Genomic DNA, 72,089 nt, shown 5'->3' on the forward strand with positions numbered 1-72,089 from the left:
TGTTAGTGAATTTTATTATCCTTTTTGTATTTTGTATTATACTTTTTATTTTATATTGGAGTATAGCCAATTAATTTCACTTTCATGCACTGGAGAAGGAAATGACAACCCACTCCAGTGTTCTTGCCTGGAGAGTCCCAGGGAAGGGGAACCTGGTGGGCTGCCATCTATGGGGTCGCACAGAATTGGACATGACTGAAGCACTGAAGCAATTTAGCAGTAGCAGCAGCAGCCAATTAATGCTGTAATAGCTTCAGGTGGACACCAGAGGGAGTCTATCTGACTAACACTGTAGCATCTGTACTATTGCTTACTTTTCATTCCTTATAGTTATAATTTGTGCTTTCTATTTTTTCACCATGATAATTTTACCTAGGAATGTATATTTTATTAATCATTTTAGCAAAATTAACTTGGTATCTCATAGTTATTTCTATCATTTTCTTTCTATTTTACAAATTTGACATTTTTTATTATGTTCTTGTTTCAGTTTACATTAGTTGTAATTTTTCTTCTTTTTTTTTGTTGAAAGCTTACATAATTGTTTTCTCAGCCTTTTTCTTTAGCAGTATAAACATTTAAAAGGATAAATCTCTCCTATGTAAAATATTAACTATATCTCATAAATATTTGTATGTATGTGTTCTCACTATATTTTCTTTCAAAATATTTTCTTATACCACACTAATTATTTATTTAGTGTTTTTTTTTTTAAGTTTAATGTCTAAGTTCCAAATATTTGGGAGTTTCTAGAGATATACTTTTGCTATTGATTTTCTAAGTCAATTCTAATTTGATCAAAGAATAAATTCTATATAATTTATTTTCTTAAATGTACTAAGACTTTTTATGCACTAACCAATGTGCATGTGTGTATTTATCTACATGACAGGGTGTGCCTGGAGCCTCGGCTGCAGATCTGGGTACAGGCTGCAGGTGCCTGGGGAGCACTGTGCACTTGCTGCACAGAAGTAGGTGGCTGAGTCTCCAGGCTGGGAAGCTGTGATGTGCGGTGAGAGCTGTTTGGCATCCCGTACTGAGGAAAACTGTGAGTCTCCCATCTTCCTTTTTATTCGTAACTGAATCTATGACTATCAAGAATACAAGGCCTTTACCAGGGTATTGACTGTACCAGGAGAAGTAGTCAAATGTTCTCCTCTCCTACAGTTCAGAATGGAAATCTCTCCTTCCTGGACTATCAAAGATTGAGGGCTCTGTTTCACCTGCTTTTGGTCACTTTTTTCCTTCTCTTGTCCACCCACCCGTTTAAAGAGATAAAAAGTCATCAGGTCCACAGATTAGTATTTCCTTCTTAAAGTTCCTATCTGCATGAATTTGTCCATTCCCCAATTTTCTCATTCCCCTTAATTAATGAGATATCTTAGTTTTCGTCCACCACAAACCACAGTCTAAGTGAAGCCACAGAAGTAAAAATGATGCTCCCAGAATCTTGTCCATCGTTCTTGGCACCAAAGGTCAGTGACAACTCACGTTCCTCTTCTGGTCTTCTCAACCAGCTAGAACTCTGACTTTAAGTTCACATCTGCTTTAATGCTTTCAACAGACCCCATCCTCTTACAAATGCTTTCACTTAAACCTATCTCTCTCAAAGAAAGTATTCCCCATATTGAGGCTAGAATTGCTGTAAATTAATTTCATTGGGAATCAGAAACACTCTGCTTACACATGGGTAAAGAGCAGGTTAGAATTTCTCTCCCACTGTCCACCTCTTCCTTTTCTTAACACCTCCTAGAAAAACTCATATATTAGGACAGCATGATATGTTAATGGAGATTACATTATTTTACAATGGGAAAGAGAGAGACTCCCATGAAGTTACAAATTAGTGTGCGGAGGGATATTTCTTTTTTTATTATAAATACTAATTAAAGTCTATTGAAGATACACAGAAGCATATTATATATCATTACAAGATAAAGTCATGGATCCCAACAGAGAGAATGTATAGCCCTTTTGCCATGATGACTTCAATTCTGACACAATTTTTCAGACGTGTCCACATTTTACATGACCCTAAAAAATGATAGAAAGCCAATCAAGTTCAATTTATATATATATATACTTTTCCTAAAATATAAATTTGGCAAATGGAATATTTCCAAGATGATCATGGATCCTAAGCTGACATTCGGGTTGCTCAGAATACTTTTGATAAGGGTTGAAGTATAAAAAGTGAGTTAAATTATGAATCTGTACAGATTTAAGACATCCAAATACTCTGTCTCTTCCTTCACACACATTGGTATCACAGATGTCCCTCAGCTTCTGATGTCATTAAGATCACATGACCAATGCTGCTGATATTTTATCAGAGAGAGAATAAAACAACCCACCACCTCTGGATGGTGAAGATGATTCTGGAAAATATAGTGAATAAGAGAAGCAATATCAAGTGTCAAAGTGTAAGAGGTCTGAAGGAAAGGTTGGAGAGGAAATACCCAGGGTCAGGAGAGAAACATGGGTTTGTGAGTAAAACATGTCCTTCATCCTTAGGGAGCAGAGCAGTGTGAAGATTAAAGCAGATAGTGCTGGGGAAGACATGTCTAGACGTGGCTAGAAAGAGATGGGGGTTGGTTGGATAGGCAAAGAAAGTTCAAAGACAAATGTGAACATTGGAGAATTAGACTTGAATAATAGCAAAAGCAGTGAAACCTGCAGGACTGTTCCCAGGAATAAATGTCACAGTGGCTATATTAGACATTGTTGGCACCTTGCTCAAATTTTCTCAGAAACGTCATCTGTGCTCAGTCCCCAAGTTCTTTGTGTTTTGCTGCCAGCAGCTTAGATAACAACTGATTTCTGTGACTATCCAATTCTCTTGTCTAAGTGGTACAGTATGGTCTGATATGTGCTCTAGCGCTCCCCACAAAATCAGGCAGACAGAACATCAGGAACATCTGAAATCTTCTTTTTTGGCCTTTTCCCTTTCCCTAGTCAGTGGGCTTCCCAGGTGGTGCTAGTGGTAAAGAAGCCGCCTGCCAAGGCAGGAGACCTGAGAGACTCCAGTTCAATCCCTGGGTCGGGAAGATCCCCATGGAGAAGGAAAGGGCAACCCAGTCCAGTATTCTTGCCTGGAAAATCTCACGGGCAGAGGAATTTGGCGGATCTTCCTCTCGAGGTCTTATTCTGAGACAGAGGACCTAACACAGAGAGTATTTAAATAGTTTGTTCATCATTTTCATTCAGGAAAAATTACACTACTTCTCATAATTATGCTATCTTTGATACACTAATATTAGATATTATAAAAACCAACACTAATGATGCTTTCTGTTGAAGAGTCAAAACTTAGAAGATATGATTGTTAATCTTTATACTATAGATAATAGCTCTAAGTACAACTAGAGTTTCAGAAAAGATATGATATTCCTGTTTTTCTATATTGAAACTCTCAGAAAACATGATTGTATTAATATGTAGATCCATGGTAGAATTATATTTGTGGCAGGTTTAGGCTAAAGACAAGAAAACAGCTTTCTTTGTTGATGGAGAAAGCCAATGAATCTCAAAGAAAAGCTCAACTTTTTATTATATTCTGTCTAATCCTATTCTATTTGTGCTAATAATATAAATAAAAGGCTGTACCTAGAATGACTTTGTGAGTTGATTTATGGATACTATCCCCAACAAAACAGTTAAAACAGATGAAAATTATTTTTAAGAATCTAAAGCCTTTGGACATAGTCTTTAGGTTATACAGCATATAAAAGGGTAATAGAGACACATTTATTCATAAAATCTACTAAATCTCCATGATAGCAGAAAGAATCTGTGGCAATTGTACCATGACCCACTCCCCGTCCCCAGCTCAACATGATGGAAATTCTACTCAAGGTGGATACAACCAAGAACACAAGGCTCCTTCTCTCTCCAGCTGGCAGTATAGGGTTATCATATCTCCTACAGAGGGGCTGGCTGCTGTCCTTTCTTACCTCCCCGAGGTCTGTGTTACAGAAACTGTATTACAAACAAGAAAAGCTGATAGGTCTATGGCCACTTTTCACCTCACTTATAGCACAGGCACTTATCTATGTCAGGCATGGTAGGCTGAGAATACTGGGTCCTCTTGCTCTCATCCCAGCTCATAGAGTGGTGATTTCATGCTGGCAAAGGCAAGCCAAGAAGACAAGAGGCTACTGCTCCCTTGCATCACGCTTCTCATAACACAGGGATGTCACTCGGAGACAAGCGGCCAGATAGGTCTATGGCCACTTTTCACCTCACTTATAGCATAGGCACTTATCTACGTCAGGCATGGTAGGCTGAGAATACTGGGTCCTCTTGCTCTCATCCCAGCTCATAGAGTGGTGATTTCATGCTGGCAAAGGCAAGCCAAGCAGACAAGAGGCTACTGCTCCCTTGCATCACGCTTCTCATAACACAGGGATGTCACTCGGAGACAAGCAGCCAACTGTCCCTTATTACAGGTCCAGAGCAGTGGCTCAGGATTTGTGTCCAGGGAGAGAAGCAGTTGTAAAAACACAGGTCTCCCTTTGAGACTTCCCTGGTGGCTCAGATGGTAAAACATCTGCCTACAATGTTGGAGACCCGGGTTCAATCCCTGGGTGGGGAAGATCTCCTGGAGAAGGAAATGTCAACCCACTCCAGTATTCTTGCCTGGAAAATCCCATGGATGGAGGAGCCTGGCAGGCTACAGTCCATGGGATCGCAAAGTTGAACACGACTGAGCAACTTCAGTTTCAATCCCTTTGAGAAGACTTTAATTGAAACCATCATTGGGAAGCCCAAGTTTAAGGGTGTGTTGAAAACAATGGAGATTTTTATGGTAGACAATTAAGAGGAGGCTGGCAACTCAATGAGAGCAGCAAGTTAATTCATAGACAACTACTTAAAATCTTAAGAGAAAGTACAGGAAAGGAGCTAGCAAGGAAAAGTCCTCTCTGATCAGAAGACTCCAAAGAAAAGTTTCAAAGACTGTCTGTGCAAACAGGCTTGACTTAATTAGATGAGACCTGGGAACAATTTATGCATTTATAGCATTGTTGAAAAAAATCAGCCAGCAATTAATGGAGTCTATTGCCTAGGTGTAAGACAAACAGAAGCAAATAGTTTAACATAGCAATTAGAGAAAGACTGTCAAAGAGCCTTGCTAAACCACTACCACATCAGGATGTCTAAGAATGTAGCCAAGACTATATCCTTTGAGGAACAACATCATAGGCTGCACAGTGTGGGAAAAATGAACTTAACAGAAATAGTCAAATCACTCGGCAAATAAACAAGCAGACAACAGCAAGTGCCAGAGTGGTGGAAAATGGATATACAGAGTTGCTGTAATAAATGTGGTGGCCTGAATAAGGACTCCCAAAGTTATTCAAGTCCTAATTCCTGGAATCTAAAAATATGACTGTAAAAGAAACAGATCAATTTCTGGGCACATTGATAAAGATAAAAATCTACTGAATGTGAAGTCTTCCAAGACTGAATGTGAAAGATAAAAAATTTGAACAGACGAATTACTAGTATTGAAGTTGAACCAGTAATCAAAAAACTCTTCCAAGACTGAATGTGAAAGATAAAAAATTTGAACAGACGAATTACTAGTATTGAAGTTGAACCAGTAATCAAAAAACTCCTGAGAAACAGAAATCCAGGGCCATATGCTTCAAAAAGAAATTCAACTCAATATTTAAATAAAAATCAGTACCCACACTTTACAAATTATTCATAAAAATCAAAGATGAGGAAATGCTCTCAATCTCATTCACTGAGGCCTACAATATCCTGATACCAAAACCAGACAAAGATTCTACAAAAAAGAAAATTCAGGCCAATATTGCTGATGAATATAGACACAAAAATTCTTAACAAAAGAGTAGCAAACTAAATTCAACAAAACATGAAAAGAATCATGCATCATGATCAAGAGAGATTTATTTCAGGTGTGCAAGGATGGTTCGCAATCCACAAATCAAGCAAGATGATATACCATGTTAACAGAATAAAGGATTAAAATTACATGACTATGTCAATAGATGCAAACAAAGATGTTGACAAGATTTAACATTCATGACAAAAACTGCCAGAATATTTGGTATAAAGAGAGCATGACTCAAAATAATAAAGATAATTTGTTACAAATCTACAGCTGACTGAATCTTATTCTCTAAGATCAGTAACAAGACAAGGATGCAACTCTCACCATTTCTATTTAACATAGTACTGGAAGTCCTAGCCTCAGTAACCAGACAGGAAAGAGAAATAATTGGCATCCAAGTTGTAAAGAAAGGTAAACTGTCTCTAATTACAGACAGCATGCTACTCCATGCAGAAAATTGTAAAGATGCTAAAAAACTAATAGAAATAATCAACAAAGTTAATCACAAGTTACAGGATACAAGGTTAATATACAGAAATCTGTTGCATTTCTATACACTAATAGTAGCTATCAGAAAGAGAATTTAAGAATACAATCCAATTTCTAGTTGAATCAAAAAGAATCAAAAGTATCTAGGAATCAGATCAGATCAGTCGCTCAGTCGTGTCCGACTCTTTGCGACCCAATGAATCGCAGCACCCCAGGCCTCCCTGTCCATCACCAACTCCCGGAGTTCACTCAGACTCACGTCCATTGAGTCAGCGATGCCGTCCAGCCATCTCATCCTCTGTCATCCCCTTCTCCTCCTGCCCCCAATCCCTCCAAGCATCAGTCTTTTCCAATGAGTCAACTCTTCGCATGAGGTGGCCAAAGTATTGGAGTTTCAGCTTTAGCATCATTCCTTCCAAAGAAATCCCAGGGCTGATCTCCTTCAGAATGGACTGGTTGGATCTCCTTGCAGTCCAAGGGACTCTCAAGAGTCTTCTCCAACACCACAGTTCAAAAGCATCAATTCTTCCACGCTCAGCCTTCTTCACAGTCCAACTCTCACATCCATACATGACCACAGGAAAAACCATAGCCTTGACTAGACAGACATTTGTTGGCAAAGTAACGTCTCTGCTTTTGAATATGCTATCTAGGTTGGTCATAATTTTCCTTCCAAGGAGTAAGCGTCTTTTAATTTCATGGCTGCAGTCACCATCTGTAGTGATTTTGGAGCCCCCAAAAATAAAGTCTGACACTGTTTCCACTGTTTCCCCATCTATTTCCCACGAAGTGGTGGGACCAGGTGCTATGATCTTTGTTTTCTGAATGTTGAGCTTTAAGCCAACTTTTTCACTCTCCACTTTCACTTTCATCAAGAGGCTTTTGAGTAAATTTAACCAATGAGGTGAAAGACCTGCACTCTGAAAACTGTAAAACATTGATGAAAAGAATTTAAGATAATATAAATTGAAAAAGGAATCTGGGAGGGCTATAGTAAACAAGAGTCCACGGCTTTTCATTGGCTGGGTCCTTGCCAGGAAATAAGAGGCATCTTTCATCTTCCCTTTGCCCTCCACTATGTCCACAGGTCATGAGAGCTTCCCCTGCCACCAACACTTCCCTGGTGGCTCAGATGGTAAAGCATCTGCCTACAATGAGGGAGACCCAGGTTCTATCCCTGGGTCAGAAAGATCCCCTGGTGAAGGAAATGGCAACCCACTCCAGTATTCTTGCTTGGAAAATCCCATGGATGGAGGAGCCTGGTCGGCTACAGTCCATGGCATCACAAAGAGTCAAACATGACTGAGCAATTTCACTTTCACTTTCTGTTTAATAATTTTTTATACTTTATAGGACAGAGACGTAAAGATATTTGACTCCAAAAGAGGAAGGAGCTATGGGGATGGAAGCGAGAAGTTCTAGTGATTGAAGAAGGAGTCACAAATCAAAGAATTATTTGGCCTTCCAAAGGTAAAAAAGGCAAGGAAATGGATTATTCCTTAGATCTCAAGAAGGAATGAACTCTGCCAAGACCTTGACTATGGACAGTGAAATGGATTTAAGATTTCTTGCATCCAGGATAATTTTCTTCTAAGTTACCAAGCTCATATTGAACTTTGAGTAAGGTTTATTGTTGATGTTCAGTTTGCTGCACTCATAGGATGGGATGATGCAAGTGTCTGTTGGGACACATTCTGGTGAGGCAAATCTGAGCAGTCTTGAGTCATCTAACTAATCAGGATAACAGCTTTATTGGAGTTATTTTTTTTCTTTGAATTCTTTTCACTTTTTAACATTTTTCAGTTCAGCATATGATGGTTAAATATTTATTTTATTTTTGTCCTCTTATCAGCTATTCTGCTAGTTCCAAGTTAGAAGTCTCTAGTACAGAAGGAAATATAGATTGAGAAAAGAAGATAAAGACCAAAGTTCATAATCTGTAGGGTCAAAACGTGTCTGTGATTAAAACTGTACCAGTGTAGGTAAGAAATAATCTGCACTGCAAATGCCCTGTGGTGGCCTCACGGTGTGACTGTGGCTGGAGGAGGGGCTGAGCCCGCGGAGGGTTTGTGTAGAGGCTGCAGGTGCCTGGGGAGCACTGTGCTGCACAGCACAGAAGTAAGTGCCTGAGTCTGTGGTCTGCGAAGAGGAAATGTGCAGTGAGCTGCGGCGTTCTGTAGGGATTGTTGTGGCTTTTAATCTTCCATTCTGCTTTGTTCCTGAAGGAATGTAAAATAGGTGGATAAGGCGGCCCTTGGGGTTCTGAAGATACCACTGTACATTGCTCACAGAGGCAGAAAAATTACAAATCAGCACGTGGCTGGCTCCCTCCTGGAGACTCAGGGCTGGGGGACTCTGCTCCACATCCAGCCCTTGCACACCTAATGAGAAACAGAAACAGTCACAGTAGAAGGTCATTGTAACTCTGACAAAACCTTGAAAGTGACCCCCCCACACACACAACTCCCATAGATGATGAGAAAGATAGAAAGTCTGCAGGACTTGTCAGCTCCTCTCCCTCCCTTAACAATACAGCAGCTGCTCAATCCTTCAGATGCCCCTCTGGGGCAGCCCCAACTCACAGCAAACCTGGGCAAACAAAAGCCCCAGCACAGTGCCTGCTAGCCTCTTCATGATGCTTCCTTCTCTTACTGACACATTTTCAATGTGAGAAACTTCACTAAACCCGAAGGCGGGAGTGTCATAAGCTGTTGTGGAAATGTTCCTCCTCCTGCAGCCAGTCAGCTCACCCAACAAATCCTGCTCAAGCCCTCACTTTGTGACAGGACGCCCCACCCTCCCACCTCAACCAATTCAGAATGAGCTGGCGAGGAGTGGAGGAGAGTGGGAAATAGAAAGGTAATTATTTTAGGACTTGAGGGGCATTTTCTATGAACATTGCAAAGAAGGCAGACTCTGATTTGGAATTTGTGGAGGATTTTAGGGAAGCTGCCACTGCTGCTAAGTCACTTCAGTCATGTCCAACTCTGTGTGACCCCATAGACAGCAGCCCACCAGGATCCACCATCCCTGGGATTCTCCAGGCAAGAACACTGGAGTAGGTTGCCATAATTTTAGTCTCAGATGGCATGGATGCAGAAGATTCTTGCATAATGAATTATTATTTCTCAGGAGTTCTCAGGATCCTTTTTTTTTTTTTTTTAGCATCTCCTGTGTACTCCCCTGTGATTCTGAAGGGTGCTCACGAATCAGCACAGCATTCATAGCAGTCTTGGCTGGAACACTTTGCAATATTAAGCAGTTTTATTTTAAAATTATATTTATTTATTCTAGACTGAACCTTCTTAAAGAGTTATATTGTTTTTAGTCTCTAGATGGGCATTGAAATTAGAATTGCAAATCGTTTTATTTTTATTAAAACATATAATTTAAAAATAAATTTCAAATAAAATTTCAGGTTTAAATACATCATTTTATTTATTTTGTTATTTTTTTAATTAGAAGATATTGCTTTACATTGTTGTGTTAACTTCTGCCATACAACAATGCAAATTAGTCATGGTTATATATATATATATGTGTATATATATATATATATATATATATATACACACCATCCCTCTTGAGACTTCCTCCCCTTTCCCATTCCAACCCTCTAGTTCCTCACAGAGCACCAGTATGGGCTCCATCTGTTATACCGCACCTTCCCACTAGTTATTTGTTTTACACTAAATACATCTTAATTGTTGATTATTGTTATTTGTATTCTGCTTTTTACCTCTAGTAGGTTATTTTAAAAGAACTAAGTATTTTTTAAAACATATGAAAATCAAGTCTGTGTTTTTCTCAGAGTCTATGAATAATAATGGTTCCCTAATATGGATTTAGAGATAAAAGGGATAGAAAATGAGGACTTGTATATTTTCACTGAAGTAAAACTGAAGTGATCTGCACACACTGGGATCAGATGAACAGTTTGAGGCTGTTGCAAATGTTAACTAAAGGAACTGTGAGAAATAGTGTAGAAAAATAATAATTATTATTATTAGGCACACAGTAGATATTAGAGATGGAGAAGGCAATGACACCCCACTCCAGTACTCTTGCCTGGAAAATCTCATGGATGGAGGAGCCTGGTAGGCTGCAGTCTGTGGGGTTGCAAAGAGTTGGACACGACTGAGCAACTTGACTTTCAATTTTCACTTTCATGAATTGGCGAAGGAAACGGCAACACACTCCAGTGTTCTTGCCTGGAGAATCCCAGGGATGGGGTAGCCTGGTGGGCTGCCGTCTATGGGTCGCACAGAGTCAGACACAACTGAAGCGACTTAGCAGCAGCAGCAGCAGATATTAGAGAAGTAGAATTAGAAGAAGAAAAAGAGGAGAGGGGCAATCAGAGTGGGTCACTTGAAACTTTGCCACAAAAATGTGTTTAACCTAGAATGCCTGTTATAGGGGACCACTGGATAAACAAAGCCTTTTTTTCTTTCATATTCTATTGTCTGGACATACAAGAAGAGATAAAGAAGTCCACTAGAGGTAGGAATAGTTGCACATCCGCTTCAGGAAGTCCCTTTAGAGCCAGTGATGTGGCTGTCAGCCGGGTCACTGACTGGCCTGCAGTTCTTCCTGCAACATTAATGCTAAATCAATGAGACCAGGACAGACCTATCTATAATGAGACAGTGTCTCTATTCAGATTTCAACCAGAATTGTGTTGGTTCTATAGAGGCAGGTGCATGGAATATAATGTTAGTGATTCCCTGTGAAGAGCATTCCCAACAGGAGAAGGTGGTGAAGAACATGAGACTATGCAGAAAGGAAGCTGAGAGCCATATTGTGGAAAATCTCCCCTGAGGAGCAGGAAGGAATGTGCCAGAGGGTGCTAAGTCCTATTACAGAGAAATCTGAGATTCAAAGATCCCTATTTAAGCAAATTATAGTGACTATCAGGATGAAATGCTTCCTTGACAATGACTGCTCCTGGTGTTGAGCCTGTTCAAATGTGCAACTCACCTAGCTGAGAGATACAGAAGCTCATAGGAGTGAAATGGAACTTTTGTTGGAGGTGACATTTCCAGTTTATGCAACCTCACCCCCTGGAGGACAGTTGGAACAAATCCCATCTTGAGGCTTTTATGCTGTATTTCCTCCCCATTCTTACAAGGGTTGAATCTCTTCCCATTCTAATTTGATGAGTGTTTTCAGGGGTTTGCATATTAAGTTGTTGTTGTTCAGTCACTAAGTTGTGTCAGACTCTTTGAGGCCCCATGGACTGCAGCATGCCAGGCTTCCCTGTCCTTCACTATCTCCCAGAGTTTGTGCAAATTCATGTTCACTGAGTCAGTGAAACCATCCAACTATCTCATCCTCTGTCACCATCTTCTCCTGCCCTCGATCTATCCCAGCATCAGGATCTTTTCCTATGAGTTGGCTGTTCTCCTCACATGGCCAAAATTTATTGGAGCTTCAGCAGTAGTCTTCCAAAGAATATTGAGTTGATTTCCTTTAGAATTGATGGTTTTGATCTCCATGCTGTCCATGGACTCTCAAGAGTCTTCTCCAGTATCACAACTCAAAAGCATCAATTTTTCAGTGCTCAGAATTTATGGTTAAACTCTCACATCTATACATGACTACTGGGAAAACCAAAGCTTTGACTATACAGATCTTTGTCAGCAAAGTGATGTCCCTGCTTTTTAAGAGGCTGTTTAAGTTTGTAATAGCTTTTTTTCCAAGGAGCAAGCATCCTTTAATTTCATGGCTGCAGTCATCATGCAGTGATTTTGTGGACCTAGAATATAAAGTCTTCTACTGTTTCCACTTTTCCCCCACATTTGCCATGAAGTTATGGGACCGGATGTCATGATGTTAGTTCTTTGAAGTTTCAGTTTTAATCCAGCTTTTTCACTGTCCTCTTTCACCCTCATCAGGAGGTTCTTTAGTTCCTCTTGGCTTTCTACCTTAAGTGTGGTGTCATCTGCATATCTGAGCTTATTGATATTTCTCCCAGCAGTCTTGATTCCAGCTTGTGATTCATCCAGCCCAGGGTTTTACATGAGGTACTGTGCATAGAGTTAAATAAGCAGGGTGACAATATACAGCCCTGACATACTCCTTTCCCAATTTTGAGCCAGTCTGTGCTTCCATGTCTCATTCCAACTGTTACTTCTTGACCCACATACAGGTTTCTCAGGAGACAGTGGTGAACTTCCCCTATCAGTGCTCCTTTCAGATATCAAAAGTGTGTTTTAAAAATGCAAATAGCCTCATATTAGAAGAAATGAAATACAAACACCCATTCAGTGAGAAGGTTGAACTAAACCAAAATCAAAATCTCTCCAATGAGTTAATGAGGCATAATTGACTGTTCTGGTACAAAACATACAGTTTTCCTTGCCAGGTGTGTGAGAAGAAGATGTATGTCCATGTCTTATTCATGAACGTGAAGAAACACCACAGAAGGTCTAGCTCTTAGGATGTAGCAACAGTGGAGTTTAAATGTTGACCTAGTTGAAGCATATTATTTTGTTTGGTATCTTTGAGTAATCATTTAGTGCACTTTAAATCATGGGAAACGAGGCTAGAGAAATGACTCAATGATATGGCCAATATACTGGTGGGAGTCAAGGTTGGTGATGCAGTACAGTCTAGTTAGTTGAGGGAACTACAGTGACTGGAATGCCTGTTAATCTATGTTTCCATTTCCTCCTGATTACTGAAAACACTGTAGTTCATTGAATTTCCCCCTTTTTTTTTTAATTTCCCTTTTCCAACCCATACATGGTTCTTCCTCAACCCTGGTCCCAGAGTAGCAGCAGGCAAGGCTTTGGGTATGGGCTGCAGGGGGCTTAGCAGCACTGTGTGGAGGCACAGAGGTATGTGGCTGAGTCTTCAGTCCTCTGATATACAGGGAGCTGTAGCCCTCCTTAGTATTCAGAGTGACTCTCACTTGTCCTTGCTCTTTTTCATCCCCATTTACACTCACTACAAACAGGTTCTTGGGGGCTTTTTGCAGGTTCCCATCTGCAGCAATGAAATTAAAAGATTCTTACTCCTTGGAAGGAAATTTATGACAAACCTAGACAGCATATTCAAAGCAGAGACATTACTTTGCCAACAAAGGTCTATCTAGTCAAGGCTATGTTTTTTCCAGTGGTCATGTATGGATGTGAGAGTTGGACCATGAAGAAAGCTGAGTGCTGAAGAACTGATGCTCTTGAACTGTGGTGTTGGAGAAGACTCTTGAGAGTCCCTTGGACCACAAGGAGATGCAACCAGTCCATCCTAAAGGAGATCAGTCCTGGGTGTTCTTTGGAAGGACTGATGTTGAAGCTGAAACTCCCATACTTTGGCCACCTGATTCGAAGAGCTGACTCATTTGAAAATATCCTGATGCTGGGAAAGATTGAGGGCAGGAGGAGAAGGGGACAACAGAGGATGAGATGGTTGGATGGCATCACCGGCTCGATGGACATGGGTTTGGGTGGACTCTGGGGGTTGGTGATAGACAGGGAGGCCTGGCATGCTTGGTTCATGGGGTTGCAAAGAGTCGGACACAACTGAGCGACTGAACTGAACTGAACATCTGTACTAGTGTAAAGCATAGAAAGAGCTGGAAGGGGAACTGCAGGTGAAATTGGGACTTTCTCCTTCCTGAACATAGCGAAGGAGGATGCTGTTCCACAGTCAAGAGGCTGCTCACTCCTGTTCAGAAAGACAGGTCAGACATAGAAAATAATTTATCTACAGAGTATTCATCGTCTTCACACCCCCAGATATTAGAACCTGGAGGTGCCTGACTGTGTCCCCCACCTTCCCCATCACCACTGCTCAGAATGTCTTCAGCAGTCCCTGGACTTATGACCGAGATGAAGCCACAGGATCAGCAATGAGGCTAGAAAAGTTCTCCTCTCCATTTATCCTGATCAAGTATCCCCAACATGGAAAGTTGTACGACCTAGATCTGTGGAACATTCTGCTTCAGGTAATAGGATTCTGCATCTGGTTGCCCAGCCAATCAGAGAGGATAACACATACATGTGCTAGAAATACACCATTTCTGCCCTAGAATCAGTTTCCTGTGGTTGAAAGAGGGAGTAAACACTGCTTTCTAGAGACCAACTTCACAAACATTAAGGATATTTCTCACGAACTCGTAATGCAAAGAGAGCCGAAATCTTTCAGAGCTGGGTTGCCTTATGATGGGCTGCTATTATTCAACTTGAGAGAGATTGGAATTGCAAATGTGGAAGAAAACACACTTTGGTTAGAAATTTTTTACATAAAATTTTGATAAAATTTATAAACTTTCAAATCCCAATTTATAAATGTGCACAAATGCTATGCGTTAAATTATGTTTATGCACACCATTCTAATAGAAAAGTTATGCAACAGAGATATTATTTCCAACTTACAAACAAGAAAACTAAAGCTGAAAGAGATCAAGTAGCTAACCTGAGATCACACGTATGGTAGGTGGCATAGTAAGAATCACAGCGCATATCTATCTGGCTAAGTAGTCTATAGTGTTTGGAATCTGCCACACCACCTACATTTGCGATACTCAGTAAATGTGAAGGGTTAGTGAAGGTTTATTCTAAAAACACTGGGAACCTGCTTTGTGGTTATTCTTCCTAATAACACCAAAACGTGCAACATCTGGTGAATGGATAAACGAAATGCAATTCGTTTGCCAGTGAATTGCTATTCCTCAATAAATATGACTGAAATACTAATGTATGCTACAAGATAAATAATGTTTTAATTATGTTAAGGAATAATAGCCAGACACAAGATTACATATTGAACGAGTTCATGTATGTGAAATATTCATGGAAGGAACTTATAAAGTTACAAATGTGGTCAGTGGTTGCTGTGGGGCCAAGCGTGGAAATAAAGAACAACTATAATTGGGGATGAAGGATAATTTACTAAAAATTATTAAACTGGAAATTCAAAATGGATGAATATTAGGGAATGTCACTTATACCTCAATAGAGTTGCTTAAAAATAAATAAGAATTTTGCTCTGTCTTATCTGTTACAGTCCAGGAAGAATGTTAGTTTAACTCAACATGTACATATTTATTTAAATAGTGATTTGGGGCCCACAATTTCCCTAGGACCTTTGAAAATTACAAAAGCAATGTTATCTGTGAGCTCAATATGTAGCTGGAAAAATAAAATGCATCCAGGAAAATTTATTAGTACAAGATAGAATTAATTAAGACTGTTCAGAATCTAAATCTACTTCTTGGAATCTGGTACTGCAGATTGACTGCAAAACCTTCTTTCCAGTGAACAACTGAAATAAGCAAAGGAAACAGCGTGGTTGTTGTTCAGTCGCTAAGTCGACTGTTTGTGACCCCAGGCACGCTAGTGTCCTCTGTCCTCCACTATGCCCTGGAGTTTGCTCAAATTCATGTCCATTGACTCAGTGATGCTATCTAACCACCTCATCTCTTCTCACCTAAACAGTATGGGGTAGGTGCTAAAAATCAGAGCAGTGCCTTCCACCTGTGTGCTCAGTTGCTCAGTCGTGTCTGACTCTTGACCCCATGGACTGTAGCCCACCAGGCTTCTCTGTCCATGGGGATTCTGCAGGCAAGAATACTGGAGAAGCTTGCCATGCCCTCCTCCAGGGGATCTTCCCAACTCAGAGGTCGAACCCAGGTCTCCCACATTGCAGGTAGATTCTTCATTGTTTGAGCCACCAGGGAAGCTCATGAATACTGAAACTTAAGTCTTGTTCTGGAAAGAGAAACAGGATTGGAAGGTCTCAACAGCTAACTCCTGACTTACCTTTCTAAGAAAAGAGATGCAGTTACTGTTAATAAAGGAATATCTGAAAAGTCTCATTAATGTCTCCTATTTAGAAGTATAAATGCATGTCTGGGGAGGGGCTGCGAGACTAACAGTAGTGTAATGTAGTGTTAGTTGCTCAGTTGTGTCTGACTCTTTGCAACCCATTGACTGAAGGCTCTACTGTAAATGGGATTTTCTGGGCAAGAATACCAGAGTGGGTTACCATGCCCTCCTCCATGGATCGAAGCCGTGTCTGAACCCTGAACCAGGGATTGAACCCACATCTCTTATGTCTCTTGCATTGGCAGGCGAGTTCTTTACCAACTAGCGCCACCTGTGAAGCCCTGACACACAGAAGTCACTACAAATCAATTTCCTTTTTCTTTTCTCCAGATCACAGCAATCAGCCCACTTGAGGAAGGATTGTGAGGACATGACCACACCATTCAGAAAACTCATTTGCTATGGAGCTTATTTCTGAGGAGACTACTAATTCCTTGATAAATTAACCCACATGTTGGAGGGTCTGTGTCCAAACCAGGAAGTATAGGGCTCCAACAGCAGGAAGCATTCCTTCAACTAATATGGCCGAATCCTGAAATCTAAAGCTATTGTAATTATCTGAAATAGAGGCCAAGCCAATTGACCACTAGATAAATTAAATAAATCTGCCTGAAGTGGCTTGTAAGGTAAAACTGTTAACATTTTTAGATAAACAAATCAAAATGAGTCCAACTTCATCTTTTATTTTAGAGTTTGAGTAGTGTGAGCTCTAGAAATACTTTTATCTTTTGCACTACACATACATATATATTAGCTTCCCAGGTGGCTTACTGGTAAAGAATCCACCTGCAAAGCAGGAGACACGAGTTTGATCACTGGGTCAGGGAGATACCGTGGAGAAGGAAATGGCAACCCACTCCAGTATTCTTGCCTAGGAAATCCTTTGGATAGCAGAGCCTGGCAAGCTACGGTCCACCAGGTCACAAAAAAGGCAGACATGATTTAACGACTAAACAACAATGTATATTGCTGAACCATTCCTGGGCCCACTTGCTCATGTGGGTTGCAGTGAAGCAAAATGCAGTGTTTATCACAGGACACCAGGAAAGTCGTACATGCAGCCAGGACTCAAAATCCTAGAATTCCCAGGTGGCTGTGAGGAAACTGTTTTAAAGATAAGGTGAGGGAAGGGAGTTGTGGGTTTCATAATCAGCTTGTAGACATTCTTCTGATTCATTGTTGGTGAGTTAATCAGGAGTCAACACAATCAACCTTTTGTTTCCAACCAGTCTGAGGTCTGGTGCTTCCATAGTAGCTGAGACAGTAAAGCATCCACCTGCAATTCAAGAGTCCCAGGTTTGATTCCTGGTCAGGAAGATCCCCTGGAGAAGGAAATGGCAACCCACTCCAGTATTCTTGCCTGGAGAATTCCAAGGACAGAGGAGCCTGGCAGCTACAGTTCATGAGATCGCAAAGAGTTGAACATGACTGAGCAACTAACACACACAATCTGAGGTCTAGTGCTTCTGAGCACATACAGTTAACTTCTTTCACTTGGTAGGGGTTTCAGATTCTACAAAACAGCTCGAAGAACATGGTTCAGAATGTTGCATATAGTCCTTGGCGGGGAGCTGAAGGTCCTTGACTTTGTTTAATGGCTAAACTATTGGAGAAGATTCATGAGAGTCCCTTGCACTACAAGGAGATCAAACCAGTGAATCCTAAAGGAAATCAGTCCTGAATATTCACTGGAAGCACTGATGCTGAAGCTGAAACTCCAATACTTTGGCCACCTGATGTGAAGAACTGACTCATTGGAAAAGATTCTGATGCTGGGAAAGATTGAAGGCAGGAAGAGAAGGGGATGACAGAGGATGAGATGGTTGCATGGCATTACCAACTCTATGGACATGAGTTGAGCAAGCTCTGGGAGTTGGTGATGGACGGGGAAGCCTGGCATGCTGCAGTCCATAGGGTCTCAAGGGGTTGGACACGACTGTGCAACTGAACTGAACTGAACTGAAACTATTATAGTTTTGTCTTGCTTGATTGTTTTCTTTCTGCATTTTCTCAATTCTCTGATTAAATTTACACTTTGGGACTTGGGGAAAGTCTAGGAGCTAAAATTTTTCTACACACAAGAGGCAGAGAGAGGACATTGCAGGGGCAGATGTGGTGGTCTGCCCCATAAGGTCCTGCTCAATTATTTATAGACAGATAGATAAATAGTCTCCTGTGAGTGCTATGCATTGTTCAGGAATGCAGGATGCAACACTGAAGAGAATTAAAAGAAAAAAAGGCCTAGAGTGCAGTAGGAAGAAAACAAATTATACAGCTTCCTTTAAAAAAAAATAGACAATTTTAAATAGTGATAAGCACTTTAAAGACATACAAAACTGTATTAAGATAGTTACTCTTGGGATGAGGAAAAGCATCTCCTCTAAGTAGGGTATGGAGGGAGGGCTCCACTCTGACACTTACTCTGCAATAACAGGCAAGGTATTGAAACTGCCTCATGTTCAATTTTATTTCTCTAAGTAGTCAGTATCTTTCTGCTGGGCACTGGGCTCAGCATTGGCATTCATTATTCCATTAACTTTTTGTAAGAACCCTGCATGATAAATTCTACCAATAACCATAGTGCAGAGATGAGGAAATGGAAGCATAAAAATTACTGTCACAATCCCAATGTCACACAACCAATGAATGCTATATCTAGAAATACAACTTAAGTCTTTGGTCTTAAGCTGCCTTATGACCACTGTCTTTGCTCCACTGTCTTCCTAAAGTAGGGTGGACACGACTTTGAGTGGTTCCAGTAAGAAATGTGAACACACATGCAAATCACTTAGTGCAGCACCTTCTCTGTCACAGGCTCTCAACCAGCTGTGGAAATGCACAAAACCTTTGAGGCTAGGAAGCCATGGCATGAAATTCCAGAGGAGTCTATCTACAAGGTAAAGCTTCAGTATTTTTCTGAGGTTTGTTTAACAGTTTGCACAGCAGATTTCATATATTATCATAAGTATCAGTGGTCTATCATGTTTCTTACTGTTAATGGGAAATAAGTTCCCATTAACTGATGTTAACTACATTAAATATAAGGTATTTTATTGAGAGAATGGGTATCATAATATAACATAGAAAAAGTATACCAACCTGTGTTTGCTACTACTGTTTATTAGCATTTTCATAATTGACCCTTGTCCCACTTCTCTGGATATTCCTATACTACAAGAAAGGACAGAGCAGTAAATGCAATTTGACTTAATAGAGAAAAATCTATCTTGTGCAACAATTCCAAACTTTCTATCCAAGGTAGCCTATAACTCTGCAGCCATAATCATCTCATGTGTTGTATTTGTCATTTGGAATCAATCCCTTTCACATGTGGCAGGCAAAAGAAAAAACAAACAAAAAAACAAACAGCCAGTTTTCCTGAATCCTCTCCCTCTTGATTTCTGCACTGGGAAGTTTACTGACTGGTTCAGGCTTGGCAGCTGCTACTGTGAGTAGGCTTCCCCACAATTTAATCCAAGATCATTGGAGGGGAGCAGGGAAGCCAGAGAAGCCTCACAAAATGTTTGAGCAGGACACCAGGTGGCAGTATATCAGCTTTCATTCTTGCTGCACGCAGTGTGCTAGAGTGATTCTCAGAACTGAAAAACAGATTTGGACAAAGGATTCACAAAGGGGTGACATTTGAGTTGAAACATGAAGGAATTCAGAGGTGCGTCATGTTCATATTTAGGGGATAGCATCACTGGCTCAGTGGTAAGGAGTCCACCTTCGAGTGGAATCAATCCCTGGGTCTGGAAGATCCCATAGAGAAGGAAATGGCTACCCACTCCAGTATTCTTGCCTGGGAAACCCCATGGAGAGAGGATGAGTCACACACGACTTAGTGACTAAACAACAGCAAAGCGTCACAGGAGAGAGGGAAAAACAAGGGGCACAGATCTTGATTGGGAAGCAAGCTTGGGGTGTTTAAGGAATGAAATCTCATTGTAGCCCTTGTTTTTCCCAGCACACTATTATTTAAGAAACTTACTAAAACATCTGGCACTGTGAACTAGTTAGTGGATGCTTTCCTCATTTACTGATCCTGGGACAGTTGAATCTATGTTTGGCATTTTCTTTCTCAGTTCCCTTTAGCTTCCATAAACCAGTAATGTCACCACCACTGAGACTTCCAGCCACCCAGTTCTGGGGCCAAGTGCTTCTCCATAGTCCAGACCTTGCTCCTAAGCAGCCCTCTAAAATGCAACAAACTGGCTGATAATAAAAGGTAGAGACGCTTTTCACAATTAGGAAAGATACGGCTCATTTCCCAAAGTTGTTTTGTTTTTTAAAAGAAAACAATAAAGCCTATCTCTTAGGGTTTTGACATTTGAATTAGATAATGAATCTGAAACGCAAACCGCAGTGCCTCACATTGAGAAAAGCTCAGTAAATACCAACTTTCTTTTTTCCAGTAAATCCTACCTCTCCTTCAATGTCCAGGTCTGTGATTTGTTACTGTTTGTTCTTTTCTCCACATCGGTTCAATGATGGAAGCTTCTAGAAAATTCACTTAATCACTTCGTTTCCTGGAGACAGTCATTATTTCTCCCTATTTTCTGGAGTCATATTCTCCTAGCCACATTGATACACTCAGAGTACTGAAAGGACCCAGGTGGAACACCGAGATAAGGTATTATTTTCATTTCCCTAATTAATAATAATATTAAGATCTTTATATATGTATTAGCTATCAGATATCTTATTTCTGAGTTGGATCTCCAAGATTTTGTCATTCTTTATTATCTGTTTTCTTAATGATTTAAAGGAACTTCTAACATATTCTGCATTTGAGTCCTATTTCAGAAATATGCATTGCAAATACAGTTTATCAGTCTGTGCATTGACTTTCAAAACTCTTAGTAGTGATTTATAACAAACACACAATTAAAAAATATACTTTTATGTTCATAAGATATTAGCTTGAATATTTTGCTTGTTTTCTTTAAACTCTCTAAAAAATATACTTCGGTGGCTTCTATTGCTTCTAATATGAAGTTAGATATCGTTTTAATGATGTTTCCCAGAATTCAATGGTTTGCAAACAGCTGCCAAAACCAGAGTGGTGGACCTGCAGAATTTCTTATTCAAATTTATGACTTTCCTCATAGCATTGCTCTTGAATAAGAAGATTGCTTTATAGGAAGTGAAGTATAGCAGTGAATGGAAGTGCTTGCTATGAGCAGAGAGGTTATAGGATGGGTAATGGATGAGGTGGTTATAAATACCTGCTATAACCATGTGGTCATTTGCAGAAATAAGAAGAATAGCACTTATGAAAATTTGTTTTTCATTTTTATATAAATATATTTATGTATTATATTAACCAATTTTAACTCCCCTCTCCCATTTGCTGTGTGGTAACAAGATATGCTAATATAAGTCAATCTTATATATTTTTATATCTCAGTAGTGAAGATACAGGATTCTGTGGAAAAGTGTGGCTAAGCTAGAAGAGAAAGTAACATCACCCACGAATGGATAAATGAACTTGCTATAATCTTTGAAGGATATGTTTAGACTGTTTTGGGTTGAATGAGAAACAACTGCATCATATTAGCAAGAATTGTGGTTTTGGAGAAGATTCTTGAGAGTCCCTTGGACTGCAAGGAGATCAACCCAGCCAATCCTAAAAGAAATCAACCCTGAATATTCACTGAAAGGACTGCTGAGGCTGAAACTCCAACACTTTGGCCACTTGATGAGAAGAGCTATATCATTTGAAGAGACTCTGAAGCTGGGAAAGATTGAAGGCAAAAGGAGAAGAGGGCAGCAGAGGATAAGACAGTTGGATGGTATCACCAAATCAATGGACATGAATTTGAGCAAACTCCAGGAGACAGTGGAAGATAGAGGAGGCCTTGTGCTGCAGTCCATGGGGTCACAAAAAGTCAGACACGACCTAGTTTCTGAACAACAACAACATTACCAAGAAACATAGTTTTGCGTTCTTCTTTATTCAAAAGCTGTTAAAAGAGTACAGATGGATGGCAAATTAACATAGAGAATATTGTAGCAGTTTTGAGCTACCTTAACTGACTGGAAATATCTTTCCCAGAATATGCTTCCTATATTGTTCTGGCTTAGGGTTGGCCACAAAAGAAATTTGTGTGGCATTGGAAGGTTGTTGTGATGAAGCAGCCACAATCTTTATGTTTTGGGGGTTGGTGCAGGGCTCCAGGGATTATGGCTACTCACACATGTTGCTGCTGATCTGATATTTCATCTTATTGTTGACTCACAACACCTCCACTTCCCGTCAAATCTCCTCCTCATCTTCTCTTTGTCTTCGGGCAAGTATGTATTTAAGTTCAGTTCAGTTCAGTGCAGTTTCTCAGTCATGTCCGACTCTTTTCGACCCTATGGACTACAGCACGCCAGGCTTCCCTGTCAATCACCAATTCCCAGAGTTTACTCAAATTAATGTCCATTGAGTCAGTGATGCCATGCAACCATCTCACCCTCTGTCATCCCCTTCTCCTCCCACCTTCAATCTTTCCCAGCATCAGGGTCTTTTCAATGAGTCAGTTCTTCACATCAGGTGGCCAAAATATTGGAGTTTCAGCTTCAGCATCAGTCCTTCCAATGAATATTCAGGTCTGATTTCCTTTAGGATGGACTGGTTTGATCTTGCAGGCCAAGGGATTCTCAAGAGTCTTCTATAACACCGTAGTTCAAAAGCATCAATTCTTCGGCACTCAGCTTACTTTATGTGCAACTCTCACCTCCATACATGACTACTGGAAAAACCATAGCTTTGACTAGATGGACCTTTGTTGGCAAAGTAATGTCTCTGCTTTTTAATATGCTATCTAGGTTGGTCATAACTTTTCTTCCAAGGAGCAAGTGTCTTTTAATTTCATGACTATAGTCACCATCTGCAATGATTTTGGAGCCCAAAAAACAAAGTCTATCACTGTTTTCATTGTTTCCCCATCTATTTGCCATGAAGTGATGGGACCAGAGGCCATGATCTTATTTTTCTGAATGTTGAGTTTTAAGCCAATTTTAAGCATGATGTCAAATGACACTTCTCCCAAGGTCACCCACTACTGTGAGACTAAAGAAGGTGAGACGTAGACAAGTTTTAGTGTGTCTTGTGGGTTCCATTATCCTCATGGTTCTAATATGTCCTTATGAGTCACCATTTGTCCACACTTCAGTCTATTTCCAGCTTTGTTCTACAACTATTACTCTAGCTGATTAACAATGAATTTATTCTCAACACCAGATATGAAGATAACAGCTTTGTATACACTCTTCCACCAAATCTAGTAATCCCTGAGTTCTAATCTTTATAACTAATTTCTTATTCCATACCACTGGTGGCTCTGCTTGTCTAATTGCACCTTAAGTGACATAAGTCTAAGAAGAAAGGATTCAGGAAATTATTTCCATCACGATTCCAGATAACTAGACCCAGGTGTGTGATATGAGTGTATTTTAGTGAAACTGTCGCTTTACATTAGTATGGAGCTAGTTTATAACTTTAGACAATCAGCCATTAAAAAGAATACATTTGAATCAGTTCTAATGAGGTGGATGAAACTGGAGCCTATTATACAGAGTGAAGTAAGCCAGAAATAAAAACACCAATACAGTATACTAACGCATATATATGGAATTTAGAAAGAGGGTAACAATAACCCTGTGTACAAGACAGCAAAAGAGACACTGATGTATAGAACAGTCTTATGGACTCTGTGGGAGAGGGAGAGGGTGGGAAGATTTTGGAGAATGGCATTGAAACATGTAAAATATCATGTATGAAACGAGTTGCCAGTCCAGGTTCGATGCACGATACTGGATGCCTGGGGCTAGTGCACTGGGACGACCCAGCGGGATGGTATGGGGAGGGAGGAGGGTTCAGGGTGGGGCACACATGTATACCTGTGGCGGATTCATTTTGATATTTGGCAAAACTAATACAATTATGTAAAGTTTAAAAATAAAATAAAATTAAAATAAATAAATAAATACATAAAAAAAAATTCAAGAGGAGAATGTATTAGTAGGAAGTTATTCTGAACACCTGAATCCAAATGACATAGAAGAAGCTTTCATTTAGAATTAATTCCTCTGTTCCAGATCACAGATTAAGAAACCACAGAGCTATCATTTCTTTTTTTTTTAAATTTTATTTTATTTTTAAACTTTACATAACTGTATTAGTTTTGCCAAATATCAAAATGAATCTGCCACAGGTATACATGTGTTCCCCATCCTGAACCCTCCTCCCTCCTCCCTCCCCATTCCATCCCTCTGGGTCGTCCCAGTGCACCAGCCCCAAGCATCCAGTATCGTGCATCGAACCTGGACTGGCAACTCGTTTCATACATGATATTTTACATGTTTCAATGCCATTCTCCCAAATCTTTCCACCCATTTCTTGTCTGAGGTCTGCAGGTGTGCATTTCAGCTGGGATCCTGCAGCAGAGGGACTCTCTCTTATTAACCTCTGGGGGTTTTGTTCAGCTTTTCCTATTACTTCAAACACTGTGTGTTCCCAGAGAGCACAGAAATACTTTGCAGAATGTTCCAGTTTTAAGAATGAAATAGTGAGGTTGATGGATTTACATTCTTTCTGGAAGTTTACAGAGTAGAGGCCGTCCCTTTCTTTCCTGTCTTCTGAATACTGACGAATGAGGTAAGTCATCTCTCCACTGGGAAGCTGCTTGTACCAAAAAATCCAGTAGTCATGCACATTCCTACTTATTTCATACCGACAGTTAAGGGTGGCTACCTTTCCCAGTTGACTGATTATGACTGGCTGGTCTTGAGTAACATTCTGGGCCACACCAGATCCTGTGGAAAAAATAAGAAAACAGAGCTTAAATAGTGAACAAAATACTGTAGAAATTAGACAAATTTTGGACCCAAATATTTACAAACCAAACTGAAATCCTAAGATGCTTGCCTTTCCCCAGTCCTCCTTTCCTCCCCTAGTCCCTGTGAAGCTCCATGTGCCTGTGTGCAGGCCTTTCACCCTGAACACTCGCACCCATGTTTGGAAGCATCCCTACCAGAGAAGGTAAAGGCCAGGAACACACAGAGCAGGCTGGAGAGCGGCATGAGGCGTTGATTCCCCTGCTCATATGTGTTTAATTCTGCCTCAAGCTGAGAGTTCAGTGTCTTTGAGTGCCTGGCAGCACAAATACACAGTACCTGGCTTCCTATGTGACTCCTCCCCATACAGGAAGTAGGGTGTCATGTTCATCGACCATGTGGTCTGTGTACAGATGAAGTCTGGCTCACCACACACCTTTACTTGGTGTACTTTTCTTTCCCTGATCATTAAGTTTGGCAGATCCTGAAAAAAGGCATGAAGAAAGAATTAATATTAAAGGTGTGAACTGAGGGAAACTGAAGATTAAACAAGTTGACATATATTGATTCAGTAAAATAATTTTGCCATCCTGTTTAAGATATAATTTAGTATAGCCTATGAAACATTCTTGTAATCTACAGATTGGTCATTAATTTAGCCCATTCCTACTTTGCTCCATCCAGAATCTAGTGACTATTTTAAAGCAGTCACAGATCTTAGGCTTTCTGGGTGAAAAGCAATCTTATCCAAAGTAATTAATGTATCTCTGCTTTTTTTTTTTTTTTCTATTACTGAGTTGCAGGGCTCTACTTAGGTTTTTCTATCAATAAAATTACTTCAACATGAAATGATTTTTAACAATCAGTCCATCTGAAAGTCAGAGTCTATTCAGTGGTTTTATAATTAAATGACATTATATCAGGAATAAAATATTATTCTTTTGAAATCTGATATTGAGTTTTATGTATTAGACTTTGAGGGGGATCAGGATATTCACTCCGGTTGCCCCTAAATGTAGAATTGCACTTATTAGACCACGTGACCTAGAATCATCCTCATGTCACATTTTGTGTCTCATTGGTCCAGAGCATTCAGTCTCACTTGTCAGTTGCTCATTACTCTTTTTCTTTATAAAATAAAGTTAAGATAAACATGCCAGATCTTTCTGTGACATAATGCTATAACTCACTCTTACAAAAATTAATATCTGCAAACTGCAGACACTTAGTACTTGTCAACACCACAGAAGCCGGTGACTCAAATTCTGTACACTGTCTCATGTTCACGTGGAATGTAGCTGCCAATCTTCCATTTGGTTTCATTGCTGCAATAGATGAATTAATATAAAAGAACCAAAGGCAAATAAACAAGTATAAAAGAAAATACAGACAAGGTCTAAAAGAGTGCAAGTTCATGGATCAAAGTAACTCATGAATGAGAAGCAGGGAGGTGAGTTTGTATTTATCTGAGACATCTACTCTTCTGTCCCATTTCACATCCAAGTGCTGACAAACAATGAATGCCCAGGCTTACAATCATTGTAATTAAGAAGAGAAGATCATGAATGACTACAGCAGCTTGCAGAGCATCATATTATATAATATAGATATCAGATCAGATCAGATCAGATCAGTTACTCAGTCGTGTCTCACTCTTTGCGACCCCATGAATCGCAGCACACCAGGCCTCCCTGTCCATCACCAACTCCCGGAGTTGACCCAGACCCACGTCCATCGAGTCAGTGATGCCATCCACCCATCTCATCCTCTGTTGTCCCCTTCTCCTCCTGCCCCCAATCCCTCCCAGCATCAGAGTCTTTTCCAATGAGTCAACTCTTCGCATGAGGTGGCCAAAGAACTGGAGTTTCAGCTTTAGCATAATTTCTTCCAAAGAAATCCCAGGGTTGATCTCCTTCAGAATGGACTGGTTGGATCTCCTTGCAGTCCAGGGGACTCTCAAGAGTCTTCTCCAAAACCACAGTTCAAAAGTATCAATTCTTCGGCACTCAGCTTTCTTCACAGTCCAACTCTCACATCCATACATGACCACAGGAAAAACCATAGCCTTGACTAGACGGACCTTTGTTGGCAAGGTAATATCTCTGCTTTTCAATATGCTATCTAGGTTGGTCATAACTTTTCTTCCAGGGAATAAACGTCTTTTAATTTCATGGCTACAATCACCATCTGCAGTGATTTTAAAGACCCCCCAAAATAAAGTCTGACACTGTTTCCACTGTTTCCCCATCTATTTCCCATGAAGTGATGGGACCAGATGCCACGATCTTAGTTTTCTGAATGTTGAGCTTTAAGCCAACTGTTTCACTCTCGTCTTTCACCTTCAGCAAGAGGCTCTTTAGTTTGTCTTCACTTTCTGCCATAAGGGTGGTGTCATCTGCATATCTGCTTATTGATGTTTCTCCTGGCAATCTTGATTTCAGCTTGTGCTTCTTCCAGCCCAGCTTTTCTTATGACTTACTCTGCATAGAAGTTAAATAAGCAGGGTGACAATATACAGCCTTGACGTACTCCTTTTCCTCTTTGGAACCAGTCTGTTGTTCCATGTCCAGTTCTAACTGTTGCTTCCTGACCTTGACTAGACTTCCTCACAATTTAGTGCTTCCCAGGTGGTGCCAGTGGTAAAGGAGTATATGAGTGTCAGTGTAGGAGATCTAAGAGGTGTGGGTTTGATCCCTGGCTCGGGAAGATCCCCTGGAGGAGGGCACGGCAACCCCACTCTAGTATTCTTGCCTGGAGAATCCCACGTACAGAGGAGCCTGGTGGGCTACAGGCCATGGGGTTGCAGTTGGACACGACTGAAGAGACTCAGCACAGAGGGCAGCAAGGAAGCCAGTGTAAGTATCACAAAGCATCTGAGTAGGACCCCAGGTGGCAGTGCTTCAGCTTTCATGCCTGCTACATGCAGTGTGCCTGAGTCTAATTCTCAAGGAAGGAAAATAGAAAGATTTAAATAAAGAATTCACCAGGTAAAGATGAGTAAAGATGTAAAGGAACTTCAGAGATAACACCATGTAGATATTTGGGAAGATAGCATTACAGGAGTGTTTAAAGAATAATACCCCATCGTAGCCCTCAATTTTCCCCACATACCATTATATAAAAAACTTGCTAAAGCATTCAGCACTGTTAACTGGTTAGTGGATGATTTCCTCATCTACTCATCCTGGGACTTTGTGCCTAGGTTTGGAATCTTCTATTCTAGCTCACTTTTGGTTTCAGTTTAAACCAGTAATGTCACCATCACTCAGATGTCCAGCCACCCTATTTTGAGTCCAAGTGCTTCTCCATAGTCCAGACCTTGCTCCTCAGGAGCCCCCTAAAATGCTACACTCTTGCTGATAATAAAAGGTAGAGAAGCATTTCACAGTTAGGAAAGTTATGGCTCATTTCCCAAAGATAAAAAAAAAAAAGAAACAATAAAACCTATCTCATAGGGTTTTGATATTTAAATTAGATGATGAGTCTGAAATGCATACCACAGTGCCTGATATAGAATAAGCTCAAAAAATACCATCTTTCTTTTTTTCTAGTGAAACCTGCCTTTTCTTCAATATCCAGAATCTGTGACTTGTTACTACATTTTTTTTCTCCACATTGGTTTAATGAGGGAAACTAGGAAATTTATTTAATCACTTATTTTCTTTGAGACAGTCATTATTTTCCCTGTCCTCTTGGGTCATATTCTCATAGCTACATTAGTACATTCAGGGTGCTGAAAAGACACAGATGGAGCACTCAGAGGAAGCTTTGTTTTCACTTACCTGATGAATAATAATATTATATTTGGTATATTTATTAGGTATTGAATATCAAATTTCTGAATTGGATCTCCAAGATTTTCCCATTCTTCTTGACTGTTTTCTTTACTGATTAATTTGTATGTGCTTTATGTATTTTTTTTTCATTTGAGTCCTTTTTCAGAAATATGCATTGCAAATATAGTTTAAAAGTCTGCACATTGACTTTCTGCCCTGTTGATATTTCCGCTGTGTTGATATTCAACACAGACATTTTAATATATATTTCATTTTCATAAGAAGCTAGCTTGAAAGTTTTATTTGTTTATTTTCTTAAACACTTTAAAAATACTTTTCCTTTGTAACTTCTATTGGTCTGGATGAGAAGTCAGGTATCACTGTTTTTTCAAAGTTCTGAAAACTCTTATTTTTCCAGTAGATTTATTATCTCTACTTTTAAAATTAATTTTTATTGGAGTATAGTTGCCTTACAATGTTAGTTTCTGTTGTACAGCAAAGTGAATCAGTTATATGTATACATATATCCACTCTTTTTTAGATTGTGCTCCTGTATAGGTCATTATAGAATATTGGCTAGAGTTTCTTGTGTTATACAGAAGGTTCTCATTAGTTATCTATTTTATATATAGCAGTGTGTATATGTGAATCTCAGTCTGCCAGTTTATCCCTCATATCCCTTTCCCCTTTGGTAACCATAATTAGTTTTCTACATCCTGGACTCCATTTCAGTTTTGTAAACACCTTCATTTGTAGATACCACTTTTTAAAATTCCATCTGATAAAAGAGATATCAGATGACACTTGTCTTTCTCTGTCTGACTTACTTCACTCAGCATGGCAATCTTTGGGTCCATCCATGCCACTGCAAATGGCACTGTTTTGTTCTTTCTCATGGCTGAATAATATTCAATTGTGTATATATGCCATATCTTTTTGATCTATTATTCCATCATTGGACATTTAGGTTGCTTCCATGTCCACCTACTGTAATTAGTGCTGCAATGAACATTAAAGTTCTTATATCTTTTCTGCTTGTATAGACTACTCCATCAACTCTAGCAACTGCCTGAGTTCTAATCTTTATGTATAACTAATCTCTTATTGGACATCACTGATGGTCTGCTTCCCTGATTGTACCTTAAGTGACACAAAGTCTAAGAAGAAAGGACTAAGGAAATGATTTTCATAACGATTCCAGGTAACTATACCCAGATTTGTGATGTGAGTGTATTTTATTGAAGCAGTCACTTTAAATTATTATGGAGCAAGTTTACAGCTTTAAACAAGTTTACACACGTTATGTATGATTGATTTAAAGTCTAAAGTTCAAGAGAAGAATGTATTAGTAGAAAATTACTGTGGACACCTGCTTCCAAATATAGAAAGATCTTTGATTTACTTGAAGATTTAACTACAAAGTTTAATGAAGGGAATATTTATAGATTTGCAGGCAGGGTTAAGGAAAACAAAGAAGAGATGGGAAGCATCAAGATACTAGCAAGAGCTGAAAGTCTGTATCAACCTGGGCAATCAGAGGAAACTCTTAGTGAAAGGGGAGGCAAGACCTGTGAAGTGGATCCACCAAAAAGGAGTTGCAGTAGATAAGATGTGCTTTCCCAGTTCCAGTGTCTACTGGCCTCCTGCTCAAATGGGGGACCCAAAGCAGTGGTGGGAAACTGGGGGACCAAAGGGAGGGAGAAACCACAGTGATTCCCTGTCTTCTTCCGGCTCCAGTTCCTGTGGGGCAGGCCCACTTGGTTCCAGCTGTAGCCTGGTGATCCACCTAGAAGGAGCTTTTATTTAGAATTAAATCCTCTGATCCAGACCACAGATGAAGCAACCACAGGACTACCATCTCTTCCGGGATGTGCAGGTGTGCACTTCAACTGAGGTCCTGAAGCAGTGGGGCTCTCTCTTATTAAGCTCTGGGGTTTTTGTTCAGCTTTTCCCATTATTTCAAGCACTGTGAGCTCCCGGAGAGCACAGAAGTACTTTGCAGAGTCTTCAAGCTGTAAGGCTGAAATGATGAGGCTGATGGATTTATCTGCTTTCTGGAAATTTACAGAGTAGCGGCCCTTCCTTGCATTACTGTCTTTTGAATACTGACGAATAAGGAAAGTCATCTCTCCCCTGGGAAGCTGTTTATACCAAAAAATGTCGTAGTAGTCCATGGCCCAACTTACTTCATATTGACAATTCAGTGTGACTGTCCGCCCCACTTGACTGGGTACGGATGTCTGGACTTGAGTTACTTGCTGGGCCACACTGGATCCTATGGGGAAAAAAAACAGAAAACAGAGATGAAGTAGTAAATAAAATAGTGTGGGATTTAGATTAATTTAGGACCCAGAGACAAACCAAATTGAAATTATAAAATGCTTCTTTTTCTCCAACCCTCCTTTCCTGCCCAAGTCCCTGTGAAGCTCCATGTGTCCGTGTGCAGGCCTTTCACCCTGACCTCTCACACCCAGGCTTGGAAGCATCCCTACCAGAGAAGGTGACGGCCAGGAACACCCAGAGCAGGCTGGAGAGCGGCATGAGGCATGGATTCCCTGCACAAGTGTGCTCAGTTCTGCCTCAAGCTGAGAGTTCAGTGTCTCTGTGTACCTGGCAGCACATATACGTAGTACCTGTTCCTGTGTGACTCCTTCAAACAGGAAGTGGGGTTTGTCATGTTCATAGATCACATGGTCTTTTTCACAGATGGGAAAAACTTTTGGCTCACAGATGTTTAATTTTCTACTTTTCTTTCCCTGATTATTATGTTAGGTAGATCCTGAAAGCGTCATGGAGAAAACAGTTAGTATTATGTGTGTGAGGGCTTCCCTGATGGCTCAGATGGTAAAGAATATACCTGCAATTCAAGAGACCCTGGTTTGATCCCTGAGTTAAGAGGATCCCTTGGAGAAGGGAATGGGAACCCACTCCAGTGTTCTTGCTTGGAGAATTCCATGGATAGAGGAGTCTGGTGGCTACAGTCTATGGGGTCCCAAAGAGTTGGACATGACTGGGTGACTAACACACATATATGTTAAGGGTTTGAGCTGAGAGAAACGGAAGACTAAATAAGTTGACATACACTGATAATAATTTTGCCAGCCCATTCAAAACATATTAGTATACACTATGAATTCTTCCTGTAATCTACTTACTGGTCATTCATTTAGCCTATGCTTATATTTCTTTATCCAGAATTTAATGACTCTTAAAAAGTAAGCACATTAAAACAAACTCACAGATCTTTAACTTTCTTATGTGTGTGCTGTGCTGTTGCTTCAGTCATGTGCAACTCTTTCCAACCCCATGGACTGTAACCTGCCAGGCTCCTCTGTCCTTGCGGATTCTGCAGGCAAGAATACTGGAGTGGGTTCCCAACACAAGGATCAAACTCTCATCTCTTGCACTGGCAGATGGGTTCTTTAACACTAGCGCCACCCGAGAAGGGCCAAGAATACTGGAGTGGCTTTCCATGCCCTCCTCCAGGGAATCTTCCTGACCCAGGGATTGAACCAGCATCTCATGTCTCCTGAATTGCCAGCTGGGTTCTTTACCACTAGCTCAACTTGGGAAGCCCTTTAGCTTTCTTGACAAAAGGCAGTCTTTTCCAAAATAATTAATGTATCTTTTTCTTTTCTTACTTGGTTCTAGATCTTTGTTTATATTTTTCAATAAATAAAGTGACTTCAATATCAAATGATAAAAAATCACTCCTGACTTTCAGAATCTATTCAGTTGTATGTGTTTTAAATTTTGAAATGCTTAACGGGAAGAAATATTAATCTTTGAAATCTGACATTGAGTTTTACTTAATAGACTTTGAAGAGCATCAGTATATTCAATCCTGCTGCCTTTACAAGTAGAATTGTATTTATTAGATCAGGTGTCCTTAAATTGTCTCATGTCATATTTTTTACCCCAAAGTGTTCAGTTTCCCTTGTTAGTGGTTCTTTATTTTTCTCTGTAAAGTCAAGCTAAGCATGCTGACTTTTTCTGTGCCACAATGCTACAGTGCACTCTTACAAAATATGGTATCTGTAACACTTAGTAAATGTTGACACCACACTATTTGGTGACTGAAGTTTTGTATACTGTACATGATCATGGAGAATGTCATTGCCAATCTTCCATTTGATTTCATTGTTTTAATAGATGAATTAATATAAAAGCACCAAAGGCAAATAGACAAGTAGAAAAGAAAGTACAAAAAGATCTAAAACAGTGCCAGTTCTTAGATTTTGAAGTTGAAGTAACACATTAATGAGTGATGCAGGGAGGAGAGTTTATATTTAGTTGAGACATCTACTCCTCTGTTCCATTTCACCTCTGGGTGCTGGCAAGCAGCAGATGTCCTGGTTTCCAATTATTTGTAACTAAGCAGAGGACACCACAAATATTTACAACAACACAGGGAGAGCATGAAGGCGGTTTTTCCCCTTTGTTGATATGGCCTTGCTCTGAGTTCCTGACAGTAACTGTGCATGTTCCCTCAGCTGCATTATAGACTCTGACTCCAAAAAATGTAGCTTCTGGCTGGATCAAGTCTGAATGTGCTGACACTCAGGTTGGAAGATTTAGACTGTCCTAAACATTGTTCTGCCTTCCCTTGTGATTTACTAATAAATGATAATACCTGGTAAAGGAAAAGCCAGAGTTTAATATTGAAGGATGAAACTGAAAGAGATTTTTTACTTAACTTACAAATTTAGTAGTAAATTAATCTCTTCTAAAATCTGGGATGTTTTCTGAAACAAATTCATTATGAATCATTCTGGGATTGCAAATATTCTTTCATGTTCTGATTGTTCTCTTGCGTTTCTGATTTTGATTCTAAGATGAATTATACTAACTGCTCCCTAGTTTCCCTAAAAAAGACCAACAATAAGCCATGAACTCCCTTTTCTTCCCACTTACCCACCAAACCATGTGAACTGGTAACTTTAGCACATAACTTCAGAACAGCAAATATCACACAGACAAATGAACACAGAATAGGCTTCTGACTTCTGTAATCTCTCCAGTAGTGTATTGGAATACCAAATGGTAATGGCTGTAAAATCATATTCATTTGTGATGTAACTCTGTGATTAGCTTCTTAAAGGTTTAGGAAGCAAGAACCAATGGGTCTTCTAAATTCAAATATTTGACCATGTTGCTGTCATGAATGCAGTTATACTCTTTAGTACAATCTTATAATTCTCATTATAGTTGTCATGAGGACAAAACTTCTCCTAAAATGTTGCTTAATCAGTAAAAATATTAAAAGCTATTAATATATATGTTTTCTAAAATAAAAATATTTCCTTTTCTTGACATTGAAGGAATGAAATTTCTATTTCATTTTATTCTGAAATTTCATCTAATGAAGTCATTTACATCAAATTAATCAAATTTCAAACATTTTATTTTTGTTTCAACACCTCATAAAGAAACCCCAATAAGAATAACTTATTCTTTTTATAATTTTACTTATTTATTAATTTAGAGTGTTTTGGGTCTTCATTGATATACAGGCTGTTCTCTAGCTGCAGAGAGAGGGGCTTCCTCTGTCGTTGCTCTTCTCATTGCAGTGGCTTCTCTTACTGTGGAGCACAGGCTCTAGAGCACAGACTCAATAGTTGTGGTGCACAGGATCAGCTGCTCCATGACATGTGGGATCTTCCTGTGTCAGGGGTTTAACCAAAGTCTGCTGATTTGGCAGCAGATTCTTTACCACTGAGCCTCCAGGGAAGACCTAACTGAGTTATTTTATAATAGATTGTCCTTGGATTCTCCGTGGTTCCTTCATAGGAATCCCCAAACTCACATAGCATATGAGGGCACAGAATTACTACTGAGGTTCCCAGATCTTCCCTAGTTCTCCCTCTTACATCACTGGTGATTGTCTTCTGAAGCTCACCTGGCATTCCAATCTGGGTACTACATCCTATTTTGAGTTTTGCATATTTCAGTCCAATGAAAGATACTCCAGTCCAGTAGTTATACATCCTATTCCAAACTTGTTATTCAACTGGTCAAACTACTAGGAAAAAAAGCAAAACAAACTTCGAGAGGATTTCCCTGGTGGTTCAGTGGATGGGAGTTCACCTGCCAATGCAGGGGACACAGGTTCAATCCCTGGTCTGGGAAGGTTCCACATGCCCTGGAGCCACTGAGCCCGGGCACCACAACTATGGAGGTTTGCTCTAGAGCCCAAGAGCCACAACTACTGAGCCCATGTGCCACAACTACTGAAGCCCACGTGCCCTGGAGCCTGCATGCTGCAACTACTGAAGCCTGTGCTCCTAGAGCCTGTGCTTCACAACAAGAGAAGGCAGGACAGTAAGCCTGTGCACTACAACCAAGAGCAGCCCCGCTTAGTGCACCTAGAGAAAGCCCGTGTGCAGCAGCAAAGACCCAGAGCAGCCAGTTTTTTTTTTTTAATTAAAAAAAAATATTTGAGAGCCAAGAGGGTTTACACACTGACACCATTAACACATTTTTTTTATAGTCATCATGCTGTATATTGCATCCCCAGGACTTATTTCTCTTATAACTAGATATTTCTGTCTTTTAAACATAGTCACCTATTCCACACCCTACACCCCCAATCTATTCTCTGTATCTATGAGGTCTGGGTGTGTGTGTGTCTGTGTGTCTATATGTCTGTGTGTGTGTGTTCCTGCACCTGTGTCTTAGAGCCCACATATAAATGATTTCATACAGTGTTTGACTTTGTCTGCCTGATTTATTTCACTTAGTATTGTGCCCTCAAGATTCATTCATGTTGTTGTAAATCTATGAAAAAATTTCCTTTTTTATCATGCTTTCTTTATCCATTCATCTGTCAAAGGACACTTGGGTTGTTTCCATGTCTCAGCTGTTGTAGATGAACTGCAATAAACGAGGGGTACAGATATCTTTTTGAGATAGTGACTTCATTTTCTTCAGATGAATACTCAGAGGTGGAAATGCTGAATATCATAGTAGAGCTAATATTAATTTTTTGAGGAACCTCCATTCTGTTTGCCATAGAGGCTGCACCAATTTACATTTCCAACAACAGTGGGCAGGGTTCCCTTTCTTCTACATTCTTGTCAAATTTTTTTATTCCCTTTTTGATAGTAGCCATTCTGGCAGATGTAAAGGGATAGCTCTTTTTGGTTTTGATTTTCATTTCCCTGATGATTAGAGATATTGAACATCTTCTGATTTACCTTCTGGTCATTAGTATGTCTTCTTTGGGAAAATGTTTATTCAGATCATCAGCTTATTTTTAAAACAGACTTTTGTTCTAATTATTATACAAGGTATTTATATATTTTGGGTATTAGCCCCTTATCAGATATATGTTTGGGCAATATTGCTCTCATTCTGTAAGTTGCCTTTTCATTTTGTTGATGGCTTCTTTTGCCATACATAAGCTTATTAGTTTGATGTAGTCACACTTGTTTTTTGCTTTTTTTTTTCCTCTCTCTTGTTGTCCTTGCTTTTAGTGTCAAACACAAAAAAAACTGTGGCCAATACTGATGTCAAGGAACTTAGCCCCTATGTTTCTTCTGAGCTTTACTGTTGTGTTTCTTATATTCAATTCTATAATCCATTTTGATGAGCCCAATTTCATTCTTTTGCATGTAGCTTTCCATTTCTCATAATACCATTTATTGAAGAGATGTTCCTTTCTTGAGGGTATATTCTTGGCTTCTTTGTCATGAATTGACCGTGTATACAAGGGTTTATTTCTGGGTTCTCTATTCTGCTCCATTGATCTATGTGTCTTTGTTTAATGCCAAAAAAACCCCCCACACACTGTTTTTATTACTATAATTTTGTAATGTAGTTTGAAATAAGGTCATGTGATGTCTTCAGTTTTGATCTTTCTCTAGTTCACTTTGGCTATTGGTAATCTATTGTCTCTCATACAAATTTTACGGTTTGTTTATTCTATCTCCGTGAAAAATGACACTGAATTTTGATAGAGGCTTCATTGAATATGTAGATTGCTTTGGGTAGTATGGATATTTTAACAATCAAATTTTTTCGGTCTATAAGAACAAAATATCTTCCCATTAATTTTTGTCTTCAATTTCTATAATCAGTGTCTTACAGATTTCAATATACAAGTCCATACTTCTTTGCTTAAAGTTATTTTTAGGTATTTTCTTTCTGATGTGATGGAAAAATAATTGTTTTCTTAATATCTCTTCCAGATAGTTCATTATTGGAATGCAGATTAATTTTGTATCCTGCAACTTTGCTGAATTTGTGTATTAGTTACAACATAGACTAACATCTTGGGGGCATGTCTCCCACTACTAAGCCAGATGATCTGATTTTCTTTCCATTTCCTCTTTTTGTGTACTCAAAAAGTGTATATTTTAACTGTGGTAGGAAGGCTCTGTGCTGTTTATTTTCAGATGAATAATTTATAGTGCTTAAACAAGTTAAAAGTTTTTCTTCTGGAATTTTATTGGCATTTTATGGCCTATTAAAAGTACATATGTCAAAGTTATAGGTAACAGGAGTTATCTTATTCCTTCTATGAACTGATTGGACTAGTAAAAGCTGTGGTTGCTACCATCCAATTTTTAAATTAAAAAAAATACTAAATAATTGTTACATGGAACAGTACACAAAATTATGTGCAGACACATTTTTCCCTGGCAATGATGGTAAACAGATATTTAATTTTGCTATATTTTCAATATTTCTCTCCAAACGTTACAGACAAAACTAAAGAGTAACTTCTAGTACTATTCCTATTTTTAAAGTAATAACTACTATTGGGAAGATTCCATGTATGTCTTTTCAACTTTACTGTTATAGCTATGTATCACAAAACAATATATTATATTGTGATTATATTCTGAAATTTCTTGTAAGTAGTGTCATGCAGCATATATCATTCTGATGCTTTTTATATTCAGCATTTTATTTTTGTAAGATTTATCTAAGAAAATAATATAGAGAACTGTTTCTTTACTTGTCATAGTTCATGATTTCAACTTCATATGTAATTCATTATTCATTCATTCTGTACTTGAATGGTTATACTTCTGCTTACAGGGTTGGTGTGACTATCCTTGTAAATGCCTCCTTGTTCAAATGTTGGAATTACTTGAATGTAGATAACAGGAATTGGAATTGCTTGACTTTTAAATATATATGTTTTCTTCTTTACTAAATAGTTCAGGCAATTTTTCTCTGAAGTTGTTAAATAAATGTTCTCTATGTGGTTGCTTTCCTCCATCTGGAGTTTAATAGTCTTCTCCCTGTATTTGGGTCAAAACTTAATGCTATCAGATTTTCACACTTCTGGTTATCTGACAGAAATGAGACAGTAATTTGCTTTAATTTAATTTCTTTTGATTATTGCATGTTCACATGTCTATTTCCTCTTTTTAAATTGCCTTTATGTAAATTATCTTTATTATCTCTTTTCATTTTGAATGTTTTTCTTATTCATTTGTAGAAGCCCCCTATATAAACTTAATTTCTAATATTTTCTTGGTTACATGGTTTACTATACATCCTACTACGCATTCGATTTTTAATTATGTAGTGGGGCACGCTTGCAGGTTAAAAACTTCCCATCTATTAGGAATTCTCCATAAATTTATATTTCTAATAGTCAAATTACTTTAATGATTATATACTTATTTAGCTTTTCTATTTCTTCTTTAACTAATTTTGATAATATGTATATTTTAGAGCATCTATCAGAACACTGAAATATGTGGCCAAGTCTTTTTCTTGTGTCAAGGATTTCTTCAGATAGTAAATCTCTGCCCTTGTTGAGGTCCCCTGTGAAACCTCTGTTCCATATGGAGGCATGTCTCATGAGGGTCTGGAAGCCTTGGTCTGGGTGCTGGCCACACCAGGAGGAAGCAGGGCTCTCTAAATACTCACGATAGGGCCTCACCTGTCCTGGGATCCCTTCAAAGGCAGAAACTGGCCCTCAAGCCAAGTCACTGCATGGGACTGTCTCTCCTCCCATAAGATCAACATTAGATCAAGGAGATTGCTGCACACTGAAGAGAATATGCCTCTAAATAGATTCTAAATCTCACAATTATTCTGTATTATTAACAATACTTGATATAGTTGTCTTTTTATTTTTAGCCAAAATAATGGGTGTATGCTGCTGCTGCTGCTAAGTTGCTTCAGCTGTGTCCAACTCTGTGCAACCCCATAGACAGCAGCCCACCAGGCTCCCTTGTCCCTGGGATTCTCCAGGCAAGAACACTGGAGTGGGTTTCCATTTCCTTCTCCAGTGCCATGCATGCTAGTCACTTCAGTTGTGTTTGACTCTGTGCAACCCCATGGACAGCAGCCTACTAGGCTTCTCTGTCCATGGGATTCTCTAGGCAAGAATACTGGAGTGGGTTGCCATTAATGGGTGTATAGAGATCTCATAGTGGCATTAACTTGCATTTCCATGATGACTAATGATGTAGAAAAGGGGATTACAAACTTCTTCAATAAAGGGTAGAATAGTAAATATTTTTGTCTTTGTAGGCCATTCATTCTGTTGCAACTACTGAACTCTGCCATTGTTTCATGAAATAAGTTATGGATAATACATAAATAAATAAGCTTTCTTATATTCCAACAAAATCTATTTACAAAGTAAATGGCTGAATGGACTGGTTCATGGGCCATATTTTGTTGATTCCTGATGTAGAGGACTCCATGGCTTCACAGGGTAATTCTCCAAACATTTAAAGAATAATTAGGTCCCATTCTTCTCTAATTTTCTGTAAAATTGAAGGTGACGAAATATTACCAAACTCATTCAATGAAGTCTTCATTACCCTGATGCCAAAACCAGACAATAAAACTACCAAAAAAAGTCAATTTCTTGAATGAACATTAATAAAAAAAATCCTCAACAAAATATTAGCAAACTTCAGTTCAATCAGTTCAGCTGCTCAGTCTTGCCCAACTCTTTGTGACCCCATGGACTGAAGCATGCCAGGCTTCCCTGTCCATCACCAGCTTCTGGAGCTTGCTCAAATTCATGTCCATAAAGTCAGTGATGCCATCCAACGATCTCATCCTCTGTTGTCCCCTTCTTTTCCTGCCCTCAATCTTTCCCAGCATCAGGGTCTTTATCAATGAATCAGTTCTTTGCATCAGGTGGCCCAAGTATTGGAGTTTCAGCTTCAGCATTAGTCCTTCCAATGAATATTCAAGACTAACTTCCTTTAGAACTGAATTAAGTTAGGAAACTTAATTCAACAATTTATGAAAGAATCATATATCGTGGCCAAGTGGGATATAGTCTAGGTGTACAAGGATGGTTCAGTATTTGCAAATCAGTCAACATGATATACATTAATAGCATGAAGGATAAAAACTTATATAATTATCTCAACAGACAAAGAAAAAGTATTTGACAAAATTCAGCATCCATTCATGTTTAAAACTCTTAATAAACTTGGTATAATGGGACCACATCTCAAAATAATACAGGCCATTTACAACAAACACACAATTAATATCATATTTGATGGTAAAAAATGAAAGCTTCTCTCCAAGATGAGGAACAAGACAAGGATGCCTACTCTCACCATTTCCATTTAACATAGTACTTGAAGTCCTTGTCACAGCAGTCACATAGGAAAAAGAAATAGAAGGCATCCAAATTGGAATAAAACTATTAAAATGCAAAAAGACAGCCTATCAAACAGAAGAGGATACTTGCAAATAATTAGTCAATAAGGGGTTAATGTCCAAAATATATAAAGAAATTTATATGCAATATGTAAACTATAAATAATCTGATTTTTAAAAAGGCAGAGGCCCTAAATAAACATTTTTCCAAAGAAACATACAGATGGGCAACAGACACATGAAAAGACATTCAACATCTCTAATCATCAGGTAAATGCAAATCAAAACCCAATGAGATCTCACCTCACCCCAATCAGAAAACTATCATCAAAAGCCAAGAAGTAATGAGTGTTGCTGAGGATGTGAAGAAAAGGGACCCTTTGGGCACCCTTGTTGGGAAAGTAAACTGGTGCAGCCACTATTTAAAACAGCATAAAAGTTCTTCAAAAATTAAAAATATAAATACTATATCATTCAGCAATTCCATTGCTGGATATCTATCAGAAGAAAACAAAAACACTAATTTGAAAATATATATGCACCCTAATATTCACAGAAGCATTATTTCTAATCACCAAGATATGGAAGCAATCAGTATTCATCCATATGAATAGATAGAGAATATGTGTACACACACACACACACATATATATATACAATGAAATATTACTTAATCATAAAAAGGATAAAACCTCATCATATGAGACAACATGGAAAACCTGGAGGGTATTATACTTAGCAAAATAAGTCAGACAGAGAAAGACAAATACTGTATGTTTTCACTTATATATGGATTCTAAAATGCAAAACTAACAGAACAGAAACAGACTCATAGATATAGGGAATAAACTACCGGTTACTAGAGGGGAAAGGGGTGAGTGTTGGAGTGAAATAGGTGAAGCGGATTAAGAGGTACAAAAATTATGTGTATTTTTCCATACTTACAAAATAAATAAAATTATGTACTGTGCAGTAAGGAAAGGAATCGACCCTACCAATACCTTAACTGTAGCCAGTGAAACTGATTTCAGACTTCTTGCATCCAGAATTGAAAGAGGATAAGTTTGTTTTAATTAAACGACCAAGTTCATATTAACCATTGAGCATATGTGTGTTTTTGTTTGCGCTGCTGCAGGAGTAGGATGAGATGTATCTGCAGTTGTCTGTTGGGACGCCATGGTGAGGCAGGTTTGGATGGACATTCTCGGGACAGCCAACTTAGCTGAATAAAATCTTCCTGGAGTCACTTTTCTCTTTTAGTTCCTTTCACTTCTTCCCATTTTGGAGTACAGCATATTGTAGCTAAATATTTATTTTGATAGGGCTTCCCTCATAGGTCAGTTGGTAAAGAATCCGCCTGTAATGCAGGAGACCCCGGTTCCATTCGTGGGTCGGGAAGATACGCTGGAGAAGGGATAGGCTACCCACTCCAGTATTCTTGGGCTTCCCTTGTGGTTCAGCTGGTTAAAAAGATCCCCTGGAGAAGGGAAAGGCTACCCACTTCAGTATTCTGGCCTGGGGATTCCATGGGCTCTATAGTCCATGGGGTCGCAACGAGTCGGACCCGACTGAGCGCCTTTCACTTTCACTTTCTTATCTATTAATAGACCTCTCCTAGCTACAAGTTTGAGACTCTAGCGCAGAGGAAGATACAGACTGAGAGGAAGATAAAGACCAAAGTCTCAAATCTGTAAGGCCAATAAGAAGCACTGCAAATGCCCTGTGGTGGCCTCACGGTGTGACTGTGGCTAGAGGAGGGGCTGAGCCCCGCGGAGGGTTTGTGTACAGGCTGCAGATGCCCCGGGAGCACAGTGCTGCACAGCACAGAAGTAAGTGCCTGAGTCTGTGGTCCGCAAAGAGGAAACATGCAGTGAGCTGCGGCGTTCTTTAGGGACTGTCGTGGCATTTAATCTTCCTTCCTGCCTTGTTTCCTGAAGGAATGTAAATGAGGTGGATGAGGAGGCCCCGGGGGGCTTCTGAAGATACCACCGCATACTGTCTGCCGAGGTGGAGAAATTACACCACAGTGTAGAGCTGGCTCCTTCCTGTGGAGTCAGGGCTGGGGGACTCTGCTCCACATTCACCCCTCTCACACCTGATGAGAAAGAGACAGACAGTCACAGGTGAGGCTCACTGTAACTCTGAAAAAACCCTGAACGTGTCCCTCCAGCTCTCATAGATGTTGAGAAGGATAGGAAGTGTGCAGGACTTGTCAACTCTTTCTACTCCCTCCCTCAACAGTACAGCAGCTGCTCATTTCTTCAGATTCCCCTGCAGGGCAGCCCCAACTCACAGCAAACCTGGGCAAACAAAAGCCCCAGCACAGTGCCCACTAGCCTCTTCATGATGCCTTGACTTGCTGCTGAGAAATTTTCACCTTAAAATACACAGCTAAACCCATAAGTGTTGTGTCACTTCTTGTCTGGAAATGCTCCTGCTCCTGCAACCAATCAGCTCGCCCAACAAACCCCGCTCAGGTGACACTCTGTGACAGGAAGCCCCACCTAACAGTCAACTCCACTGAGAACACTGAACTTGAGAAAACAAATCCTTTCTTTGCAAATTGAAAAAGAAAAGAAAAAATCTAAGATGTCCATAGGAATGAAACATTTGCAATACTATATATTCTCTGTACTATTTGCCTTCACAGAACATGCCAACTTCCTGAAAATAACACAGGCTGAAACTGTAAATCCTTTAAGCTACCAGATCTCAGGGGTTTGCAGATAGCTCCCCCTACAGTCCTAGTCACCATGTCACTCAGAGCATAGAAGTACTTGGTCAAATTACTTCAGTGGGCTTTTTCCTCAGGTGAAAGGAAGTTTCACTCTTCCTAAATTCAGATGCAAAATCTTTGATGCCTGAAACAAGATTGTTTCCAGACACGTACTTCAGGAGAAGCTGGAGTCCTTGGTTGGGGTACTGCACATACCAGTAGAGATTAGGTTGAAGAGAAAATGAGTAGTTGCACCTCAGCTCCAGAGGGGCTCCTTCAGAGACAGTGATGTGGCCATCGGGCTGGGTCACTGACTGGGCTGCCGAACCATAAATACTGAATCAGTGAACTCAGCTAAACAAAAGTCTCTATTCAAAGTCAAACCAGAACAATGTTCCGTGTGTGGACAAGAGAGTAAAATGGAACAGTACTCACTCAGCAGCAGGAGTGCCTCAAGCATCAAGGTGAACACCAAGGTCATGGTGGAGCAGTGAAGAGGCAGTGAGCTGCTTTCTGGGTGATTCCCCCCAGACAGAAGTCTCATGACCGGGGGACTTGAATCCAAGTTGCTCTGCGGTTGAGGAGGAATGACAGGTGATATCAATTTCTTCTTCTGATGGAGACTGTAGAGGGAGCTAGGAAGAGAGGCTGTCTTAAAACTTCCTGTCTCTAGTGTCTGAGATGCTTTACATGTCATTGTGTAAAAAATGGTGTCAGGATATCTCTTTAAATTGTAAGGAAGGAAGGGTTTTTTGAGCTTATTCTGATCTTTCCCAATTTTCACAACAGTGCCCTCCAGGGGTCAGATAGAGAAATAAAGAGAAATTCGCAATTTTTGTTCACCCCCTTGCTGGCTTTGTATGGTTGAATGTGAAAGCATTATAATTATGTACAGAGCAGACTTTATGTTTTGTAGGCACTGAAACTTACAAAATTGCACTTTCTATAGCAGCACAAAATTATGGATAAAAATTAAATAGAAAATAATGTTTAGAATGAGAAATACAATCATAGCAAATTATAAATTTTAGAAAGCAAATTCCACAGACAGCATAAATCTAGAAAATTGAGTAATATTTTAGTACTTATTTCCATGACACACTGCTATAATACTTATGGTGTCTATGCTTTTTGTCTTCATACTTTTTACACTTTTCTTCATATGACAATAAATTTGTAAAAACTTTAATACAGAGAAAAGAAAGATAATCATGGATTGAAATTTGCTTTCTTAAAAAAGTTCAAAGTGCATTTTGAAAATGGATTAAAATTTACAGGATTATGGTCAAAATTTGGAAACTGTCTATCACAGTACTGTGTGCTACAAGATTTCATTACATTCCAAATTTTCTTATGTCATAACAAATCCTAAATACTATCAACTGATCACACCAATTAACGAGTTTATTTTCTATGTTAGTTACCTATTGATGTGTGACAAATTATCAAGAACTTTTGTGATGGAACAACATCTCTTTATATCGCAGGTTCTGTAAGTCAGAAATCAGCACACAGTTAAGCTGAACTCACAAGGTTGCAGTCAAGGAGGCAACTAAGACTGTCTGGGGCATGGAGTCCTCTTCCAGACTCAGTGGTTGCTGGTAGAATTCATTTCCTTGTGGCTGTAGCACTCATGGCAACTTGTTTCCTCAAAACAAGGAGGATGTCTCTGATCGCAGGAAAAGTTTAAGCTCTTTCTTAAAGAGCAAACTTGATTAGATTAGGCCCACCTAGGACAATCTCCTTTTGATTCATTCAAGGTCATACTGATTAGAGACTTTAATTACACCTGCAAATTTCTTTTGTGTGTGTGTGTGCTCAGTCCCTCAGACTCTTTGCAACCCCATGGACTGTAGCCCACCAGGCTTCTCTGTCCATGGACTTTTCCAGGCAAGAATACTGGAGTGGGTTGCCGTTTCCTCCTCCAAGAGATCTTCCCAATCCTGGGATCAAACCCACATCTCTTGCATCAGCAGACAGATTCTTCACCACCACACTACCTGGGGAACCTTGGTATCATCTACCTACCATGGTTGTTAATGCCCTCATTGGACTGGCATGCTATGAGTTTCACTTTATTCTCATAAATGTAAAAAATTGTGACCAGTCAGTAAGAAGTTAACATGAACAATAATAAATATGATCAGACGAGGCCATTTTCATACCAGAGGAAGAACATAAGCAAACTCGTCTTCCAATATATAGAGTGGAATGCACAGATATTCCACAGAGTGGAATGCAACAGCCTGCAAGGAAACTATAAAAACATATTGGAACCGCTTAGGGAGGTGTTACATGCTCTTAAAACACTAAAAGGTCTGGCAATAGACTATCATGCCTTTTGGAAACAAAGACTTGTTAATGAATCATTACCAAAGGAACAGCAGTACAGTGTAATGTAAGGTAATTAGCATTAGTGTCAAACAGATTTTTGTTTGAAATCTGTCTCTGATGCTGAGCCTGTGAGATCTTGATGACAAGCACTTATATACTGAAGTGACTGTAAGCTGCATAAATAAATTACACTAGGTCAAAATTATATGCATTCTTAATTCAAATTCACTCTTGCAGATGCTAAATAAGCCTGCGGCTCACTCCATCACCACCTGACAGACTAGAATTATAGTAGAGGGGAAGTTGGGGTTTAACTGGCAAGGATCTTAACTCGTTAAGATATCTTATTTTTTGAAACATTTATAAAATATGGCTAGGGCCCTGTGCATCTTGGAAATGACATGTTTAAGTAAGGGGCACCGAAGTTTAAGCTTTATTTTAAAATGAAATACTAAAAGTGTTAGTTGCTCAGTGGTGTTTGACTCTTTGTGACCCCATGACCTGTAGCCTGCCAGGCTTCTCTATCCATAGGATTCTCCAAGCAAGAATACTGGAGTGGGTTACCATTCCCTTCTGCAAGGTATGTTCCTGACCCAGGGATTGAACCCAGGTCTCCCGCATTGTAGGCAGATTCTTTACTGTCTGAGCTTTATAAGAAATATCTTATTTAATACAACAACATCTTGGGTTACTCATTTTTACCCTCCATTTTTTTTTTATAATTTTATTTTATTTTTAAACCTTACATAATTGTATTAGTTTTGCCAAATATCAAAATGAATCTGCCACAGGTATACATGTGTTCCCCATCCTGAACCCTCCTCCCTCCTCCCTCCCCATTCCACCCCTCTGGGTCGTCCCAGTGCACCAGCCCCAAGCATCCAGTATCGTGCATCGAACCTGGACTGGCAATACCCTCCATTTTATAGATGGTAAACCTAGCTTCAAAGAATTTAAATTACACAGGATTGCAATATTTTTAAGTGACAGGGTAGTGATTAGAATATAGATCTAACTCCAGAGACCAGTTTTATGTGCAGGCTACTAAGACTGTTTGCATGATAATTGAAGCAATATGAACAGATGAAATTTTCAAAGAATAGTATACAGATTGAGAGGAAAAGAGGGTCTAAGCAGTGGGATGGGTAAAGAAGAATAGGAGATCTTGCAAAGGATCTCCCAGAAGTTAAAGTTTAAGGTTGGGGTACTGTGTGCCAGGAACACAAAGGTCCCCAAAAGGAGTGGCACGCACTGCAGAGAGAGGCTGCTCGAATGTGGTCTGTAGGTAGGTATCATTCGCATCACCAGGGAGCTACTTTGACTTCAGAATCTCAGGCCTAACCCAAAATTCCTAAGTCAGAATCTACATTTTAATAATATTCCTGTGCACATTAAAATTTGAGAAATACTTGTCTAGATGAAGGAGGTTAAAAACGTCTTTTAGATTTAACAATAAAGAGATCATTGGTGATTTTTAAGAAAACAGATTTTAGAAAATATTGGGAGGAAAAACAAAAGTGTACAGAGTGAAAAAAGGTGACAGAGTGTAAGCAGTTATGTGATCAGGGCTTTTAAACAATAGCCAGGGAGTAAAAGACAGATTGGTTGCAGGAGAGGCATGTATGGGGTTTGGAGGAATATGAAATATTTTTTCTAAGATGAGAAAGCTTGAATATTTTAAATGAGTCCTATAAAATCAGACCATAGAATTTGGATGATCAGTGGCCTAAGGTGCCATAGAAACCAGAAAGAATGGTGTCGGTGAAGTGTTTAGGCAAAGAGGTACTATTTCAAAGTAAAAGAGATACCTGTTTTATTATTATGGGAGTGAAAGTGAATTACAAGTGTAAAAGCAGAGTGTTTTATGAGATACAGAAAGTTGAAGATTCATTTAAATATAGTGAAATGGAGCTGGGCTCTATGGTCCTTGCCTCCCGTGTCCTCAGCCTGCCCTTGCCTGTGAAAAAACTTAAGCCAAAGAAGAAGCTTAATCAGACATCCCCTGTAAAGTCACATGAAGAACTGATGCCACTCTTTCAGCAAAGAGGAACTGCAAGTTTCTGAGAACTTTCAGAAATCAGTTCCCTTGTTGTGGACTGCTGCTATTCAACTTGGGAGAGATTGGGATGGCAACCCATGGGAGGAAAAGCACTTTGGTTAATAATTTTTTATATAAAATTTCAATTTAAAAATTTGAAACTTTCAAATGGAAAGAAACAAAAAGTCCATCTTAGCTTTGCTTAATGGTGAAACTATTATTATTTTGTCTTGCTTGACTGTTTTCCTCTCCTTCTGCATTTTTTTCTGATTAAGTTTATTCTTTGGAATTCAAGGAAAGCCCAAGAGGCTAATGGTTTTCTATGCACAAGAAGCAACAGAGTTTGGATATTGGGAGTCTGTTTCAGAAAGACCCTATAGAATCCTGCTGGGTTTCATATTGTGTGTGTGTGTGTGTGTGTGTGTGTGTTTGGCCTCTTGTGTGCCAAGCAGGTTCAGGTCTGGAGGATGCTGTAGTAAAGAGATAGTAAATGCCTACAGTTTAGTAGGAAGGGAGAAAAATTAAATGAATGTTTTCTCTTTTTTTTGAGAAAAAATAGTTTTAAAGAGTAATAAGTACTATAAACACAATACAATACTGTATTGAGACAGAGTAACTCTTGGGGGTGAGGAAGGGCATCTGCTCTAAGTGGAGGGGAGGCTACAGTCTGATACTTACCATGCAACACTAGGAAAAATACTGAACCCCCTTCAAGTTCAATTTCCTTTCTTGTAAGTAGTCAGTATCTTCCTGCTGGGCACTGGACTCAGCACTGGCACTTATTATCTCATTCACTTCTCATGAGAACTCTGCAGGGTAGATTCTATCAATATTGATATTCTACCAATATCTAGCATTGTAGATACATGAACACTAAAGCAAAAAATCATTAAGTCGTTTTCCCAAGATACTCAACTAATGAGTGGTAGATATAGAAATACAAACCAAGTCTTCAGTCTCAAGCACTTTGTAACTTTGCCTGCCTAAAGGTGAATTGATCCAACCTTGAAGTGTTCCAATAAGAATTAAGTAGGAACAAACATTCAAATCACCAGCATAATACCTTCCCTAACTTAAATATTCAATCAGCTGCAGCAATGTGCAAAATCTTGGGGATGGGGTTGGAAGACAGAATCTGAAATTGCAGAATAATCTATCCACAAGATAAAGTTCAATATTTTTCTGAGATATGTATGAGTGCATGTGTGCTCATTCATGACCGACTCTTTGCAACCTATGGACTATGGCCTGCCAGGCTCTTCTGTTCATGAGATTTTCCAGCAAGGATACTGCAGCAGGTTGCTATTTCTTACTCCAGGGTATATTGTCACCCTGCTTATTTAACTTATATGCAGAGTACATCATGAGAAACGCTGGGCTGGAGGAAGCACAAGCTGGAATCAAGATTGCCAGGAGAAATATCAGTAACCTCAGATATGCAGATGACACCACCCTTATGGCAGAAAGTGAAGAACTAAAGATACTGAAAAAGTTGGCTTAAAGCTCAACATTCAGAAAACTAAGATCATGGCATCTGGTCCCATCACTTCATGGCAAATAGATGGGGAAACAGTGGAAACAGTGGCTGATTTATTTTTCTGGGCTCCAAAATCGCTGTAGATGGTGATTGCAGCCATGAAATTAAGAGACACTTACTCCTTGCAAGGAAAGTTATGACCAACCTCGACAGCATATTAAAAAGCAGAGACATTACTTTGCCAACAATGGTCTGTCTAGTCAAGGCTATGGTTTTTCCAGTGGTCATGTATGGATGTGAGAGTTGGACTGTGAAGAAAGCTGAGCACCAAAGAATTGATGCTTTTGAACTGTGGTGTTGGAGAAGACTCTTGAGAGTCCCTTGGACTGCAAAGAGATCCAATCAGTCCATCCTAAAGGAGGTCAGTCCTGGGTGTTCATTGGAAGGACTGATGTAGAAGCTGAAACGCCAATACTTTGGCCACCTGATGCGAAGAGCTGACTCATTTGAAAAGACCCTGATGCTGGGAAAGATTGAGGGCAGGAGGAGACGGGGCTGACAGAGGATAGTTGGATGGCATCACCGACTCAATGGACCTGGGTTTGGGTGAACTCCGGGAGTTGGTGATGGACAGGGAGGCCTGGAGTGCTGCGGTTCATGGGGTCACAAAGAGTCTGACATGATTGAATGACTGAACTGAACTGAACTCCAGGGGATCTTCCATACCCAAGGATCAAACTGGCATCTTTTGTGGCTCCTGCATTGCCAGGCGGGTTCTTTACCAGCTCAGCCACCAGGGGAGCCCTTTCTGACATATATGTAATGTAGTAGTTTACCTGGCAGATTTCATGTGTTATCATAAATGTCCATGTCTATCATGTTCTTATTACTATTAATGAGAAATTAATTCATTAGAGTGTTATTTTGAGAGATTGGGTGCCATAATATAAACTGGAATGAGTATACCAAGCAGTGTTTTCTGCAATTGTTTATTTTTTCCCATTATTGACTCTTGCTCCCACTTCGCTAGATATTTCTATACTACAAGAAAAGACAGAGCAGTACATACAATTTTACTTGCCAGAGAAGAAACTCCCATCTTGTGCATCAATTCCAAGCTTTCTTTTCAAGGTAGCCTCTTACTCTGCAGCCATAATCAGGCCATGTGCTGTATTTGTCATTTGAAGTCAATCACTTTCACATCTGGCAGGCAAAAGAAGAAGAAAAAAAGAAAACAGCCAGTTTTGTTGAATCCTCTTTCTCCCCATTTCTGCATAGGGAAGTTTACTGAATGGTTCAGCAATGACAGCTCCTATTGTGATTACGCTTTTGCTGGCCAAATTCTTGGTTTTCTCTGCCACCAAAGCCAAATAAAAAGGACAAAGAGAATTTGGAGGAAATAGAAAGGTGGCTTTAAGAATACTGGAGTAGGTTGCCATTCCCTTCTCCAGGGGATCTTCCTGACCCAAGGATCAAACCTGTGGATTCTTTACCATCTGAGCCACAAGGCAAGGGCTCACAGTCAGGAGTCTAGGTGATAATAGGATCTTGATTTCTTCCTCTTGCATTGTTTCAAAGAGCCATAGCCTGGCATCTGTAACCCAGCAATTGACTCTGGCAGTTAGGTGGCTCTGTGGCCTTCTTTCTGATATCTAATTACAAAGGGAAGGGTGTTGTAAGGGAAAACACTAGATAGGAGACGTATTTAGCATAGAGACAAAGGAGACAGTGTGAATTGCAGCTCCTGCAGAGTTAGGGAGCAGTAAAGCAAACTTACAGATATGCAGAGTTAGGAGCAGTTAAGGCAAAACAAAAACAACTAGGAATGTTCACACCTTTCCCTATTGAGACTTCAGGGAATCTCTATCAGGGCTTCCCTGGTAGCTCAGTTTGTAAAGAATCCACCTACAATGCAGGAGAGCCCGGTTCACTTCCTGGGTTGGGAAGATCTGCTGGAGAAGGGACAGGCTACCCATTCCAGTATTCTGCCCTGGAGAATATATATATTCTATATATATACATATAGTCCATGGGATTGCAAAGAGTCAGACATGAGTGAGCAACTTTCAGTTCACTTCAGGAATGTTCAGGCCTGCTCACTGTTCTCTTTATCTTCTTTGGTCCAAGGAAAGGGAAAGAAAAAAACCTCATTTCTATTTTTTCCTTTTCACTGCAACAGGCTTCCTCGCAGTTTAACCCGTGATCACTGGAGGGGAGCAGAGAGGCCAGTGTAAGCATCATAAGATATTTGAGCAGGACACCAGCTGGCAGAGCTTCAGCTTTCATTCTTGATTCATGCCGTGTGTTACAGCCTGATTCTCAGAGAAAAAAATAGAAAGATTTAGATAAAGGATTCATTTTCATGTTCATAAGAAGCTAGTTTGAAAGTATTACTTGTTTGCTTCCTTTAAACAACTTAAAAATGCTTTCCCTTGGTGACTTCTATTGCATCTGATATGAAATCAAGCATCATTCTTAATGATATTTCCCAGAATACAGTATATCAATTTTCCCTATTTATTGGCAAGATTATTTCCACTTAAATAGACCTTAGGATTTGCCTTCAATACCCTTTGAACTTCTGTCAAAACCACAGTGGTGGGCTTGCAGAATGTCTTATTTACCTTGATGACTTTCCACATAGCATTGCTCCTGTGTAAGGAGCTTGTTTTATAGGAAGTCAAGGTGGCAGTGAGTGAAGGTGCTTGTTATGAGCAAAAATGTTATGGAATGGGTAATGGAAAAGGTAGTTATAAATACTACCAACAATCATGTGGTCATTTGCAGTAACAAAAACTGTAACAGTCAGAAATGGAGTATTTCCTGCCATATCAGTAAACAAGGACGTCACAGTCTTCAGCACCTGCAGCCCAGTGTGAGCTCCTGAGCCTAAGCGCACTCAGGAAGGAGAAGAATATCTGTGATCTAACAACCATCAGAACTGCAGTCACTCCCTACCATGAGACTAAAGGAGCTCAGGATGCAAGAAACACAGATACTGGCCCCAAGATAGTTGAGGTGAATAGTAAAAGAATGACCTCCGTGAGCCCTGACTCTTGCATCTCCCCATGCATATAAGTGTGCTAGACTCCTTAACTTGTGCTTAGTCGCTCAGTCGTGTCCGACTCTTTGCAACCCCATGGACTGTAGACTGCCAGGCTCCTCTGTCCATGGGGATTCTCCAGGCAAGAATACTGGAGTGGATTGCCATGCCCTCCTCCAGGGGATCTTCCCAACCCAGGGATCAAACCCAGGCCTCCTGCATTGTAAGCGGATTCTTGACTGTCTGAGCCACCAGGGAAGTCCATCCTTAACTTGAGATATCCTTTTTTCTTTAATTAACAATAATCTTTTGATGTTCCGACTACCTGCACTTTGTTGCTAAACTTCTATATAACCTGGCTTCTCTGCTCACCTCCTCAGAGCAGTTCTTTCAGGTTTACTTGAGATGCTATCTCCCAGACTTGAAGTCCTAAAAATTCCCACCAGATAGAACGTAACTCTCAACTTCTGGTTGTGAATATTTTTAAAGTTGACAGTAGTTATGACAATCTCTTTTTCTGTTTGATATGAATATATTTATGCATAGAGTGACCATTTTTAAATCTCTCCCCCACTTGCCTGCCTATGGAAACATATGAAGTGCAAAATACAAGTTAACATTGAATCTGATTGTATCTCAATAGTTAAGATGCAGGATCCAAAGGGACAGTGTGGGTGAGGTATAAAAGGAAAAAACAACACTCAAAAATGGATAAGTGAACTTGATATCCATTGAAGAGGGTGTGGCAACGCACTCCAGTATTCTTGCCTGGAGAATCCCATGGACAGAGGAGCCTGGTGGGCTACAGTACATAGGGTCATGAAGAGTCGGATGTGGCGGAAGTAACTTAGTACTCATGCACAAACCTGGTATACTCTTTTCAGGAGAAGGTTATGTTGATTATGGTCGAATGGGGAATAATTGCATCATATTAACAAGAAGGAGATCCAACCAGTCCATTCTAAAGGAGATCAGTCCTGGGTGTTCTTTGGAAGGAATGATGCTAAAGCTGAAACTCCAGTACTTTGGCCACCTCATGAGAAGAGTCGACTCATTGGAAAAGACTCTGATGCTGGGAGGGATTGGGGGCAGGAGGAGAAGGGGACGACAGAGGATGAGATGGCATCACCAATTCGATGGACGTGAGTTTGAGTGAACTCTGGGAGTTGGTGATGGACAGGGAGGCCTGGCATGCTGCTATTCATGGGGTTGCAAGGAGTCGGACATGACTGAGTGACTGAACTAAACTGAACTGAACAAGGAGCATAGTTTTGCTGTTTTCTTTATTTGAAAGTGTGTTGTTAAAAGAGGTATAGATGGATGACCAGTTGACATAGAAGGTACTGGAATAGCTTTGTAGTGTCTCTACTACCTGGAAATCTATGACTCAGAATTTGTTTCTCTGTATTGTTCTGGGCTAGGGTTGGCCATAAAAAGGATTGTGCAAGGTTTAGAAGGTAGTTGTCATCAAGTAGCCACATTTTTTTTTTGCCCTGCTGGTTGCTGCAGGGCTGCAGTCACTGTGCAACTCACACGTGTTGCTGCTGATCTGCTAGCTCATCTTATTGTTGACTTACAGCTCCTTAACCTCCAACCAGATCTCCTCCTCATCATCTCTCTGTCTTGGGCCAAATGTGCATGTAGCATGATGATAAATATCCACTTCTCCTGAAGGTCACTCACTACCGTGAGATTGAAGGAGGTGAGAGACAGACAAGTTTTTAGTGTGTTTTTGTGGGTTCCAGTCATCCTCATGGGTTCTAGTATGTCCTTAAATGTGTTTTTCCATGCTTTTATCCATATCCAATTTTCCTTTCCAAATGACACTCTAGTTGATTTAAAGTAAATTGAGGCTCAGCACAAGATACAAAGATAACAGCTTTGTATAAACTCCTCCACCAACTCTAGCAATTGCCTGAAAGTTCTGTTCCTTAAAATGAGTCTCTTATTCTGTATCACTGTGGTTCTACTTTTCTGATTGTAGCCTAACAGACACAAAACCTAAGAAGAAAAAAAAGATTAAAGAACTTGTATTCATGACAATTTCTGAAAATTAAACCCAGATTTATGATGTGAGATTTTTTTAGGTGCAGTTGCCACATTAAATTATTACAGGGCAAGTTTTCAAATTTAGACAACTTTGCACATGTTCTGTATGATTGATATAAACTTTAAAAAATCAAGACTGAGAACATATTACTAGAAAGTTAGTTTGGACATCTGTTCCTAAGTGACTTAAAAGGAACTTCCAGACCACAGATTAAGCAACCACACAACTACCATTTCTGATCTGGGATCTGCAGGTGCATATTTCAGCTGGAGTTCTGCAGCAGGGAAGCTCTCTTTTATTAAACTCTGGGGTTTTTGTTTAGCTATTTCCATTACTTCAAGCACTGTGAGCTCCCAGAGAGCACAGAAATACTCTGCAGAATCTTCCAGTTGTAAGTCTGAAATGGTGAGGCTGATGGATTTACGAGCTTTCTGAAAATTTACAGAGTAGCGGCCATTCCTTGCATTCTGGCCAGAAGAAGCCTGACTAATAAGGTAAATCATCTCTCCATTGGGAAGCAGCTTGTACCAAAACATGTAGCTCCAGGTTGTTCCATACCGACAGTTCAGGGTGACTGACTGTCCCAGTTGACTGGATGTGTTTGGCTGGTCTTGAATAACATTCTGTGCCACACCAGATCCTGTGGGGAAAAAATCAGGAAACATAGCTGAAGTAATGAACAAAATAATGTAAGAATTAGACTAATTTGGGACCCAAAGAAAACCCAAATTGAAATCATAAAAGTATGCTTTTCCCCAACCCTCCTTTCCTCCCCAAGTGCCTGTGAAGCACCATGCACCTGTGTGCAGTCTTTTCACCCTGAACACTCACACCCATGTTTGGAAGCATCCCTACCAGAGAAGGTGAAGGCCAGGAGCACCCAGAGCAGGCTGGAGAGCGGCATGAGGCGTGGATTCCCCTGCACAAATGTGCTTAGTTTCTGCCTCAAGCTGAGAGTTCAGTGTCTTTGAGTGCCTGGCAGCACATATACATACTACCCAGTATCTGTGTGACTCCCCGCAACAGGATGTGGGGTTTTTCATGTTCATAGACCACGTGGTCTGTGCACATATGGGGAAAAAGTCTGGCTCACCACAAACTTTATTTTGTCTACTTGTCTCTTCCTGGTAATTGAGTTAGGCAGATCCTGAAAAGGAGTATGGAAAGAAAATTAGTATTAAAGGTATGAGCTGAGGGGAACTGAATTTTAAACAAGTTGACAAAAATTGATAATCATTCAGTAAAATAATTTTACCAGCTCATTTAAGATAGAATTTAGTATAGGCTATGAACTCTTTTTGTAACTTACTGGTCATTCATTTAACCTATACTTACCTTTCCTCCATTCAGAAACAATGACTTTTTTAAAATCCACAGATTTTCAGCTCTCTTGGTGAAAAGCTATTTTATCCAATATAATTAACTTATCTTTTTTTTTTTCCTTAACTGGGTTTTAGGGCTCTATTTAGATTTTTTAGTAAATAAAATTACTTTAACATGAAATGAAGAAACATCAGTTCTTCTGACTTTTAGAATCTATTCATTTGTATGTGTTTTTAAGAAACTGAAACAGGAATAAAATATTGTTCTTTTGAAATTTGACATTGAATCTTATTAGACTTTGAGGAGGATCAGGATATTCAGTCTTGTTGCCTCTACGAGGAGAATTGTACTTATTAGATCATGTGCCCTAGAATTGTATTGATGTCACTCTGAAAGCTATAAGATATTGATGAAGAAAATTGAAGATAATGCAAGTAAATATAAAAATATTTCATGTTCATGGGTTTTAAGAATAAACAATGTGAAAATGTCCTCTGAACCAGAGCAATCTATAGATTTAAGGCAACCCCTCTCAAAATAGTCATGGCATTTTTCACACAACTATAGCAAATAATCCTAAAATTTGTATAGAACCACAAAAGGCCACAAATAGTCAAAGCAATTTTGAAAAAAAAGAACAAAGTTGAAGGTATCACAGTCCCTGACATCAAAATATGCTTCAAAGGTGTTATAAAATAATCAGTAAAATCTTATAATAAATTTTAATTTGCATAAAAAATAAAATACACATTGCTGGCCAAAAAAACAGAGATTCAGTCAATGCAACAGAATAGGGAGTCCAGATTTTAACCCTTGTATACATGGTGAATCAATCTATAACAAAGGAGGCAAGAATAAGCAATTGGGGGAAAGACTGCTTCTTCTATATGTGGTGTTAGACAACTAGACAGCTACATGTTAAAGAATTAGAATATTTTCTCACAGCATATACTAAAATAAACTCAAAATGGATTAGAGACTTAAATATAAGATCTGAACTCATAAATCCTTAAAGAAAGTATAGGCAATATGCTTTATGAGATTCATCTTTGCTATATTTTTGTCTGTATTTCCTCAGGCAAGGACAAAAAAGAAACAACACAGAAAATAGGGCCTAATTAAATTAAAATATTTTGCACAGTGAAAAAAACCATTAACACACAAAAAAGGCAACCTATCAAATGGGAGAAGATATTTGGAAGTTATTGGTCAACAAGGGGTTAATGTCCAGAATATATAAAAATATTTTTGCACACAATATCAAAACCACAGGCAGAGGACATGATTAGGCATTTTTCCAAAGAACATACAGATGGTAAACAGACACATGACAAGATGTTCAACATCTCTAACCATCAGGTAAATGCAAATCAAAACCACAGTGAGATATCACCTCACTCCTACTTTGTCATGAATACTATCATGACAAAAATGAAAAATAATTGAGTATTGTCAAGGATGTGGAGAAAAGGGAAAACTTGTGTATTCTTACTGGGAAAGTAAGCTGGTGTAGCCTCTATTCAAAAGATTCCCCAAACCAATAAAAATATAGCCAGTAGTTATATATATATATATATATATATAGATATATAATAGTAGTAGTTTATATATAATAAATATAACTACTATATGATTCGGGGCTTCCCAGGTGGCTCAGAAATAAATAATCCACCTTCAATGCAGCAGACACAATTTTGATCCCTGGGTCAGGAAGATTCCCTGGAGTAGGAAATGGCAGCCCACTCCAGTATTCTTGCTGGGAAAATTTCCAGAGACAGAGGAACCTGGCGATCTATGTTTCCATGAGGTTGCAAAGAGTCGAACATGACTGCAATGACTTAGCATGCACATGCATTATACGATTCAGCAATTCCATTCCTGGGTATCTATCAGAAGAAAACAAAAACACTAATTCAAAAATATGTATGTACCCAAATGTTCACTGCAACATTATTTCCAATAGTGAAGATATATAGAAACAACCTCAGTTTTCACTCATACTAATGGATCTAGAAGATATATATGTGTCAGTGTGTGTGTGTGTGTGTGTGTGTGTGTGTGTGTGTGTGTGTACAATAGAATATTACTAGCCATAAAAAAGAATAAAATTTTGCCAGCTGGGAGAGCATGATAGACCTGGAGGATATCGCACTTAGAGAAATGTCAGATAGAGAAAGACAAATACTGTGTGCTTTCACTTTTATATTAAATCTAAAAGCAAAACAAATTAACAAATATAACAAAACAGAAACAGACTCAGACATATAGGGAACAAATTACTGGTTACTAAGGGGAAAGGGGTGGGTGTCGGGGTGAAATAGGTGAAGGGGATTAATAGGTAGAAACTTCCACTTACAAAATAAATAAATTAAAACTAGGTAATGTGCAGTGAAGGGAAAGAATCAACCCTGCCAAAAACTTGACTGTAGCCAGTGAAACTGATTTTACATTTCTTGCATCCAGAACTGAAAGAGGATAAATTTGTTTCAAGTGATCAATTCATATATGAACACTGAACAGATATTTTCTGTTTGCTTTGCCCCAGTCATAGGATGAGATGTGAGTATTTGCAATTTGCAAATGTGAGTAATTGCAATTGTGAGTTATTTGTATTTGCAATTATGGTAAGGCAGATTCGAATATTCTTGAGACACCCAACTAAACTGGATAACATCTTTATTGGAGTCATTTTCTCTCCTTTTAGATCCTTTCACTTTTTATCATTTGGGTGTCCAGCATATTGTGTTTAAATATGTATTTTAAATCTGTAGTCTTATCTAGATACTCTACTAGCTACAAGTCAGAGGTTCTAGTGCAGAGGGAAATATAGGAGATATTCAGAAGGGAAAAGACCAAATCCCAAATTCATTAGGCCAAAAAGTGTTTGTGGTTAAAGCTGTCCTAGTGTAGGTAAGAAATACTAAACAGGGCAAATACCTGGTGACGGCGTCATGGTGTGACTGTGGCTGGAGGAGGGACTGAGCTGAGAAACAGTTATTTCCAATTTTATTGGAATGAAGAAGGAAAGAATTGGTTTGGATTTCAGTATTATTTCAGGGTATGAAGGCAGAAAGTTGACACATCTATTAATTTTAATGAATTTTTTACTTCTTGTAGATAGAAATTAAGTACCTTTCAAGAAAATTAATAGAAGAGATCCTGGGTTAAGAAATGTGATGAGTGTGAGAAGTTTTGAAAAAGGTCACTGTAGGAATTGACAATTAGAAATGATTACAAAGAAAAAGAATACTTTCTTGGAAGCACTGTGGGTCTAGTTAGTGTTGGAGGTGATAACAATTTCAATGACACCAGTCTGCCCATCTGTGATTTTCTTGAACTCTGCTTTATCAAAGTATACAAGAAAGTAGATTTTTTTGTAATTTGATCTTTATGATGACTGAACAGTATTCCATGGTATGTGTGTAATATAGTGTTTTGAATCGTTACCCCAATGAGGTACATAAGAAGGCAGATATTAATTCATGATTAGGAATTAATAAGATCATTGATATGACATGGAATTAACTCAAAACAATGAAGTTAGTGACTGAAGACTGATTGAAGGAGGGCTGTGAAGTTTAGATATGGTAGAAAGAGAAATAAAAGATTGGAAACTTCTGAGAAATAATATAACAATAGAGAGATCTGGGGACTAAATGATCATAAAGAGTCAAAGAACAAATGCAGCAGAAGTATATGAGTGTAAGAATCTGAGGATGCAAGATTTAGACAGGATATAAGATTTCAGAGGTGGAGTGGCATCTAACTGGAGAAGTATCACCACATTTTTTTGGAGTGTGGCCATGGGAGTTTGTGACTGAGAAGGATCCTAACTGATAGACTTCAGAGTTGATGAGTTCAGGCTTCTCTCTGAATTGTCCTCTCTGAATTAAATCAAGAAGAATTTTTGGTTACAGTAGAATCTTATGTGTTTACATCTTCAATATATAAGGAAGAGTGTGGCGGTGTCACACTGAATAATTCTCACAAACACACAGGATTGTAAGAGACAGTGCAGGGAGAGTTCGTAGAAGAGCAACTCTCTGAGAAAACGCTGAGCACATGTTTATTGGTAACTTGTCATGTAATCTTTAACTAAGAGCAGTAAAGCAAGACAGAGACCAGCACTCTGGGTTTAAGGAAGCTACCTTCTGGAGGTCTGCAGGAAATCACATGAGGGTCCTAAAGAAAGATCTTTGAAGAAAGGCGGGTTTTTTATCATGCAGAACAGCATCTTGAAATGCTGACCTGTCTGTCAACCAGAACATCTAACTTAAAGGCAGGGGAGAGCAAGCAAGGAAGAGGGAATGAGTAAGATTCAATTCCAGGAGACATTTCTGAGAAAACAGTAAAACATGGTTCCCACGGAAGAGTGTCTGATGTTTATAAAGATGAGAGTGATAAAAGGAATAGGGAAAAGTAGGGGTAAAAAGCAAAGCCCCAGAAAAATAAATGACCCAATCAAAAAATGGGCCAAAGAACTAAATAGACATTTCTCCAAAGAAGACATACAGATGGCTAACAAACACATGAAAAGATGCTCAACATCACTCATTATCAGAGAAATGCAAATCAAAACCACTATGAGGTACCATTTCACACCAGTCAGAATGGCTGCGATCCAAAAGTCTACAAGTAATAAATGCTGGAGAGGGTGTGGAGAAAAGGGAACCCTCTTACACTGTTGGTGGGAATGCAAACTAGTACAGCCACTATAGAGAACAGTGTGGAGATTCCTTAAAAAAACTGGAAATAGACCTGCCTTATGATCCAGCAATCCCACTGCTGGGCATACACACTGAGGAAACCAGAAGGGAAAGAGACACGAGTACCCCAATGTTCATCGCAGCACTGTTTATAATAGCCAGGACATGGAAGCAACCTAGATGTCCATCAGCAGATGAATGGATAAGCAAGCTGTGGTACATATACACAATGGAGTATTACTCAGCCATTAAAAAGAATACATTTGAATCAATTCTAATGAGGTGGATGAAACTGGAGCCTATTATACAGAGTGAAGTAAGCCAGAAAGAAAAACACCAATACAGTATACTAACGCATATATACGGAATTTAGAAAGATGGTAACAATAACCCTGTGTACGAGACAGCAAAAGAGACACTGATGTATAGAACAGTCTTATGGGCTCTGTGAGAGAGGGAGAGGGTGGGAAGTTTTGGGAGAATGGCATTGAAACATGTAAAATATCATGTATGAAACGAGTGCCAGTCCAGGTTCGATGCACGATACTGGATGCGTGGGTCTGGTGCACTGGGACGACCCAGAGGGATGGAATGGGGAGGGAGGAGGGAGGAGGGTTCAGGATGGGGAACACATGTATACCTGTGGCGGATTCATTTTGATATTTGGCAAAACTAATACAGTTATGTAAAGTTTAAAAATAAAATAAAATTAAAAAAAAAAAAAACAAAGCCCCAAAGGGTCAAAGACAAGAGTCTGTTTTTTTGGGGGGTGTGGTAGTGACAAGAATGCTGTTCTCATCTCTAAATTTGAAGTGTTTTAAATGAGGGAGGACCAGAAGTAACCACAAGCGAAAGAGCTCTATTACAAACAGTCATGTTTCAGTTAGGATATGCGGAAGAAATTTTTACAGGGACTACTGAATGTTTATTTTCAATAGAGTGAGGATTTAGAGGGCAAAGTAGAAAGCAGTGTGGGATGGTAAGAGGTAGTTAGGTCAATGTAGAAAATTAAACGGGTCAGACTCCTTGGTGAATCATTCCTCTCTTCAAGGAGTCAATCAGAGGTAGATGCAAATGTGCCTTCAAAGGTCCTAATACAGAGGAATGTGGCCAGAACCAGATCAACTGGTGCTCAGGTCTCTAAGAAGATGTCATAAATCAGTAAATTTTGGCTATCCCAGTGGATTATTTTCAGCAGTTTTCTTTTCTTTGTGTTCAGGAAATTGTCTTTTCTATGTGCCATATGTGTATACACTTGTTACTTGTTTCTTATAACCCTCTTACATCTTATCTACTTTGGGGCCAAGTCAATTTGAAATCACTTAGTATGCTGCACATTTCATGCAATTCTGATAGAATGGATTAGATATTCTTCTAATAGAATCAGTCTCTCAGATGTGCCTAACAGATGGAGTTTGTGAAACATTAGAATCCTCAATGTGGCATCATTCACATCGTATTCTTGGATATTCAAAAAGACAGAAATTTGTCCTGGTGTGTAGGATGTGTAAATGGCTATGTTTATCATACTTTGGAAATAGTTTTGATTCTGTGAGTGAAATCTGAGGTAACAGATACTTGTACTGAAGTCTCGGAAAGTACAATGAGAGGTGCTCTAGCAGTTTCCAAAGATCAGGATATCCCTTCAGGACACTTTTAGTCACCTTTCCCCTCATTTCCTCCTCTTCCCAGCTTTAGAGCTCACTTGCTTATTTCCTCACTTTGCTTTTCCTAAAACATATCTTTCTGTCTGTTTTATTTATTGAAGTGTTCTCAGTAATTAACATAGTACCTGATGAATAGTAGCTGCTTAATAAACATTTATTGAATAAAGAAATATTCTTGGCTGAACATTTTACTGACAATTGCTAGGGATGCAATAAAATACAGAGGGCATGAGTTAGATCTTCTATAAAAATAGAAGAAAGAGTCAAAGGACATCACATGGGATCTCATAATGAAGATAAGAATGTATTCCAAAATCCTTATTCATTCATGGACTCATCAAATTTTTCCTTCCTATTTACCTGTTTTCTTTCCTTCTTCCCACCCTCTCTCTTTTCCTTCCTTCCTTTTTTTATTTCCCATTCCTATCATTATTAAATGTGAAATTGGTCCCCAACTATTTTGTTAGGCTCTTCCTGTGAACTTCAGCTCATTCCAATACACACTTCTCTTTATCTCTGACATTCTTCATAGATTGTGATAAATGGCATAAATTTATGCTTGTTTTAATTTTTCTTTGAAAGTTTATTTATTTATTTTTAATTTTATTATTATTTACTTTACAATATTGTATTGGTTTTGCCATACATCGAATATTTTTAATTATTGTGTTTGTCATAAGGTGGTGGACACCAGATAGTTTGAAAGATTATGATTGCATGTAGCTAAATAGAGTCCCCTGGAAAGACGCAAGGAATTCTCCTAACTTTGCAAAAAAGAATAACAAAAAAATGTTCATTTAGACATCAGTTGATACTCATAGTCAGTGTGTTATCACAACTCTAAGTCAATGTAAATATAAACAATGCATATGATGATTCAGCAATGTGCCCAAGGAAGCACAGTGCTTGTCAATCCTAAAGTAGTGAACCAATGTTATTAATAAAAAGCCTCTTCTTATATTGTGGCTTCCCAGGTGGCATTAGTTGTAAAGAACCTGCCTGACAGTGCAAGAGATATAAAAGACACGGGTTCAATCCCAGGATTGGGAAGATCCCCTGGAGTAGGGCAAGGCAACCCACTCCAGTATTCTTGCCTAGACTCCATGGACAGAGGAGACAGTCAGGATACAGTCCAGAGGGTCACAAAGAGTCGGACATGACTGAAACGACTTAGCATACATGCACATTGTGTATAGATAAAGTATATTTGGATTGTTAAAATAAAAAATACAGGTAATTTCCTGTTTGTGGAGGATGCAAGATATGTCTTCTCACTCTGTTGAAGTATGACCACTCCACTTTGTTTCAACTGCAGAAAAAGCTCCAGGACATTATTAAATGAAAATCAAAGGGCACAGTGTAAAAAATCCAAATAAATTCAATTTAATGGCAAATCATTTGGTCTGTCTGTGTGTACATATGTATGTATGTGTATAAATGTGTATGCAGTTGCATAAAGTGATGTGCAAAGATATGTGTGTGTGTGTTCAATTGTGTCCAACTCTTTGCGACCCACTAGACTGTAGCCACTCAGGCTCTTCTGTCCATGGAATGTCTCAGGCAAGGATACTATAGTGAGTTGCCATTTCCTACTACAGGGAATCTTCCTGACCCAGGAATTGAACCTGCCTCTGTTGTGTCTCCTGCATTGGCAGGCAGATTCTTTACCACTGCACCACCTGGGGTTCAATTCAGTTCAGTGGCTCAGTCATGTCTGACTCTTTGCAACCCCATGGACTGCAGCAGGCCAGGCTTCCCTGTCCATCACCAACTTCTGGAGCTTGCTCAAACTCATGTCCATTGAGTCAGTGATACCATCCAACCATCTTATCCTCTTTCATTTCCTTCTCCTCCTACATTCAATCTTTCCCAGCATCAGGGTCTTCTCAAATGAGTCAGTTCTTCGCATCAGGTGGCCAAAGTACTGGAGCTTCAGCTTCAGCATCAATCCTTCCAATGAATATTCAGGACTGATTTCCTTTAGGATGGACTGGTTTGATTTCCTTGCAGTCCAAGGGATTCTCAAAAGTCTTCTCCAACACCACAGTTCAAAAGCATCAAATCTTTGGCACTCAGCTTTCTTTATAGTCCAACTCTCACACCAATACATGACTATTGGAAAAACCATAGCTTTGACTAGATGGACCTTTGTCACCAAAGTAATGTCACTGCTTTTTAATATGCTATCTAGGTTGGTCATAGCTTTTCTTTCAAGGAGCAAGCGTCTTTTAATTTCATGACTGCAGTCACCATCTGCAGTGATTTTTGAGCCCCCCAAAATAAAGTCTCTCACTGTTTCATTGTTTCCCCATTAATTTGCCATGAAGTGATGGGACTGGATGCCATGATCTTAATTTTTTGAATGATGAATTTTAAGCCAACCTTTTCACTCTCCTCTTTCATTTTCATCAAGGGGAAGCCTTTCATCAGTGAAACCTTTCATCTGGGGAACTGTGAAAAAAAATATATGTGATTGTAATAAGCAGGCTGATACGATATACATTAAACTGTTAGAAAAGGACAGTGGGAGGAATCTCCTTCATTTGGTGGAATGAAGGAGATACAGCTATGAGCCTTCACTTTTGCTCTGCCTGAGACTTTTATGATGAGATGGATCTATGTGCTGCTTAGAGAATATAGAAAATGATGAAAACTCTTTATAGAGGCAGGACTTCTAGACAGATTAAAAATAAATATTCACTTAGTTTTTGTTTCCTTAAAATTTTTTTTTATCACAAACATGTGTTCTAGAGTAATAACAAAATAACATTTCAGATTTTCCTCTGAGTAAGATCAATATGCAAGTGAAACAACTGTAATAATATGCGTTTCTGAGTATGGATTTGTCCTGGGTCCAAACGAAAGAAGCCTTTGGAACAGGAGAATTATTTGTATTTTCCTTATCTTTTCATCTTTAACACACTGAAACCAACATTTTATTGACACGAGGAGGAGCCATGACAAACTATTAATACCTCTTCACTTTATTCCTGTGTTAAAATTATGATTCTTAGTTTCCTTATCATTCATAGCTACATCAACCAATGAAGCACTTCTTCCTTGTCCTCTTTCTCTTCTTTTCTTTATCCATCTTCTTCCATTTCCCTTCCCTTCATTTCCCTCATGTCTTACTGCTCTTCTGATTCTCCTTCCAAATGATTCTAGATTTGCTCTCGTGACGGCTCCCCCAACTCTGCCCCCCCATCTTCCCACCAGAGATACTGCACAGGTGCAGCCCCGTCTGTCCCAGTGTGCCTCTCTCAGGACACAGTAGTACACAGCGGCGTCTCTCAGGGTGAGCTGGGGCAGGACCAAGGTGCTGGACTTTCTGTCTGAAGCTATGGTCAGAGAGGCCATGCTGCTGTTCACTGTGCCTCGTAAGCCACGAATGACATACTGTGGACTCTGATTGGGATTTTGCCGATACCAATGTATATAGTCATTTCCACCAATGGTAGAGTGGTTACAAGGCAGGTTTACATCCTCTCCTTCAGCACAATCCATGGAGCTTGGCTGGGTGATCTTAGCATTAATCACAGTCCCTAAAGGGTCAAGAATATAAAATTATCCTGTGACAACAAATCAGTGTAATTCTGTGGATCAAGGGCACAACACTCCCCAAACTGTCTAGACCTACCCCCTACTCCAGTGTTTTTATCTATGTCCTGAGAAATATTATTGATGCCTATTATATAGGGACCAAAGACACATGGCAAGAATCTAAGAACTCTACAGGCTTTATCCCAGGGTCCTTGGCTCAATAACCCCAGAGATTTCTTCCAACCTACTTACTGCTAAGGTCTCTTCCGGATCATGGCTATGGAATAACATGTCATGTTGAAATTTGCGCTCACTAGCAAATGCATAGATCTGTTCTCAATTCCATTGCAATAATGCTGAATAAAACACAGGAAGACGAGTAGAGAGCAAGTGACGCTTTATGGTCCCTTGGCCTCAAAGTCAACCTTTGTAGACATAGAACACTTACCCAAGGTCAGAAAAACAGTTATTCCAATCACCAGCCTCATACTTCAAGAACAAACCAGGATTGTGGGCTCAGAGCTCACACTTGTGTCTGCTCCTAGGCTTGTTTCCAGAGAACAGAAACAACTGTTGCTGTTAGATACTTACAACCAGTGCAGGTATCTGTTGCAGTGTATTGTTGCCAGGATCGCTCAGCCAATGATCAAGCAGTTCCTTGTCTAGGTCTTCCTGCCCTGTTTTAGTCACATCCCACAAAGAAGGCAAGACATCCCCAACTCACAGTGTGCCGACTGCTATCCCTTGTGAAGTTTAAAGTCTGGCTCTGAAAAAGGAACATCAATCCCAGTGGTGTGTTTATCCAGAACCTGTCTTCTATCATTTCTTCTTCAAAGAAATTTTCTGATGCTCCGTGAAGCTTGTGGAAAACATTGTTTAATCCCAGAAAACTTTACTGAGCTCTATATTGTAAAGAGATGAAAATTCCCATCCATGTTCTAGCAAATGTACCTGAGATTTCAAAGTAGGCTTGGTTTTTCTGAGGGACAGGACATATTAGTAACATTGAGACAAAAAGCTAAACGTCTTGAGCTCAGACTTTGAAACTCAGCATCCTGAAAAGGTCCTTGGAATCATGCATCTGTCTCCATCTAGGCAGACATTTCTCAATGCATCGGTTCTTGGTATAGTAACTGATGACAAGGATGGTATTCTCCTCATCCTCCTTGAACAACGGTCCTTAATCCCTATGCCCTCTGTGCCCAAGTTTGTAGGTGCTCTGCACCAAAGATGTAGACACTGAGAGAAAAGACAGAAGGGAAAGCAAACTATCTGGGGTGGTGAAGGGTGAAGGTGGGTGATCCTGGCAGAAAAAGAGGAGTGAAGAGAAAAGAGCGTAAGGAATAGGGAAGGAAGAGTTAACCAGGGGTGGGAAATGGGAAAGCAGGGTTTAGGGAGGTACATAGAAAAGGTTTAGGCTATAAGGCTATGATTCCCTGAATCCTTCTCCACATGCACTCAACAAAGGATTATAAAATCAGTTTATCAAAAGACAATGAAAATCTGTCACTTTTCTTCACTTTTCTGTGGAACATCGATGGAAAACATGTTTCCTTTCCTTTATAGCCAGAAAGGACCACTGTTTCCAAATAAAGCAGCCCCCTCTTGTGACTGAATAAACAAACTGCAGAGCTAAACTCCCACCAGAAGTCAACCTTTTGAAAAGTTCCTCATCTTGAAAGGTAAATATCCCTGGTGGCTCAGCTGGTAAAGAATCCGTCTGTAATGTAGGCAATGGGGGTTCAATCCCTGGATCAGGAATATCCTCTGGTAAAGGAAATGGCTGCCCACTCCAGTGTTCTTGCCTGGGTAAATCCATGGACAGAGGAGCCTGTGGGCTACAGTCCATGGTGTCCCAAGAGCTGGACACAACTGAGAACACACACACATCGTAGTTGTACCACCTCTGTACTCAGCTGTGTTTTCTTAGTTCTATACCGAGCCACAAAAGATTTTAATTATTTTTGGCTTCTTTGTTTTGTCATACCCCCATTATGAACCTCAGTTGTCAGCTTCTTTGTAGTTTTCCTTTTGTCTTTAACCTTCCCATATTTTAAGGTTATTCAATGTTTATAAAGAGAAGTTGCTACATATAAAGCACTCAAGAGTTATCTGTTTTCTGAATGAGTAGATGAGCTCTGGGGTCAAGTGCTTCTCCATAGTCCAAATCTTGCTCCTAAGGAGCCCCCTAAAATGATACACTCTGGCTGGCAATAAAAGCTGGAGATGATTTTCACAGTTAGGAGAGTTTTGGCTCATTTCACATAGATTAAAAAAATGGGAATAATGAAACCTACCTCTCAGGATTTTTATATTTAAATTAGATAATGAATCTGAAATGGAAACCAGTGCCTGACAAAGAGAAAGCTCAATAAATACCAACTTTCTTTGTTCTAGTAAAACCTACCTCTCCTTCAATGTCCAGGTCTGTGACCTATTACTGTTTGTTCTTTACTCCACATCGGTTCAATGATGGAAGCTTCTAGGAAATTCACTTAATCAATTATTTTTCTGGAGACAGTCATTATTTTTCCCTATTCCCTGGGGTCATATTCTCCTAGCCACATTGACACACTCAGAAAACTGAAAGGACCCAGATGGAATCCTCAGATAAGGTTTTATTTTCATTAAAGTTTTAATATATTTATTGCCTATTGGATATCACATTTCTCAGTTGGCTTTCCAAGATTTTGTCATTCTCATTATCTGTTTTCTTATTGATTTGAGGGAACTTTTAACATATTCTGTTTAACATAATCTTCATCTGAGTCCTTTTTCAGAAATACATCTTGCAAATATAGTTTATCAGTCTGTGTACTGACTTTCAAAACTCTTAGTAGTGATTTATAACAAACACAATTTAAAAATACATTTTCATGTTCATAAGATACTACCTTGAAAGTTTTGTTTGTTTTTTTCTCTTTAAGCATTTAAAAAATATTTTAAGGTAATTATTGATAAGTATGATCCCCTTGCCATTTACTTTATTGTTTGGGGTTTGAATTTATACACCCTTTTTGTGTTTCCTGTCTAGAGAATATCCTCTAGTATTTGTTGGAGAGCTGGTTTGGTGGTGCTGAATTCTCTCAGCTTTTGCTTGTCTGTAAAGCTTTTGATTTCTCCTTCATATTTGAATGAGATCCTTGCTGGGTAGAATAATCTGGGCTGTAGGCTATTTTCTTTCATCACTTTAAGTATGTCTTGCCATTCCCTCCTGGCTTGAAGAGTTTCTACTGAAAGATCAGCTGTTATCCCTATGGGAATTCCCTTGTGTGTTATTTGTTGTTTTTCCCTTTCTGCTTTTAATATTTGTTCTTTGTGTTTGATCTTTGTTAATTTGATTAATATGTGTCTTGGGGTGTTTCGCCTTGGGTTTATCCTGTTTGGGACTCTCTGGGTTTCTTGGACTTGAGTGATTATTTCCTTCCCCATTGTAGGGAAGTTTTCAATTATTATCTCCTCAAGTATTTTCTCATGGTCTTTCTTTTTGTCTTCTTCTTCTGGGACTCCTATGATTCGAATGTTGTAGTGTTTAATATTGTCCTGGAGGTCTCTGAGATTGTCCTCATTTCTTATAATTTGCTTTTCTTTTATCCTCTCTGATTCATTTATTTCTACCATTCTATCTTCTAATTCACTAATCCTATCTTCTGCCTCTGTTATTCTACTATTTGTTGCCTCCAGAGTATTTTTGATCTCATTTATTGCATTATTCATTATATATTGACTCTTTTATATTTCTTCTAGGTCCTTGTTAAACCTTTCCCAACCAAAAGACAAAGACTGGCTGAATGGATACAAAAACAAGACCCCTACATATTTTGTCTACAAGGGACTCACCTCAAAATGGGAGACACATACAGACTGAAAGTGAAGGGCTGGAAAAAGATTTTCCATGCAAACAGAGACCAAAAGAAAGCAGGAGTAGCAATACTCATATCAGATAAAATAGACTTTAAAACAAAAGCTGTGAAAAGAGACAAAGAAGGTCACTACATAATGATCAAAGGATCAATCCAGAAGAAGATATAACATTTATAAATATATATGCACCCAACATAGGAGCACCACAATATGTAAGACAAATGCTAACAAGTATGAAAGGAAAAATTAACAATAACACAATAATAGTGGGAGACTTTAATACCCCACTCACACCTATGGATAGATCAACTAAACAGAAAATTTACAAGGAAACACAAACTTTAAACGATACAATAGACAAGTTAGACTTAATGAATATATATAGGACATTTCATCCCAAAACAATGAATTTCACCTTTTTATCAAGTGCACACTGAACCTTCTCCAGGATAGATCACATCCTGGGCCATAAATCTAGCTTTGGTAAATTCAAAAAAAAAAAAAAATGAAATCATTCCAAGCATCTTTTCTGACCACAATGCAGTAAGAGTAGATCTCAATTACAAGAGAAAAACTATTAAAAATTCCAACATATGGAGGCTGAACAACACGCTGCTGAATAACCAACAAATCACAGAAGAAATCAAAAAAGAAATCAAAATTTGCATAGAAACGAATGAAAATGAAAACACAACAACCCAAAACCTGTGGAACACTGTAAAAGCAGTCCTAAGGGGAAAGTTCATAGCAATACAGGCATACCTCAAGAAGCAAGAAAAAACTCAAATAAATAACCTAACTCTACACCTAAAGCAACTAGAAAAGGAAGAAATGAAGAACCCCAGGGTTAGTAGAAGGAAAGAAATCTTAAAAATTAGGGCAGAAATAAATGCAAAAGAAACAAAAGAGACCATAGCAAAAATCAACAAATCCAAAAGCTGGTTCTTTGAGAAGATAAATAAAATTGACAAACCATTAGCCAGACTCATCAAGAAACAAAGGGAGAAAAATCAAATCCATAAAATTAGAAATGAAAATGGAGAGATCACAACAGACAACACAGAAATACAAAGGATCATAAGAGACTACTATCAGCAATTATATGCCAATAAAATGGACAATGTGGAAGAAATGGGCAAATTCTTAGAAAAGTACAACTTTCCAAAACTGGACCAGGAAGAAATAGAAAATCTTAACAGACTCATCACAAGCATGGAAATTGAAACTGTAATCAGAAATCTTCCAGCAAACAAAAGCCCAGGTCCAGACGGCTTCACAGCTGAATTCTACCAAAAATTTAGAGAAGAGCTAACGCCTATCCTACTCAAACTCTTCCAGAAAATTGCAGAGGAAGGTAAACTTCCAAACTCATTCTATGAGGCCACCATCACCCTAGTACCAAAACCTGACAAAGATGCTACAAAAAAAGAAAACTACAGGCCAATATCACTGATGAACATAGATGCAAAAATCCTTAACAAATTCTAGCAATCAGAATCCAACAACACATTAAAAAGATCATACACCATGTCCAAGTGGAGGCTTTATCCCAGGAATGCAAGGATTCTTCAATATCCACAAATCAATCAATGTAATACACCAGATTAACAAATTGAAAAATAAAAACTATATGATTATCTCAATAGATGCAGAGAAAGCCTTTGACAAACTCAACATCCATTTATGATAACTCTCCAGAAAGCAGGAATAGAAGGAACGTACCTCAATATAATAAAAGCTATATATGACAAACCCACAGCAAACATTATTCTCAATGGTGAAAAATTGAAAGCATTTCCTCTGAAGTCAGGAACAATACAAGGGTGCTCACTTTCACCATTACTATTCAACATAGTTTTGGAAATTTTGGCCACAGCAATCAGAGCAGAAAAAGAAAAAAAGCAATCCAAATTGGAAAAGAAGAAGTAAAACTCTCACTGTTTGCAGATGACATGATCCTCTATATAGAAAACCCTAAAGACTCCATCAGAAAATTACTAGAACTAATCAATGAATATAGTAAAGTTGCAGGATATAAAATCAACACAGAGAAATCCCTTGCATTCCTATACACTAATAATGAGAAAATAGAAAGAGAAATTAAGGAAACAATTCCATTCACCATTGCAATGGAAAGAATAAAATACTTAGGAATATATCTACCTAAAGAAACTAAAGACCTATATATAGAAAACTATAAAACACTGGTGAAAGAAATCAAAGAGGACACTAATAGATGGAGAAATATACCATGTTCATGGATTGGAAGAATCAATATAGTGAAAATGAGTATACTACCCAAAGCAATTTATAGATTCAATGCAATCCCTATCAAGCTATCAGTGGTATTCTTCACAGAGCTAGAACAAATAGTTTCACAGTTTGTATGGAAATACAATAAACCTCGAATAGCCAAAGCAATCTTGAGAAAGAAGAATGGAACTGGAGGAATCAAGCTGCCTGACTTCAGGCTCTACTACAAAGCCACAGTCATCAAGACAGTATGGTACTGGCACAAAGACAGAAATATAGATCAATGGAACAAAATAGAAAGCCCAGAGATAAATCCATGCACATATGGACACCTTATCTTTGACAAAGGAGGCAAGAATATACAATGGATTAAAGACAATCTCTTTAACAAGTGGTGCTGGGAAAACTGGTCAACCACTTGTAAAAGAATGAAACTAGAACACTTTCTAACACAATACACAAAAATAAACTCAAAATGGATTAAAGATCTAAACGTAAGACCAGAAACTTTTAAACTCCTAGAGGAGAACATAGGCAAAACGCTCTCCGACATACATCACAGCAGGATCCTCTATGACCCACCTCCCAGAATATTGGAAATAAAAGCAAAAATAAACAAATGGGACCTAATTAAACTTAAAAGCTTCTGCACAACAAAGGAAACTATAAGCAAGGTGAAAAGACAGCCTTCAGAATGGGAG

At 39.1% G+C, this 72,089-nt stretch overlaps 1 protein-coding gene and 3 gene segments (V, D, J or C); all 4 read right to left on the bottom strand.

The window, feature by feature from the left end:
- Positions 1-8,311: 8,311 nt before the first annotated feature.
- LOC129621959 (T cell receptor alpha variable 22-like) lies at positions 8,312-8,983 on the bottom strand. The segment is given in 2 exon segments: positions 8,312-8,730; positions 8,932-8,983. Coding segments are annotated over 2 exon segments (471 nt in total).
- Positions 8,984-14,170: 5,187 nt separating this feature from the next.
- Positions 14,171-44,759, bottom strand: LOC129621960 (uncharacterized). The gene is made up of 7 exons (XM_055538960.1): positions 44,624-44,759; positions 43,529-43,728; positions 30,969-31,057; positions 25,346-25,490; positions 24,473-24,985; positions 14,769-14,862; positions 14,171-14,234 (listed from the first exon to the last, which is right to left on the bottom strand). Exons 1-7 carry the CDS (start codon positions 44,662-44,664, stop codon positions 14,171-14,173), a joined length of 1,146 nt encoding a protein of 381 aa, XP_055394935.1. The 5' UTR covers positions 44,665-44,759.
- A 9,461-nt stretch (positions 44,760-54,220) lies between these two features.
- LOC129621962 (T cell receptor delta variable 1-like) lies at positions 54,221-54,939 on the bottom strand. The segment is given in 2 exon segments: positions 54,221-54,675; positions 54,891-54,939. Coding segments are annotated over 2 exon segments (504 nt in total).
- Positions 54,940-64,710: 9,771 nt separating this feature from the next.
- LOC129621963 (T cell receptor alpha variable 26-1-like) lies at positions 64,711-65,759 on the bottom strand. The segment is given in 2 exon segments: positions 64,711-65,273; positions 65,720-65,759. Coding segments are annotated over 2 exon segments (603 nt in total).
- Between the last annotated feature and the right edge of the window lie 6,330 nt (positions 65,760-72,089).

The sequence above is a fragment of the Bubalus kerabau genome, chromosome 10, assembly GCF_029407905.1.
Source record: "Bubalus kerabau isolate K-KA32 ecotype Philippines breed swamp buffalo chromosome 10, PCC_UOA_SB_1v2, whole genome shotgun sequence".
NCBI classification, from domain to species: domain Eukaryota; kingdom Metazoa; phylum Chordata; class Mammalia; order Artiodactyla; family Bovidae; genus Bubalus; species Bubalus kerabau.

Coding starts and splice junctions, on each gene's coding strand:
- LOC129621960 (XM_055538960.1), bottom strand. CDS start 44,664: ATGCCCCAGACAGTCTTAGTTGCCTCCTTGACTGCAACCTT. Junction 31,058..43,528: donor TGAGGCACTCCTGCTGCTGA/GTGAGTACTGTT, acceptor TTTTCCCCATAG/GATCCAGTGTGGCCCAGCAA. Junction 14,863..24,472: donor TTCGATGCACGATACTGGAT/GCTTGGGGCTGG, acceptor TCGCAAATGTAG/GTGGTGTGGCAGATTCCAAA.